This window comes from Accipiter gentilis, chromosome 29 (genome assembly GCF_929443795.1).
Source record: "Accipiter gentilis chromosome 29, bAccGen1.1, whole genome shotgun sequence".
NCBI classification, from domain to species: Eukaryota; Metazoa; Chordata; class Aves; order Accipitriformes; family Accipitridae; genus Astur; species Astur gentilis.
In genome coordinates this window covers 19231617-19282317 of record NC_064908.1, presented here as the reverse complement: position 1 = coordinate 19282317, position 50701 = coordinate 19231617, and the positions used below count along the sequence as shown (strand labels likewise).

The 50701-nt window shown below is 54.2% G+C and overlaps 1 protein-coding gene across 1 annotated transcript; it reads right to left on the bottom strand.

Moving 5' to 3' along the window:
* Window positions 1-11502: 11502 nt before the first annotated feature.
* LOC126052412 (carboxyl-terminal PDZ ligand of neuronal nitric oxide synthase protein-like) lies at window positions 11503-50500 on the bottom strand. Its single transcript, XM_049833024.1, has 11 exons — window positions 50202-50500; window positions 46053-46124; window positions 21706-21798; window positions 20944-21002; window positions 19341-19449; window positions 18777-18918; window positions 18236-18396; window positions 16496-16663; window positions 15235-15400; window positions 14178-14535; window positions 11503-13688 (listed from the first exon to the last, which is right to left on the bottom strand). The coding sequence occupies exons 1-11, from the start codon at window positions 50304-50306 to the stop codon at window positions 13199-13201; spliced, it is 1923 nt and encodes a 640-aa protein (XP_049688981.1). The 5' UTR covers window positions 50307-50500; the 3' UTR covers window positions 11503-13198.
* Between the last annotated feature and the right edge of the window lie 201 nt (window positions 50501-50701).

Sequence of the window (50701 nt, the reverse complement as noted above, 5' to 3'; positions counted from 1 at the left end):
TGTTGCAGATGCCTGAACAAAAGGATTCCAACCTGTGTGTTCCCGAGCTCTTGGCTTGGCTGGAAAATGCAGATGGTTCAAACGAGTGTTTCGTTCACACTGTGTTCTGCAGCGCAAAACAGTGAACAGCTTTTGCTGTTTTGATAGGGTTTAAATTAATTTCTCCCTTCTCACCAGGGGAAATGAGGGCTGGGAAGAATGGCCATGCCTGTTGCTTTGTTAAGCTCGGCTTTGGCTCTGATTCTGGCACCAAGAAAGGAAATAAAATACAGGGAAGGGGAGCTTTATAAAAGAGCAATGGGTCTGCTCCCAAGTTGATAGGTTAAACCGTACAAAACACTGACTCTGAGGCATTGCTCTAATATTTGTAAAATCAGCATGGCAGCTCTGTTAAGGGCTATGAGTCACCCTGAGGGTGGTTCAGCTCTTTATAAGTAGCAGCACAGCCTTCTGCTTCCATGCAAACGGGAGCGAGAATTGGAGTCAGAATTACCCCTTTGGTTAGGGCACCGTCTGACCTCTCGCTTTGTTCTCACTGCCTCCCGCTTACAGCTGTGCAGAGCGTGGAACCTGACCCATCTTCGCCTGGGAGAAAAGGACCGGTTGGAGCCCTTAAACGTGAATCACATCAATTGTAACCGCCTGCCCCCCCCCACCGCCCCTCCTGTCCCCAGCCCACAGCTCTCTCCAGACTCCTGCATCTGAGCTGTGCTCCTGCGGGACGTGGTCAGGTGTGGCCCGACTTGGCTTTCGTTTTCAGGAAGCCGCTGACAGCAGGCCTGACCCTGGCCATGTGCACGCAGCGGGAGGCTCTGCCTGTCCCCAGGCGCGGCCTCAGGCGCTCGTGGCCAGCCTGCGCTCCAGGCTAAACAGAGGAAGGTGAGGGTCAGCAGCAGAGAGCTCTGCCCAAGACTCAGGAAGCACATTTTGGCAGAGGAAAGAAATACAATACAAGCAGGGAGGGAAACTCAGCTTCCATCCAACCCCCTCCAAGAAGCTTTTGGCTCCCTACAGCTGCTGGAGTCTTTACTATCAGTTATTGGGCTCTTTATTGTTACAGACTTTCATGTGTTTGTTTTCTGTCTTTTACACCAGCGTGTTGCAGAGGGGAAAGAACGGAGCAATACAGGAGTAGCACGGACCGGAGGGTAGAGCCCTGCACTGGGGGACAGGCAGCCCGGCTTCCCTTTCCTGCCTGTCACTATCTCATTGTGTGGCCTTGGGGCATGTCACTTCCCTCTCTGCCCTGGCTCCTCTGTGTGATGGGGTGGTTCCACCCAACAGAGCACTCTCTGCTTGTTTACTCATCTTTGTCCTTGTGAAGTGCCTTAGAGGAGTCTTAGGGGAAGCCCTGTGTGGCCACATGGCGGGCACAGACCCATCGCTCGAGGGGAGCCGCAGCAGAGCGCTGTTCTCCTTCCCTGGAGCAAGTGGTAGGAGCCACGCACGGTGAGGGTGCACAGGTGGGGAGAGAAGTGGTGGGCCCATTGCCCTACCCTCATCGCTCGGTCCGGCAGCTGCCTGCCATTTGAAACACTTTATGGACTCTGCCCATCCTGCCCTCGGTAAGCACGCCGGCAAGCAGGCAGCTCTGTTGTCGGGAGGGCAGCTGAAGATCTCACCGAGGGATGGAGGATAAGAAGCATCAGTCTGAGCAGTGTTGGAAGGGTATTTCCCAATTCTGAACACCGTGGGTCTCTCCTGCCTTTCAGAGATCGTAAGGGCAACACCCTGCTTTCAGCTCTGAGCCGTTCTTTGCAGCGGTTGGCAGTGCGATGTGTGGAAATGGCTGCACGCAGGGAGCCAAGGAGCAAGGGAGGTGGTTACAGGAGTGAAAGTCCCCAAAACACATGTAGGACCAGTGCGTGGTGCTTGCGCAACCCCACTCTGCTCCCCATCCTCGCTTGCTCGGCGCCTTTGTTTCTTCTAACCATGAGTGAAACCAGTTGTGGGATGTTGTGTGCAGGGCATGACATAATCTGAGTCTGGGACTCCACTGGAGGAATCCTTTTGAAGATTTACTAGTCTGGCTAATTACAATAACACTCTGAAGGTGCTGCACTCTAAATGATTAACAGTTAATAAGTGGAGGTTTCTGCTTTCTTGTGCTTTTTGCTAGGAAACAAACCAGAGCAATTCTGGCTACATCAGTGGCATTTTCTTTTAGGAAGGGGGTCTGTCAGAGGCACACTAACACATTTCACAAAGCCACTGTCCATCTCTGTGTTGCTGGTAGCAGATAATTTGATTAAAAATGTAGGTCACTTCCTTGATCCTTTCTCTGTATGTTGCCTTTCTGTGTTTCTTTAGGCTTGAGCAGTGACAATAGCCTGCAGGATTTATTTGCTGTTTGTTGACATTTTCACTTTCTGATGCGCATCCTTACGTTACCCTGTAGAGCTCAGCTTGTGTCAACCGCAGAGGGATGGTTTGAGGAAAGGCAGCATTTGCTGGAAATGCCCCTTCCACCCTTGTTCCCTCCCAAAATGCCCACATTAATGATACACTTAAAAATTCTGAATTTGAATATCTACTTCTATATATTAGCTGTTATTGTCCTTAAAATATTTATTTGCTATCTATTCCAGCATCTTTACCATATTTTTGCGAGAATGTGTCATTACATGTCATCTGCAATAAGTCCGTTAGTGTCTCATTCTCTGCTGTGTACAGGTCTGCTACATCTCAGTGTTCCTGCTAACTCGTACCTGCCTGCCTGCGCGCTGCCATCTCCTCTCCTGTTGATTTTCACGGGCTGCCCTGGAGTTGTAGCTGGGGGTCACACAGGTTGGTATCGCACCTATAGCTTTAGCATCCACGATTCACAGGTGTGAAATTCTGCGTGCTAAAGAGAAGCCGTGAGGGGTGAATGTATAAACATGGGAAAGCGATGAGAGAGGGTTCTGCGCTAAGCTGAAAGCTGGTGCGTGGAGGTAGGAGCGTGTGTTTTGGGGACTTTCAAGACTCACGCCACGGAGAAGAACCTCAGTAACTTCAAGCCCTGTCTTGGGGTTTCTTTCAGCCATTGCAGGCCAACGGCCCCATGGATCTATGGGGGAGAAAGGCCAAGCCCCACAGGTGCTGCTGGAGCCCTGTGTCCACCTGTCTCCAACATTTCCAGCTCCCGAGGAGCAGCCAGAGCTACTGGGCCAAGCCCGTTGGCAGGGTGTGGGTGCTTGGGCCCTGGTGTGGCAGGCAAAGTGCTGTCGGAACAAAACTGAATTGAAGTGATTCTTTTCCTCTCCCCTTGGCCTGCGAGGAAATCTTTTTCCATTTACTATAAAGCATGGTCCTTAATAGTGCTGAAGTGTTCTACGTATTTTAAATAAACATGAGTGGATTTGAGCCCAGGAGGACATGAAAGAATGCAGCATTTGCAGGGTACCGGCCCGGCACACATGTCAGCAATTTGGCTGCCTTGTGTACTTTGGCTTTTAAAAAAGCATTTAAAAGTAAACAAATGAAGGAAAATCTGGCAGCTGGATTTCAAAGTAAATTGCTTTCAGCTGATATACCCTGTTTCCAGCTTGCTTGGGTAGTATCAAGCCATACACATCCAGCGAGAAGAGTGAGCGGCCAAGGAGAAGAGTGGGGGCGGGAGAGAGAACAAAAGCAGGGAAGTTCTGTGGATTTAATTCTTCCATTTCCTTCCTCTGCACCAAACACTCCCTGCCTGTCACTGCCTTCATGTCAGACAGGCAGGTTAATGCTTCAGATAGCAAAGTATGCTCCATCTTCTCTCAGCCCCTGTTCTGCCTGGCTCTGCCTCCTTTCCATCAGGCCTGAGGCAGGGATGGGATGGGATGGGAATAGCATCCATAGGATGGCAGAGGTGAGCCTTATGCTCAGCTGTGACCTGCAGCGGTGCTTGAGCTGCTCCATCAAACCGTCATCCCTGCCGCTGCCCCACCAAACGTGGGGAGAGCCCCGTTCCACATCCCCACGGAGGACGTGGCCCCAAACCCCATAGACTGTCAGGATGAATCCATCCCTTGAGGGGCAGGGCACTGCTCCCCCGGGACTGCCAGCCCATGGAGGGCATCACCCCTCCGCCGGCGGAGGGAAGCGGAGCTGGAAACGGCAGAGATAACAGAGTCATTAGAGGAGCATGGGCTGTGGCGAGGCCCCGCTCCTCCGGAAGGGCCTGGTGCGTTCCCCGAAGGAGGAGACTCAGCAATTGCTGACAGATAATAACGAGGTCCCAGGCTGGACAAAGAGGGGAGGTTGCTGAGGTCACGCATTGGCTCAGCTTTGGGCTCCTTCTGCTTTGACTTGCGTTTCCTCAAGTTTATAAAACTTTCTGCAGGTTGGTTCGGTGGAAAGGGCAGAGGAAACTGGTGGGTCTTAAATCCTGGTAGTGCGGGGCCAGGGCAGGTCTGCTCCGAGCCCTCCGGCGGACCCTGCGCGCACGGCAGATGTGCCCGGGGCTGTGAGCGGTGCGCCCCGTGAGCTGGGGTCAAGGGCAGCAGCCACCAAGTGTCCCTTAGGGGCTTCCAGCGGTGACACGAGCTCCTGCTGTGGCATGGGAGCGCCTGGGGCTGCGATGCTGCAGGCAGGGAAAGCCCTGGGGCAACCTCGGTGCGAGCACAGTGGCTTTCGGCCCGGCGGGACAGTGCATATAGCTGATGGGACCTGCCCTGCCTGCTTGCTTGCACGGGGAGCCGTGGCATTTATCCGTTTCTTTGTGAACCGAGGCCGTGCTGCAGGCGACGCCACCGCGGTGCCGTGCCGGTGCTGCAGTGTCCCTCGAGCACCCGTGACCAGGGAGGGAGGCAGGCAGCACCGAAGGGGACGGCGTCCAACCGCAGCGCTCAGCCCCCCGCACCTTGCTGCGAGAGCCAGCTCTGCTCCCTAGCCGCGCTTGTGGCTGCGGACATGGCTCTGTGCGATGCTCCGTGCAAGGGAGCGATTAGAACGATCCTCTCTAATGGTTTTTCTCCTCCCTGTAACTCAGCAAATGAGCTCTTTCCTGGCTCAGGACTAAACCTCTCGGCTCCTGGCAGCGGAGAGGTGCTGCCAGCTGTAACCTGCAAGGCGAAACCATCTGAGTGAGCAACGCTGAAGGCAGAAGGCAGCCGGGGCTCAGCCAGCGTCCTCGGCACGCGCTGCCGCAGTTGAAGCCAGCGAGGCTGGCTGTGCCCATGCTCCGGCATGGCGCTCATTATCCCTTGGCACAGGAGGCCCCTGGCACCGGTGTCGGGAGCTGGCAGTGCCCACACGCACCTGCCAGCACCAACAAGCTCACCGGCAATTTCTTGGCTCTTATTAATGTGCTGGGAAGTCAGTTTTTGGGCCCTTTCCCCCCTGCCACCCACATGGGCTTCAGCACCTGGAGACAGGGTAGGAGACAGAGCTGCTGAGCTTTGCTGCCTCTTGGGAGGCATGGCTGCCCTCTCTGGGTCCTGCCAGCTTTTAATCACTCCCTGGATGTTATTTTGGAGAGTGAAGCAGCTGAGCGGGGCCCCCACCCCATCTCCAACGAGCCGCAGGGCACAGGGTCTCCTCCATGCTGGGAACAGCCACCCTACGGCTGCACCGGCTCCGGGAAACTCGGTGCCCCCACGGCACGTGCTCCCCGGGGACCTCTTTGCTTTGCCTCCTTCTCACGGGGCTCGTGCTGTCCCTGCCCGGCTTTTGCTGCCTGCTGTGGCTGAAGCAAAAGGTGGAGGTAACCACCTTCGCATCCTCCACGCCGGAGGGTTGTGTTTGGTCCCAAAGCACCGATGGGCAAAGACAGCTGTGGTGGGTGGAAGGAAATTGTGGAGGAAATCGGGAACCGAAATCCCTGAGGTGGGGTTGATGTGAATAAGTGTGGACATCTCCAGCTGATCCAACCGCTCTGGGTCCTTTACTCGTGACAGAGGTCAGACAAATACCTCCTGAGCAGCCAAGGGTTTGTTTTTTCTCCTCCTGATGGGGTTTCACCCAGGAGCTGGTACAAGGGCAGTGGGGAGTGGGACCCCATGGCCAAACAGGAGCAGCAGCACCAGGGGGGGGTTCCTGCTGCTCCCACCACCAGTTGACCCCACTGGGGCTCAGGGTCAGCCCTGCGCCGGCCACGGCGTTCGCAGGAAAGCAGCCGCAATGATGGAGGATTCTGGATGCAGGCAGCTGCCCATGGCACTGGGCAGGGGAGGCTGCCCCTGCACTGGGGGCTCTGGGAAAGGGCTGATGCAGAGGATTTACTCTGCGTGGGGAAGTGGCTGTGGGTACGAGGTGGGGAACGCTGCAGGCATCCTTCAGCAGGATGGAAACAACCCCCGGCGAAGACAGTTGCTCTGGATGTCCCTGTGATTAACGGGAAGAATATGTAAATGTATATGGCCGTTGCCATAGCTACTGCAGGACTCCCGGCTGGTGCTGGGGAAGGCAGAGCCCCTGGCCCAGCCCGGGTCAGGATTTGCATTCCTGGTGCAGCAGCACCCTGAGCACCCAGCGGCGCTGGTGCGGCAGCACCCATGCCACCACCTCATCCCCAGCGCGGGCAGGGGGACAGTCCCCCAGCCCACCGTCCCGCTCCTCACCATCCTGCGGCCACCGGCACGGCAGCATCAACCCGGGGCACTGCAGCCTCTGGCCAGGACCCCCTGCCCGGTCTTGGGGTCCCTCGGGAGAAAAGACCCTCGCGGGAGGGATGTCCCTCAGGCCCCATGGTCAGGTCTTGTCACGCAGCAGCAGAAAGCTGGGTGTAACTGGGAGATGGATGGGGATGCCCAAGTGTGCTCGTCGCCCTCCCGCTCCAGGTGCACCAAACCCCTGGGACCACCCAGCCCACCTCACACCAGGCCAAGGAGAAGCCCTTCCCAGCAGCCCGTTTGTGGCTGATCCTATAAATCTGGGAGGGAAAAGGGCTTTAACCTGTAGGGAGCCTGTGGAGCTTCTGTGTCTGCCTGGGACTCTGGTGAGTGCTGTGGGTTCAGGGTTGCAGGGGGTGGGCTGTGCCGTGGGTCTGGCTGCCTGTTGTTTGCACATCTCCTTCCCCCTGGGGCACGAGCAAAGGGGGTTTCAAACTCTGTAAAAGAGACCAGTTACTCCTATAAACTGAGAAACGTGGGAGGGATGCGAACCGAGCCTGCACCTGGTGTAAGTCGCGCTGCGGATGGCGTTGCCAGACCGTAGCCCTTCTGGCGATGAGGGTGGCTCAGGGGTAGGTTTTATGCTGAAAGCATTCGCTTTCATATTTATTCTCAAACTATTTTGCAAACCTGACTTGAAGCAAGACCGTGGGTTGCCGCCCCCAAACCGAAGTCCCTCCAGGCACGGCAGGCAGGGACCCCACGGTGCCAGCTCAGCCCACGGCTGTCCCCGCACCGGCTGCAGCCCCTCCCGGGCCCGGGGGGCAGCAGGGGCACGGGGACCCCCACGGGCGCAGGGACCCCGGTCCCGCCGTCCCCGCCGTCCCCTCCCTGGCCGGCCCTGGGTTTCTCCGCTGTCCGAGGGCTTGGCCGTTCCCAACGGCAGGCGTGCGCAGCCAGGCTCTCCGTCTGCTATTTCCTTATAATTTAAGAGCCTTCCTCGCATTAATCTTTTTATTTTTATTTTGACAAATGTATGTTTCCAGGAAGTTGCTGAGGTCAAAGCAGCATCTGTTGCTCGTTATTTTGGGGGATGCAGAGGGTCTTTGTGAGGGTTTCCAAAGCAACAAGGAATTAAGTGGTTTGTAAAGCCGAGAGCAGGAATGAGGAGTGGGCTGGAGCTTCCCAAAAGGCGGCTGAAGATGCTGATGAAAATCAGATCAGCTCACCTCTATTTTCTTGGAAACTTGATCTATTTTTCTTGTACAACTGTCAGCCCGACCCCCGTATTTCAAGTGCTTGGCCACTGTGAGCTCCGTGTTTTGGCACTGGGATTGGCATGGCCCCCCCGGTTGGACTTGCTTTCCGCGGCCCGTGCCGGGTCGCGCTGTGCCGGCAGGGAGGACGCGGGCTCTGCGGGACGGGAGCAGAGCGAAGCTTTTGGGGGCAGTAGTGCAGGTCCTCTGGTGCGGTTCTGGCTGGGGACGTGGGCTGGAGACCCCCAGGATGGGCACCAGCCCCCTTCCCTCCACCCTGGGGACATCCCTCGTCCCCCAAAATAGCACCACAAATTGCCCAGCGCAGCCCGCGGGGGGGCCTGTGGCAAAAGCTGCTTTTTCTTTCAAAACAACCCGAGGAGGGTCCGGTGCCAAGGCAAGGGCTGTGAGGAGCCCAGGAGATTTATCGCTGAGGAAATACTTTCTCCAGCAAGGGCCGACGGCCGCAGCAGGAACAATGGGAGATTCGCAACGTGAACAAAGCTGATTTCGTTCTTCTTTTTATCAATGCGTTTTCCTTGCGGAGCCTCCCTTCCTGGAAGTGGGAGATGCAGCTTCCCCCGTGCGCTGGCCGTGTAATCAGCAGGAATGGCCATATCCTGGCTGGGAAGCGAGCTGTGAAATGCTGTCGCCCGCTGTGATTTATGAGCCCGTGGCAGCGGCCAGCGGCGGGGCTGGCCCGGGGACAAGGTGCCAGGGCGCGTGCAATATCCACGTATTCTTTCTCCTCCTCGCCGGGTCCCCGGGGAGCCGCCAGAGGAAGTTAATGGATTAGACACACACGTTCCACTTGATTTTTATTTTTTATTGCCCTGTCTTTCCAAATGCCTTTAGCAGACGCGCCAGCACAATGGGGTCGGGCGGTGAGCATCCCGGCCGGGCGGGCAGCGGGGCAGCAGCCTGCCTGGAAAGGTCAATACAGAGAGTGTTTGCCTGGGGACGTGGGGACAGCCTGTCCCGAGCAGGTATAGTCCTTCCCCGGCGGGGAGGGCTCGCAGGGTCAGCGCTCAGCACCAGCTCATTGCTGCGGAGGGGCAGAGTTAAGGTGACGCCAGCTCCGCCGCAACCAGCGCTGACCGACAACCTTGGGGCATCGCAGCACCTTGCCCGCAGGGTTATTGGCGCCCGTCAGAGGCAGCCGGCGCCGAGCAGGTCTCTCGCTGTGTCCAGAGCCGTAACGTCCTTCCTGAGCCGCTCACGCCTGTGAAAGCGGACGGTTTTGTTCCCGGGCTCACGCTCCTGCCATGCGGCATTATGCAATCCTCACCCGATACCGGGAATATGAAATAATTATTCTAAGTGATCAGATTTTAATTATGCAACACAGAGGATGATTATTGTACGCCAAATTGGTGCCGAGTGCTTAGTTATGTATATGCCAAATTTAGTCTATACTATTATACCCAGTGGGTGGCCGTACACAATCAGGAAGTAATTAGTTTTGCTGGAGGTTGTTCGCCTGCCTGGTTCGCTGTGCTGTCTGGGGAGCGTCTTGCTGCGCTCTGTGAATACCGCGGGCTTTGAGTTCAATACCGTCTTTTTGTGACAAGCTAATAAGCTGTCTGCATGGCGGCCTGTAATTAGCGCTGTCGATATTCATTTGGAAATGGAGACCGCGCTGAGCGGCTTCACCGACGGCGCTTCCCTTTGTCGAGGCTCTCGGCTGGTCCCTCCTCGCCTCTGAGGAGCTGCGATGGGCACGGAGGGATGGAGCTCGTCCTGCTGGGATGGGGCAGGGATGAGGGACGATGGGGATGCGGCCGGGTGCCGGATGCGCTCGCGTGTACGCGGCCCCCTCGGGTCCCCACTGAGGAAAGCACCCCTCCGCGAGGGGGTCGAGCCCCCAAGACTGAAACCTGCCCACCAGCCACCCCTGCGCCAGCCTGGCACCCCGTCCCTTGCAGAGGAGCTGCTGTCAGCCCTGGACGGGGGCTGTCCTGGTGTCTGTCCTGCGGCACTGGCCGGGAAGGCTGAGCCGGTGTGTGGTGCAGGGGAGACGGGGACGTGCAGGGGGCTCTGGCTGGGGTGGCCGTCCCCTCCCCAGAGCCCTGGGCTGCTCTCCCTGGGGAGCCCCGAGCATCGCGGGGCAGTGCCAAGGTGCTGCGTGGGCACGTCTTTCCAAGGCGGCCTGATCCTGTGGGGGCCGGGCTCTTCTCTTGGGGTCTCACATGCCGAATTCCTGGGGGGGCTGGGGCTGTGTTGGCTGGGAGGTCATCGGCGCATTGCCCCCCCCCCCCCCCCCCCACCAGGGGTGCTGTTTGCAGCCGGTCAGTGTCGTGGGGCACCGGGAACCGACTGCGTCTGTAGGAATGGCCTGGATCTGCCGGGCAGGAATTGTCTGAAGTATGGAGCAACTTTTACCTCTGTTACACAAAGGAAACTTTCCTCCCCTTTTTGTTGGAGATGCTCACTCCATTGAGATGATTGGCATACTGGAGAGCTGAGAAACTAAATTGTTTATACACTAATGAATAGAAGCTTGATTGCAAGATCCTGTTTGGAAAATTATAGTGCTGAATTGAAGCTGTACAATTACATCCAAAATGCTGCATATTCATTTCATCTGCTTTGCATAGAGATTAACAAGCGAGCCCTAAAGCAGACTCTGAAATTAAAGCTAACACCAGATTTAGTCACAGGTTACAAACTAAATGGCATTGTTTGATGGATATGAATCTTTACCACCTGCCTGCCTGATGATTGCTAGCAGCTTACCAGACAGCAAAGGAAAAAGTTTCTTCCCATGAAGGAAGCATAATAAGACGTTGGGCTGGAAGTGCCCCCTCCCGGCGTGGGCGGCCCCCCCAGGCAGATGTCTGCAGTGGGCCTGGGGAAAGGGCTCCCAGCTCCGTCGTGCTGGAAGCTGCACCCGCTCTGCGGAGGGATGGAGAGGGGCCCCGAGACCCCCCCCCCCCAGAGGTCCTGGGTGCCGCGTCCATCCAACCCCCAGGGCTGGGCTGGGTCCCTCCAGCCAGGGCCACCCTCCCCGGTCTGCTTGGGTGGCGGTCTTGCAGGGTCCCCATCTGTCCTGGAGTCTCTGTGCTCAACCACCCACGGGCTCCTTCCCCTCCTCGGAGGGGTCGGGGTGCCGTGGAGGGCAGGGGGCTCTTGCCCCTCTTTGCCACGGGCAGTCCCCGTGGGCTGGTCCCATCCCATCCCGCAGCATCGGGCTTTGCTGCCTGCCTGCGATCTACCACCTCCGTCTGCTCCCACCCTGCGTGCCGGGGCCGGGCTCGGTTTGGGGGCCAGGATTGATTTGGGGAGTAGAACCGAGGGCAGGAAAGGACCAAGAGTGTGCGTGGGGAGCGGGGTCCTGCCCGGGGGGCTGCACAGCCCGGTGGGGGCTGTGGTGGGCGGCAGCATTGGGTGCCACGCAGCATGAGGTGGGGGTTGCTTTGGAAATGGGTCCTGTCCCCAACCGAGGAACCTGGCCCCTGCGTGGCAGCATGTGTGGGGGCACAGGACCTCCTGCCGTCACCGGCCCTGCAAGGGCAGCAGACGGGGCTGTAGCCGGGCAAGCAGCAGGCTGGTGGCTCGGGGCAGCCTTGGATCCCAGCGGCGATCTTTCCTCTTTGGGAATACCCGGGGGGGGGGGGGGTCCCCAGTCCGCACCTGGGGATGGTGGCTCGGGGCTCCCCGCACGTGGGCCCCGGTGGGGCAGAGACCACAACACTTGCTCTGCAAATTGGACACCTTTATTTGGTTTTTTTTTTTTTTCTTTAAAAGTCAGTTACCAAACTGCGGCGTACTTTATTCCTATGGACGGGCTGGTCTGTCTCTACCGCACTACGGGACAGCCCAGCCGCAGCTTTACAAGCCCCCAGGCCCAGTCCCCAGCGGGGATGCCGCCAGCCCCGACCCGGCTCCTCCCGGTCAGCTCCGGCATCGCCGCGGCTGGCTCTGGGGTGCGTGTCCCGTCACCCCCCATGTCCCCCCTGCTGTGGGAGCAGCGCTGTGCTGGGAACAGGCAGCACGACGGCTGCTCCGAGTCTCCATTTCTGCTTGACACTTCCCCAACTCGACCCTCCAACACTTCCCCAACGCCCTCTCTCAAACAACCGAGGTGGATGAGCATCTCCTCGGGTCCCTCCCCAAAACCTGCCCGGGCTGAAGGGACACGTGGCGCCGCCGAAGCCTCGCCCCGGCCCTTCACCCGGGGCTAGGTTTCTTCCTTAAACCTCAACTCATCCCAGGACACTCACACTTCTGAGACCAAACCACGCCGTAACACCCTAAAATCAACGCAACGGAGCAGCCTCCTGCCTGCAGCCACCAGCAGCTTGGAGAGGCACGGGGCGGGGGGGCTCTCCCACCCTGACCCCAGGACATGGGGTGCACCCTCCCTTTGGGGGGGGGGTGTCACCTGCTGCAGCAGCGGGCTCCCAGGGCCAGCCCTGCACCCAATTAGTGGCCTCTGGGGGGGTTGGCCCCAGCCTGCGTGGGCAGTGGGTGCTGGGGTGGGGGGAAAAGGCACCTGTGGAGGGAGGCAGTGGTGGCTTTGGCGCGTGGGGACGTGGCGGTGGGGCTGCCGTCCCCAAAAGCAGGGCTGGGCTGGGCGCAGCGTGATGCTGGTGGACGCAGGCTGCCCTGGAGAAACCCAGCTGGTGGGAACCTGGCACCCATCTCAGGGAGCCGGGCAGGGGAACGGCACCGAAGCTGCGCCGCACGGCCCCGCTCGCACCGCTCCCGCGGGCGGCAACCGATGAACAGGGTTAGTGACTGCAGCCTCGCGTCCGGGCGTCCGCAGCCCTGCGCCGTGCTGTGCCCCTGCGCGGGGGCTCCCGTTGTTCAACTCCCGGGGATGCTTCTGCTGTGGAGCATCCCATGGGGAATAACCGGCTGGGTGGGAACCTCCTTGGAGCAAGTCAAACCAGCGCCAGCACGCCCTGGCTTTCAGCCTGTCTGCCAGCTCTTTGCCCCCCCTTGAGCTGCCCAGCGGGCAATGGCACGCATCCTGCCAGGGGCTGGGAAAGGCACCCGTCTGCTGTGGGAAGGATGGGGCTGGCGCAGGGCTGCTTGGAGCCGCCCGGCCAGCAGAAGGGATGTAGTGACAAACGTGAAATGTGCCTCTGCCAGGCAGCAGCGGAGAGAGCTGCCCGGAGGCAGGGACCCCGTGCAGCACCCCTGGCTGTGTGAGCAGGGACGGGACGGGCAGCAGACGGGAGGACGGGGCAGCGGGAAGGCAGTATGAGCTGGTGCAGACCGAGGGCAGGGGCTGGCCAGGTCGCATCCTGCCTGGCAGTCCCGTGTGTGGCGAAGGGAGCTGCTGCGCAGGACAGGGACAGCACAGGGACCTGCCTCCCAGCCTGGGCACAGGGGGTCCCAGCCCCAGCGTGGGCTGGTGGATCAGTGTGGACGGAGATGCTGGGACTGCCTGCCAGCCAGCTGCCACCTACTGCAGTCCCACTAAGAAGGGACCCCGCTGGGCCCCACAGCAGTGTCCAGCTCTGGTTCAAGCAGCTCATCTTCAGAGAAGCTGATGTGCAAGCAGGTGTCATCCGCAGGGGAGAAGGGCAGCGTGCTGTCCGTGGGGCTGGCCAAGGCAGCGAAGTCCTTGGCCAGGGCCTCGCTGGCTGCAGGGTCGCGGATGTTGGCCAGGGGGGACATCTGCCCGCTCTCTCCAGTCCTGTCCTTGCCCAGAGCACGCTGGCAGGTCCCAGCAGGAACGGGCTCTGTGCCGGAGGCAGTGCTCCGTGCAGGAGTCCTTGCCTCGGGGTCCAAGAAGGTGAGCGAGCCGGCAGCAGTGCTGGTGAGGCCGGAGACGCTGGGGCTGGGCAAGCTCATATGGGCAGTGCTCTCGGGCTTCACCTCCACTTCCAGGCTCGGGGAGGTCTTGCTTGACCTTTTGCGTAGGATGGGCGGTGGCGGGTTGAGCTTGGGAATGGGCTGCTGCCGCCTGGGAAGCAAAGGCAGAGAGAGGAGGTGATGGGCGACTACTTACCTGCACGGGGGGGCTTGGGCTGGCTGCCCCAGGCTCTCCCATTGACCTTTGCTGGGTCCCATCGGTGCAACCCATCACCTACAAAGGCTGGAGCTGGGGCGAGGTGTTGGGGCAATGACCGTTTACAAACGCTGGAGCTGGGGCAATGACCGTTTCGCAGCAGGGGGACAGGCACAGGGCAGGCAGCGACGCCGTGGCGAGACACGGTGGGTTCCTTGCCGGGAACCTAAACCAGTGCCTGGCCCCTGGACTGGCAAGCCTTGGCCCCGAGTTCCCAGAACACAGCCCTTCCTCCCCAGCCCCTGCTGCAGGCTCTGCTGCCGTGAGCCCTCCGAAACGTGGCCTGCGCGGTGGGAGCCCTGCCGGGGCAGCAGCGGGGAGCAGGACGTTCTGCTCGGGGTGTTCCCATTCCAGCCGGCGGCAGACGGAGGTGGCACATCCTACCTATCCTCGTCCCCTCTGTCCGTGTCGTCCACCTTCTGCCGGCTGCTCCCGTTGAGCAGAGCGAACTCGCTGACCTCGGAGCCCTCCACGCGCCGGCTGAGCCCGTCCTGCCCCTCCAGCACAGCCAGGCACTCGTCCCCCTCCTTGCTGCCGTAGCGGCGGCCGCCCCTCTCCAGGCTGATGAGGTTGAGGTAGGAGTCCCCGGGACCCAGGGCTGGCAGCGAGCCGGGGGCCACGGGGCTGCCCAGGATGCTGGCGGGGGTGGAGGTGGAGGGCAGGTGGACGTCCAAGCTGTAGTGGTTCTTCAGGTTCAGGGAGAGGGACTGAGCCAGGGACAAGTTTTGCAAGGAGCGGTCAACTGGCGAGAGAGGGACAAGGGGCGCGTGAAGAGCTGGGGACCTCCAACCCAGCCGCTCCCCTGGACCTCGAGGGCTGCAGAGATGCTCCAAAGCCCTCCCCAGAGCCTGCTGGTTTGGTACTGGGAAATGCCCCAGCTGCTCCCTGTGACTGCGAGGGGTGCAGAGATGGTCTGAAGGGACGGTGCTGGGAGTACCCCAACTGCTTCCCAGGACGCCAAGGGGTGCAGAGATGGTCTGAAGGGATGGTGCTGGGAGTACCCCAACTGCTTCCCAGGACGCCAAGGGGTGCAGAGATGCTCCAAAGCCCCCTCCCAGATCCAGGCACGCTGGTGCTGGGAGCATCCCAGCTGCTCCCCAAGACTGCAAGGGATGTAGAGATGCTCCAAAGCCCCCCCCGAGCCTACTGGGATGGTACTGGGAGCATCCCAATTGCTCCCCATGACTGCAAGGGGTGTGGAGACGCTCCGAAGCCCCCCCCCCCCTCCGTCCCCCGCTTGCCGGGATGGCGCTGGGATCATTCCGGCTGCTCCCTGGGACCGCGAGGGGTGCAGAGATGGTCCAGAGGGATGATGCCGGGAGCACCCCAGCACTCAAACAACCCCCGCCCCGCACCGGGGTGAAGCCGGGGGCGGCGGGTCCGCCGCCCCCGGCTTCACCCCGGTACGGGGCTGGGGGGAGTGGGGGGCCACTGTTCTCACCCGGCTGCCGGTGTTGCTCCCGGGCTTCCAGCACCGTCAGCTGCCGCACCAGCAAGGAGACGTGTTGCAGCAGGTCCCGGTTGGTCAGGAGGAGCTGCCGTACCCGGGCCTGGGCTTCGATCCGCGCCGCCGTTTCGGCCGCCAGTTGGTCCTTCAGCAGCTGGACCTGCGTGGGGGGGGGTGGGGGGTGGAGGGGGGAGAGAAGGACACACGACACGGGACACACACGCACCGACACCCCCCCGCACCCCCCGCGATCTCCCGCCACCATCATCTCCCGCCACCATCTCCCGCCACCAGCGGCGCGGCGGGACTCGCGCGCCCCCTGCCGGCCCCGCCGCGGCACCCCCCCGCCGGTGTCTCGTGGGGGTGGGTGTCCGTCCCGAACCACGGGGGGGGGGGGGGGGGGATAGGAGGGAGAGGGGGTTCCGCTGCTTCTCCCCCTCCATAACATGAAATGAGTTGGGGAAGTGCCCAGCCCGGGGGGAGGGGGGGGGCACCGGGCTCCCCGCTCTGCTGCCGGTTTGGGGGAAAAGGCACCGGGCGGTTGGTTTCTGAAAAATGGGGTGAAAAGAGAGCTGGGGGCTCTGGGGGGGTCCCCCGTGACCCTGCTAGAGCGGCCTGGGGGATCTATGTGTAGCCAGCTCCATGGCTGGGGGAGGTGGGCTGGGCTGCGAGCTACACCGCAAGCGATGCTGCGAGCGATGCTGCGAGTAATGCTGCGATTAATGCTGCGAGCAATGCTGCAAGCTATGCTGTGAGCAATGCTGCGAGCTGTGCTGCGAGCTACGCTGCGAGCAATGCTGCGTGCTATATTGTAAACAATGCTGCGAGCAATGCTGCGAGCTATGCTGCAAGCAATGCTGTGCTCTATATCGTAAACAATGCTGCGAGCAATGCTGCGAGCTACGCTGTAAACAATGCTGTCAACAATGCTGCGAGCGGTGCTGCGAGCTACGCTGCAAGCAGTGCTGCGCGCTAGATCGTAAGCAATGCTGCGCTCTATATCATAAACAATGCTGCGAGCAATGCCGCGAGCAATGCTGCGAGCTATACTGTAAACAATGCTGCGAGCAATGCTGCGAGCTACGCTGCGAGCTATACTGTAAACAATGCTGCGCTACGCTGCGAGCGATGCTGCGAGCTCCCCGTACCGCTCCCCTAACACCACAGGGCGCTCGCCCCCGCTGCCAGCCCAGCCCGGAGGCTGGAGCAGGGAGAGAAGTGCCGGTGCCACCGGCGGGGAGGGCAGGACGCGTACCTGGGCCACAGCCACCTGTGTCTGCTGCTGCTGCTGGAGGAGCTGCTGCTGGAGCAGCTGGAGGCAGTGCTGGGAGGCCAGCGGGGTGATGGAGGCCGAGGAGCAGGGGCTGCTGGGGCTGAGCAGCTGCTGGGAGCTGGCCGGGTGGAGGGAACAGTTCTCGGCATCCTGGGCGCAAAGAAACGGGCAGGGTGAGCGGATCGACCGGCTCGGGCTGGGATTCGGATCGTGGTTCCCCACAGCGCTGACCGCAGCGCAGCAGAGCGGCCCCCGCAGCCCTGGCACCGAGGGGCTTTTGAGGGGCGCAGCCCTGGGCTCGGCGTCAGGCGCTGCGCGACTACACCGTCCCCAGGACAGCACGTTTCGGAGCGACTCCTGCTCCCAGAGAGCCGGCAGGGCGGCGGCGCCTGCGTCTGGCCGTAGCTCCAAACGGAGAGGGCAGGTCCCCGGGGACGAGATGGCAGGGGGTGACCCAAACACCCCACCACCTTCCCCACGAGGCAGCTTGTTGCCCGGAGCATTCGCCAGTGGCAGCAGCAGTTCAGTGCCAGGGCCGTCAGCGTTTTTAAAAAGCTGCAGGGGTCCCAGCCCTCGGAGATGCTCCGCACGAGGAGGGCAGCGCGCGCACGGACCGATTTCAGGGCAGCTCCAGACCCAGCCGTGAGGTCCCCCCAGCGCCAGCGCTCAGCCCCACTCCTCTGCCGGTTCAGCCCAAGGTGGGTTGAGCTCGCAGCCACCTCGCCTGCCTCGGGGACCGTGCGGTGGCCCCGTGCGTGGCTCACCTGGCCCTCCATAACACTGGGGCGCTCGGCATGCGGCCCAGACCCGGGCAGCAAGTCGTGTGTCCCCCCGGCAGGCAGCCTCCCACCCTGGTTCGGGGGTGTTTTGGGACGGTTCCCCTGGCAGCGTGTCCCGCTGGGAGCTGGCCCGTGGCCGCTGCTTTTCCAAGCCCACTGCCCTCCCCTGCTTGGGCAGCTCCAGCACCCAGAAGGAAAGCGCAGGAAAGCCCTGCCTTTCCAGCCACGGAAATGAATCCCATTGAGCGCGTTTCACCGCAGCTGTTTTCAGCCAGGCCCTGCAAGCGATACAATTGTGCGAGATGAAGCGATGCCATTCAGGCCGCCGGGAAGCGCTCACTGAGAAGCTCTGCAGAGCAGCTATTCATTACGGCGAAACCACCGCTCACGCCAAATGTGCCTTGCGTGCCTGCGCGGCTGCCGGGGCTGGGATCCCTCGGGGATGCTGGTCCCTGGTCCTGGGGAACGAGGGGAGCTGGGGGTTGCTGCTGGGGGCACAGAAATCCATCCCGTATGGCAGGGAAATGGTTGCCTCGCCAGAGATGCCTCCTCTTAGTTTCTGGCTGTTACGTGGATGCTGCCGCGGGAGCGGGGGTCCTGCCTCGCTTCTTTCTAGCGCTGGGCGATGGCTCCAGCAGAGCCCCTCTGTGCTCTGCCCTGCCCGCCCTGGTGGGCTCTCCCGCGTTGCATTTGAAGCCCACTTAGCCATGCGCCGTGGCCCCGCTCCCAACTCTCTCCTCTCCCCCTGCCCCAGCACTGGGACACAGCTTAGCTGTGGGTAAACTGGCGCTGAACGCTGTGTCCTGCCACCGGGGCTGCAAAAGCAGGGAGCCGGGGGGTGTGTGTGTGTCTCCATGAAAGCCCCTCCAAATCAAGCTGTGATACAGTGACCCCGAGCAGAGAGACCCCAGCAGCAGCAGGGCACGTGGACTGTCCCCGTTACCTGGCAGTTCTTATCCTTTGAGGCTTGCCCAGGTTTCAGCATGCCGAGGTCCCCCCTGCCAGCGGGGAGCTCTCCGGGTCCCCTCTCGGACACACAGATGCTGTCAGAGTCGATGCCAACCTCGTCCGCGTCCGTGATCTTGGAGCCCTTTATCTGGTGAACTTCAAACAAGATGGATAAATAAACCCAAGCTCCCCGCCCCGCCGCAGGATCGCAGCAAGGAGCTGGGGTGGTAGCTCAGGGACGAGGCCAGGACTTGCTTCAAGTCTCAGCTGCTGCAGAGGGGCAGGAGGAAGGGGCTGGTGCCTGCAGACCCTCAGCCTGCTGGGCAAGGGGGGGGCTTAGCCTCTGCCATCCCTTTGTGCCCAGCACAAGCGGGCAGTCGGAGTGGATTCCCGGTGCCCCCCACCCGAAGGGGCCCAAAACTCTCGCTGTCACCAGAGCTGGCCCACAAAGGACGTGTTTCCCCACCCCAAAGCACCCCCGGTGCCGCTGCCGAGGGTAGGGGTCTGCCCGCGCCCCATGGGGAACCCCGCGTCACCTTCCAGCGGCTGCTCCTCGGCCGATTTGTCGCTGGCACCGTCCGCCTGCCCGTCGGCGTTCTGCAGGGCGTGCTGCAGGCTCAGCTTGTGGCAGACCTCGAAGGCTTGTCCCACCGTGCGCACCACCCGCATCGCCTGGCTCTGCGGAGCAAACCCGCCGCCGCTCAGACCCGCGGCAAGCCGTCCCACCGCCGGTGGGAGAACTGGGAGTCTTCCTCCCGCTTCCCGCCCCGGGGCTGTCCCACGCTCCCATCTTTTCCCATGCCATCTTTTCTCCGCTGCTGTCCGCCGCTGGACCTGATGCACAGCATCCCCCCTCCCCGGTCCCCCGCTCTCGGAGATGAGCTCTTATCTCTGTGTGGGCTGTGCTGCTGCCCGGGCTGGGCCAGGAGGGGACAGGCACCAGGCACGTTTTTTTGGGGACACCCAGCACCGGCACTGCCTCGGTCTCTCCCCAGGGTTCTGCACCCTCCATCCCAGCAGTTACTTTGGGTCCCACACGGGAAGGTGCGAGGTCCCTCGGAGACGTCTCGCCTGGGGGTGACCCAGCCGTAGCATCCTACCTTCTTCTTCGATTTGAAGACGTTGCACCTGAAGGAGTTGTTAGCACCATCCCTTGCGATGTAACTGAATATTTTCAGGTCTTGCGAGTCGTGAGACACATAGAAGATTCTAGGTGGGAGAGAGATGAAGGGAATTAAATACCCAGGGGAGTCTCTGCCCCTCCCAGACAACCTCGGCGGTTCCCGTGTGTCCCCAGGACAGGCTGGCTCACAGCACCCGGGCTTGGAGGAACGAGGTGATGCTGGTGCACGGCCCCTCCTGCAATTCTCAAGGCAGGAGGAGATGGATTTAGAGAGTGGCTTGATGGAAAACCTTCTGGTTTCTGAAGTAGACAAAAGCTTTTTAAAGATGCTGTGGGAAAGCTAAAAAATCTATAATATTGGAAATCCTGTGGCTATTTTTAGGCCCGGCAATTAATCCCTGCCTGGGCTGCAGCGTGGCACAACTGCCTGTGCAGCGAATGTCCTGCCCACCTCGGCGCAGCCAGGCTGGGGACCCGGCGCGGGTCCGTTCTCAGCAGCAGGCGGGTGGCACGGCACAAAAGGCAGCGTCCCCCGGATGCCTCTCCCAGGGATGCTGAGTGTACGCAGAGGATTTTCTGTCTTCCCTATTCAGGCTGACTCTTTCTCCTCCCTGTGCTACAAAACCATTTTTAAAGACCTTTTTATATGTTTGATTTAATTGGGTAAAAATGTGAGAAACGAGTTCAGCTCTGAATAGGGAAGAAACCAAAGGGATTCTCAAAATGTTTTTCTCTTTTACTCTTTTCTGTCATTGGAATTTTTTTGTGTCGAACTCGCAATTGGAGCAATTATTGCCGATGTACCACATCTTGTAATAATCTTTAAAGAATGCCAGAAGTAAGAGATAGGCACGCATAATGCATCAGCACGTTCTCCGCTCCTTATCTCCTCACCAAGGGCACTGACCCAGAAAACCAGTGTTGGTGATCCTAGCCCTGAGGGCTGCGGGCTTCGCGCTCGTGGTCCAATTATTCACTTGGCAGATCTAACAGCCTGGTGCAGCGTGTGCTCTTAACTGTGTCCACAGGCTACGCACCATCGCTGGGGCTGCCTTCAAGGAAGCCACCCCTGATGGCTCCTGAGGCATCAGGTTTACGTGCAATGTAAACCTCTGCGTGGGGCTTGTGGTCTCCAAAATACTCTGAGATCCCACAGCAGGTGCTATGGGAAGTCGACACCACCTCACCACGTCCTGCATGAGTCAATTCCCTGTAAGCGCTTACGCCTTAGAGTAAGGCCCTTCTTCAGAAGCACACAGCGAGCCATGCTCTGAAGGAAAACCGCGGGAAGCCTGGCTTCAGGGTCAGAATCAGAGAGTAATTCAGGCTGAAGACATTTCTGGGGGTCATCTAGTCTAACCCTGTTCAAAGCAGAGCCGGCTTCAAAGCTAGATCAGTCCATCTCACTCTCAAAAATGTATGAAAAGGATTCCCCATCAGCAGGAATTTTGCAACCTTGTTAATTCTACATGGCCCTTTGGAAAGCCAGCCTTGGTGGAGGTAACTCAGCAAGCGGGAGGATGGATACGCATCGCTCAGGGCTGACTGGACCTAGCTGGTCTAAATCCCCTGCTGCGTACCTGTACACAGGATCGTGCATCACCACCATCTTACTCTCGTCCCAGGTCCACTCCTTTCTCTGTAAGCAGAGGGCAGAAACAAAATTACAGTGGGTCAGGTAAAAATGAAACTCCAGCATGCTGATGGGCAGGAGCCCTGGAGAACGGTGCATTTGTCGCAAGCCAAAATCCAGGCTACACTGTGACTCTATGAACAATGGCTCTTTCATCGGTGTCTTGGATAAAAATAGATTTCTTTGATCGTTTATTATATCCAGTCATCTGATCATAGCTTTCAGGGCTGAATGTGGTCCCTAAGATTAATTCATAGCATCAAATATGCAGAAGAGTAACACATTTTGGGGAAGAAGGCTCTGAGCTAGGTCTTAGGAGATCTGGTTCCAGCTTGCTGGCTCGGCTCGGTGGGAAGCACAGCCTGGGCGAAGAGCTGAGGGGTGCTCAGCCCAAGCAGTGCAGAAAAAGCCTACTGGTATTAACAAGAAAAATAAACTGTATTTCCTGAAAGCTTGACATTTTGTGACAGAAAAAAAAATCCTCTTCCCACAGTGTCATTTTCCCACTCTTTTTTTCAGCAAGGTTTTGTTATCAGTTTGATGAAAAATGGAGTGTTTTCTTGTGAAAATTCTGTGTGGTTTTTAAGAAAAGGACAGTTTGGGTTAGAAGTGTGACTATCCTGAGCAGTCGTAATATCCAGACATGGTCAAAGCCAACATCCCGGGTGCTCTGGCCCCAAATGCCCCAGCTGGGCTGGAGAAGTCTCACCTTCTGCTTCTTGCGCAGAATCACCTTCACCCCGTCCACAGACACAATGATGCTCACTTTCTTCTTCTTAATGTTTTTGGCTTTGAATTCATACTGATGGGAAGAAAAACCCAGGTTAGAAGAGAGGTAGTATTGGGGGGTACGTGGGACAGTATCAGTGCGCTATTAGTCAGTGCTTTACATGAAAATGTTGGGTTTGTGTTTAATCCCAACTGCCGAGGGAAGTAGGAATTTGCTTTATCCTGCTAAGAAAATCCATGTTGGGAAGGACCCGCTGCTGTAGCTGAGATGCCAGGCAGGATCCTGGCTTTGTCAGGAGCCAGGAGCATCCCTTGGGAGAGGACAAGCAGAGCTTGATCCCCTGGACTACATCCAGAGACCGTTAATTCGGATCCAGGAAGAACTTTCCTGATGCGTTGGCCATGCCTGGTCCAGCGGGAGTCTGCACCAGAGGCTTGACGGGGAGACGGCACTTGCAGCAAACACCAAGCAGTGATTTATGGCATCGCCAGTGCCCTCGTATAGCAGCGCTGCAGCGCGTGGGGAGTATAAAATCACTTATGAATTGCAGGGAGGGCCAGATGGGTGGCAATAATGCAATTATACCTCAGTCATTTGCATAATCACATTAACCTCAGTGGGCTCGGTATCTCTGGAGAAAAACCCAGCTCCTCACCTGCAGGTGTCTGCAGTCTGAACTCACTTCCATTTGTGTTAAAAATTAAACTGCTGGCTTTTAAATGTTGCTTTTGCTAGCAGCTAGAAGCATGGCAGAGCCCTTCCACTCTGGAGACCTGTATTTAGAGCGCTGATCCTTACTGGCCCCAATTTAGGCACTATTTTCGGCTTCCAAATACAGCATTTTGATACCCCATATTTTTCACAGTTCCTGTCTGAAATCCAGCTTTCCTGGGCCAGATCCTCAATTTATCTAAACCAGCACATCCATTACTATCACTGCAGCTACAGTAACAGCCACCGTGTATCTATTAAAAAATAAATCCTTTGGATTAACTCGATGTACAGTTACCATAGCTGGAAAGCAGAGGTTACAAATCCCCGGCTTTAACAGTCTAATAATGTCAATGGTGCTGTAACGGAGCTGGGACTCGGCAAAGGGGACATCGCAGGGACACCAGCGCCTGCTGGCTCTGCCTGTGCAAGCGGCCGCAGCGAGACCACGAACGTGAGCGCATGTGGCTGAAGCCGAGCCTCCCCCTGTGCCTGCTCTGCCCTCGCTCCCCGACGGCTCTTGGCTCCCTCCGCACGCTGTTGGTCATGGTCTACCAGAAGACAGGCTATGGATGGGCTCTGGCCATATCTTCCATCAGTTTGTCCCATTGGAAGCAGCTCACAAGCTTTTCCTGCTAAGGTGCCAGGGTGATGCTGCCCCCTCCGCGGTCTCCCGTCCCCCCAAGGACAGCCAGCCACCTCGCTGGCGAGCACTGTGCCACCGAGCCTTCCCACGGAATGCTGCCGGGAACGGGAGCTGCCTCTGCTCCCCCACCAGCCGCCACTGTCTCCTGGGATGCCTCTGCCACGTCGCTTTGGAGAATCAGCGCAGACTGCCTGACTCCCAGACACGGACGACAAGGCGATGCCAAGCGTCAGAGTGCAGCCTGAAGCCTACCTGCGCTGTGTAATTAGACACCTAATTAGAAATCTTATCTCTTTATACAGTCGGCGGAGCTGCAGGTAGCAATTGAGATGTTAAGGGAGTCCAGGCACCTCTTTCAGGAGCCTGAAGTTGAAGGACTCTGTGTGTGGCTCCGTGTCAGCGCGGCACCCAAGCACTGCAGAGAAGATACGCGTCTTTCCAGCTCCTCAGCACCCATTGTAAGACACGCCAGCCTTACAGGCAGAAAATTGGGTGGCTTTCATGTTTATCAGGCTTTTGATGCTGCTCATTGAATTCTTAGCACTCTGCAAGGTTTATGGTATCAGACAGACCCCGGATTAAACCATAGCCTTTTGATCTCCCCATGAATTATTACTCTGAGACAAGCTCTTTAAAAAATCTATCTATAGCACCATTGTGTGTGAAGCCAGAGCTAAATTTGCTATACACGTTTTTTATTTATAGGGAGCAATGAAATGATGGGTGAGGTGTCAAGTGCATCCTGCAGACTGTCGCGGGCTGGGGGGGACCTGCAGGAGATGCACAGATCTGCGGGGCTGAGGCCAGGCAGCTGGGTTCACCAGCCTCAGCACCCGAAAGGCCTTCTCCCACCCTCTGCCCGAACAGCCCCTCGGTCGCCCGGCACCCCCAGCCCAGCCTCACTGGGTGCTCCCAGCTCCGCTGGGCTGGAGCTTCCCCCTCCCCTACGTTCAGCCCTGCCAAACTGTTTCTCCTTGTCTGCTTGCATGAACGTCAATAAAACCGGGATAGATTGTTCTACCCGCTAAAGAGCTATTTATCTTTCTTTATACACAAATGGCTGGGAAAATACTAGCCGAGCTTTCCAAGAAAGAGAGCGCAATACAGTGTATTTTCCCCTTGTAGCAACAGGGGTGCAATTACATTCAAACAAGGCTCTTTACTCAAAGGCTTTAAGCAAAGTCCAAGTCTGGATTTTGCAGAGATGCTTTTTCTTTCTCCCTTGGACAGAAAAGAACAATCAGGAGCAGCCGCAGCGCATCTCCAGGTGCTGCCAGGAGTGATGGCAAGTCTCTGTAAACCCAAGGAACCCCAGCCAGCTACCACACCTGACTTTGGGACAGGTACGGGGCTTCAGCTCCAAGCAGAGCCGTACAGCCGGTGTGAGCTGCCTGGCACGCTCTGCCCCTGCCGCGGGCTGGTGCTGAGCCGTGCTGGGGCGGCTGGGGCTGGGGAGGCACACGGGGTGGGCTGGAGCAAAGCTCAGAGCTTCTCCCCTGCCCCAGCGACACGCACACCCCGCACATGGCGTCTGAAGCAGTTTTGACCCTTGCAATCCGCAGGCAGCACCCTCAGGCTCCGCTCAGGATGCAGCCCTTCGCCACAGCATCATCAGCGAGGAAGGAGGCCGATGCGTTTGCCCGTCCTGCTCGCTCCGTGCAGCTCACGGCCACCGCCGCGTCCTCACCAGAGCCCCTGCAAACGGCCAACGCACGCTCCCCGCGGCAGAGGTGCTGGGGTCCCAGCCATGGGCAGAATTAGCTTGGCCTGAAAACAATCAAAACCACTGGGCCCCAAAATTCTTTCTAAAGGGTGAAAACCCTCGAGCAGCAGGAGCCGTAGGACGGCGCGGTCCTGAGCGGCTGCTCAGCATGCGGAGCGGTAACGCCAGCCGGGTGAGAGCACCGTGCTCCCGAGAGCAGGGCTGGGCGAAAGCCCCGCGAGCCCATGCCGCACCGGCTTGGATTGGACTCTCTCTCCATCTCAGCGCGTAAGAGGCAGATGGGATACAGCTTCAGTCACCTAATTGCTTCCTATCAAGCAGGAATCGGTATTTTAATTAACTGTGATTTGTATAATGACAAAAAAGCACATGAAAAAATGCACTCCAAGACAGCAGACTTTATCTCTTCTAAAAATGTTCATGCGTAAACCAACGTACATCTGAGCACGAGACTCCTGGCTAACCTGGCACTGGCGTCAGAAAGCAAAGCCACTGATTTTTTTTTTCTTACTATTGAATAGATGTGATATTTTTTCCAAATTTGTCAAGGTTACCGACTAATCCAAACCCACACAGCAGTGTTCATCTTCTCTGCTGCCTTCCGAGATTCAGTCGTTATTCTCTTGCTGCTTGTGCTGTCCTATGGGGGAAAGCTTTCCGGATGTTAAACGATCTGGAGTTGCCCTTACAAGCGGCGATTCAGCAGGCAAGCCTGGCAGCCTTCTTAGCCATGGAGAAAAGATGGGACATTTTATAAAAAAAACGCAGGTCAACAAAGGGCAATGCATCTCATTTAATTTAGCAGCTTCATTAATTCTATTTCTGATGTGTCTGACCTGGAATACTTTCCATTTCTGCTTTTAAATCCCTGTGTTTGAGTCCTTGCCTTTCATACAGTCCCACACACTGTTGGCATGTAATATTAACTTACCCAAGAGCTAAAGACTGTATGACTAGAAATGTTAATGGCGCCGTGTAATGCATATTTCATCTGATAATTCCACCCAAGCAGATATAAATTACACATGCAGTTACCAGCTTCCATCTGCTGATGAAAGAGATGGGCTAATGCACGTTGGAAATCATATGCAGTTTCCAGCACTAAGAACAACTTGCATGAATAGAGTTATTCAAAGAAGCAATTCTTAATGTGATTAATTACTGAAGGTATCAGGGCCCTCATTATGCAAATGAAAACTGTCATAAAATAGAGAGTTTGCAAGTCTTAGAGGCAGTCTCTGTTTCCAAAAAATGCATCTTTCCCATTAACAAAGAGCAGAAGGGCCAGACTCGAGAGTGCCGGCAGAGCCAGGGCACGCTCCCAGCCACGGTTCAAATGGTGTTTGCTGCGGTGCAGCCCAAGTTGAATTAAGGGAAATTAAGGCAGAGGCTCTCCAGGTTTTTGAAACAAACAGGAGTACATCAGTGCTTCCAATTGCCGCCGGGTAAGGACTTTGTTTGCGTGCCCAAAGGAAGATGCCACAGGCTTGGAAATGGACGACTTCGTCCTGCAGCTGTAAATTCTCCAGCCAGCCCTTAGCCTGCTGTCCTGCCCCCAGCCTCCCCTTGCCCCGTCCCGGCCTGGCAGGCTGCAGGATGTATGTGTCCATAAACAACCCCACAACAATAAGCAGTCACAGCCCCTTCCCAAACCTCGCCTGCCAGACGGACACAGGGAGCATGGCAATGAGGAGGTGGCGATCTGCTCGGCTCTGCCCCCCGACAGACCGGCTCCGGGCAGCCTCACCCCGGCAGGACCCGCCGGTCCCTGCTCCTGCATCCCAGCGGCGTGGGTGGCATCCTTCCCTCCCGCCGCGGTACGCAACCTCCGATACCATAGGAGCGCCATTTTAGCAGTTCAAGCCATGATGAAGCCAAGTATTTCAAGTTCAGGAATGTGACTAATTTCAAAGCAAACTGACCCGCACGGCATGAGGGCACGGCGTTCTATCTCGACTGCTGTTTGAACTACTGATAGCTGGAGTGCTGCCGCTTGGAACTGATGTTACAGAAAACTCTTGAGCTCTTCTCCCAGCAAGCGCAGCTTAGCCGAGCGCTGCGTGCCGCCTCGGAGCTGACAAACGAGCAGTGTCAGTTCCCATACCCTTTGGACCGCAGGCTGCGGTCCAGCCTCCAATCCCCCCCCCCCTCCACGAGTCACCACGGCCCCTTCTGCATCACATCACATCACATCGCACCTTCCCGCGACAGCCCTGCCAGGCAGCGGCGTTTTCACCGGTCAGCCACAGCCGTTCCCTCAAGGCCTCCGGCTGGAAACCGCTGGGTTATGGCCTTTCCTTTGTTCGTCTTGGGAAGCATGTGCCTGTCTGAATCCTATGAACTCCCAGTGCCCGGCGGCGGGGCGCACGCTCCCGGGGACGTGGCCGGTGTGAATGCCGTCGGGCATAGTCTGGGTCTGGGCTGCAGTAACTGGGCAACACGGACATAAAAGCGACGCAGGAAGTGGTGGAGCCCAGGAGTGCACCTCCTGCCCAGTGGAAAAATGAGAATTTATGATCCTTGGAAACATAAAACTGTTCAGTGGAAAGCAGAAACCAAAGGGGGAGTACAATAGGCAAGGAGAATGCTGGCAACATACCCAAAGTCTTTTTTTCTCATTTAAATTAGCTCCTTCCACCGTCCAACAAATTCTCTGTAGATACCGCAGCCCACTCCCCACGCAGCGAGCTGAAGAGGAGCTATCGCGGCCCCGCTGGATTTCTGGGAGTCCCTGAAGGGGCAGCAAGGAAATGTGACCACAGTTCATCACACAGGATTTATTTATTTATTCCTAGTTCTGTGCTTTGGCAGCAGTGTTGCTGCCTGCAGAGCCCGGCGGGACTCGGACTCTTCCAATGATGCAGGACAGCGTCTGCAGGTTTGTGCTCCAGCCCTGGAGTTGGGGCTGGGGTGCCGGGATGTGGCTTCAGCCCATTTGTGGGGAGCAGCTCTCTGTGCAAGCTTCTGCGCCGGACCTTGGGTCAGGGCCCACCTGTGGCTGCAGGCTTCGGCGATCCCCTTCTCCCCTTTCCTAATTCTTCTCGGGAGCTGGCTGGTCAAGGGCTGAGTTGGCACATTTGAGTGCAACCCTCTCTGTCCCCTTCTTAATCTGAGTGCAACCTCTGGTGACTGGCATTGTGCCCTTGTCCCTCTTAGCACCATCCGTGGGGTTCAGGACCCTGGTGATCACCCACCAGAAGGTCCCACCACACTCTCCTCCCCAGGACTCCTGTGCATCGGTCCTTTCCTGCCCAGCCGTTCATGCAGATACCCCCACAGGAGACGTGGGCGGCAGGAGCAGGGTCCCCGGCACAGCATGCTGTCCCTGGGGAGCTCCATACATTCTTTCCCGAGGATTCTACCCAAACCACAGGCTCAGTCTCCACACAACCCACCCGGCAATGCCGACGTCCCTGGCCACAGCCTGAGCTGCAGACACCGGGTTACAGACTAAGCTTTGATTAGTCTTGGCAAGAAAAGCACCACGGGATGGACTAGCCACAGATGATTTATTGATAGGGTTGCTGCGGCCGGCCTGGGGCTGGTGCCCTGTGCTCGGTGGATCTGCAGATGCTGCTCAGGTGCAGGAGCTGGAGACGACTTGTTGCATAGCTGTGAGGAAAGGATTAATGGAAAAATCCAGTCTTTGTGCTCAAAATCTCCCCAGAAGACCACATCTAAGGTACACAGAATCATCTGCTTCCCAACACTGGCTTGGTCAGGCAGATGGGTAACTCTCTTTCAGAGCCGGGAAGTGGAAGCAGAGGTACTCATAAGGTTGGCCAAGGGGCAGGGGATGGGCTCCAGGATTATGGAGTCCCAGCACTTGGCTCTAGCTGGAGGACAGCGCTCCTGCTCCAAAGCCTCCCACCAAGCCCAGCTGCCTTGCTGGGACCATCTCTCAGTGAGCTGTGCTGACACCTGTGGCTCTTCTCACTTTGGCCACTTCACAGTGACCAGTTGTGAAGAGGTGTTAATGGTCCTGACCCCAGCCTCACTTGGGGTCTCCACCCCCACCCCCACCCCCACCCATGGGCTCCATTTAAGCTCAGATCTGGGCCCCTGACCCCTTCCTGAGCTCTGGTGCAGGATTGTTGGTCTCCAGCTCAGCCACAGCCATGCCTGGCCATGGACCTGCTGATTCCAACTTGAAGACTGACTTCCCAGCTTGGCCTGAGATCTGCCTCATCAGCACGGACCTGCCCATTGATCTGGACTCTTAGTTGAACCTGGCTACTACCCAGGGTCTGCTCTGCTCACCTTGCTCAGGTATGATGGGATGGGGCCCTGGCTGGTGATGCCCTACCCTGCCAGTTATATTATTGTGGTTGGCTTCCAGCTCCTCCTCACTGAGGGAGCAAAGCCACTCCTGCTGCTCCCTGGCCCCTCACGGCTGCCTTGGTGCAAGGAGATGCACAAGCACCTCGCTAATGAGGGGTCTGTTTGCCAAATCCTTCACTAATGCCTGAACTTGGTGGTCAGCCCCTCACTGCAAGTAGAGCTGAGCAGTGCTGTGGGTTGAGGGGGAGGAGGGATGAAAGGCACTGGAGGTAATTGCAAAAGCCTGAATTAAACTAAGAAAATATGTGCATTTCTGGAGTCTCCTGTTTGGCACTGTCAGCACTATCTTAATTGGTCTAATCTGCAGGTCTTCTTGGACCTGTGCCCCACAACTCCTCAGCCAGCATAAGGGTACTTCAGCTGTGTTTAGGCCAGTTCCTGGCTTAGCTCTCAGCTGCAGCTCCAAAGTGGCTTCTTGAAAGTTGCCTCTAAATGGAAAAGGGCATGCAAGCTTGGCCCAGTCCTCTTTGTCCTGGGTCTGGCTGTGCTTCACTTCTCTGCAGAGACGCAGGTGTTTTCTGTCCGTCTTTAGGGGACAGAGGTTTCTGGAAAAGGCAACACCAGGAATGCTGGGCACGCCTGGCCAGGCTGCCTCCTGCTAACTCCTGCTTTGGCTTTGGAGATGCTCTGGAGTGATGTGTGTGAGTGAAGCTACAACAGTGCTTAGGGTCTAAGAGGAAAAAAATAATCCCTTAGGAAGCAGTACCAGGTGCCACTCTCCTGTCAGGGTTTTGGAAGCCGCAGGGAAGCAGTTTGTGGATAATGGGAGAGCAACCTGTGGATCCAGACTCTCTGGACATTCCTTCCCCAGAACAGCTTTAGGGCTCTGATTGTATTGAAATAAAGCACTGACAGGTTGCTTCAGCCCAAACAGCTTGTGTGCCCTCTGTGTCCCCTTGCAGACGCCCCGCCTGGTATCATTCCAGAGTTTTCCTGCCTGTCACGGTGGAGTGAGGGCTCATGGAAAGACTGAGGTAAACAAGCCTCCAAGCACTGTTTAGGGAAAACTGTTCCTTTCAGGAAAGGAGCTGTACGGCTCAGCAAAACATACCTGTCAACTTTCTGCTTTCATAAATATTCAAAACCGGCTGCGCTGGGAGCTGACTAATCTGAAGACTTTCCCTGAAGAGAGCTTTACATGCTTCAAATTTTCACGGATGTGAATCCTGAGCTGTAGCTTTTTTCTGAGGTCGGCAGACATTAGCCAGAGTCCCAACATGGGAAACTGAGGCTGGCTTATTCATCAAGAGTTCACCTGGCAAGTCAAGGCAGAGCAGAGAGCTGAAACTGGGATTTTCCAGCACCCACTCAGTGACGATTACACATTGCCACTCCACGGCATGCATGAACTTGTGATCCCCAGTGGGGCTGCAGTCCCCATGGCCACCCAGCAATAGCCTCCAGAGCAGCTCAGGACCCTGTAGTCTTGAGCCATGCTCTCTCTGACTTTGAGAGCCTATTTACAGCATAGATGGATGTGGAGAGAAACCCTAAAGTGCTCCTTAGTGTGAGGATGGAGAAATGCAAGCAGGCATCCAATTACATCAGTAGAAACCGAGGTCTGCTCCTCTGCAGCAAGGTGCAGAGAGCAGGTAAGGATCTGCCTGATGCCCCCTGCTCGAGAGGGCTGGGATCCATCAGTGGTACCAGATGGCCTGAGAAACACAGATTTCTAGGAGGGTTGCCCTAACTGCCAACAGAGAGGGGGTTGCTGTGGGATGTGCTTCAGTTTGGTCATTAAACCTTGAAGAACCTTCTCCCACCCCTTTGTTCGGGAGAAGCTGCTAGGGGCTGGAAGGGCGGCCAGTGGTGCTGCCTGACCTTCAGGCAGGGGGGTGTGAGGATGCTGCCTCTGGCTGCAGCAGCTGGAGGTTGGTCAGATACGGGGGAGGCAGGGCAAAGAGCTGCCTTTTATCCAGGTCTCCTTTGCTTTCCGAGAGAATCCTGCTTTCTGAGGCCCTGCAAAGCATTCAGATGAGCATGTTAACACAGGCCTTCCTCTTCATCCCCCTTCTTCCCATCTTCAACAGATCTTTGGGAGGTCTCACACTGTTAGAGTCTCAGGCAGCCTTCAAGGATAGCTTGACCTTTCCACCTAAAGGTGAGGCAGTGATGGCAAAGGACGTGGCTAGATTTTACATGTTCCTCTGAGCCAGGCAGAAGGATGCGGAGCAAAGCGTGGTCCGAGTTACACCCATGGGGGAAAGCAGAACTCTTGCAGGTGATGGGAGCTGGTGGGGAGAGCAGCCCTGGCAGTGGCTTTTTAATTAGTATTGTCCACCTCTGAAAACAAGCAGACTGTTCTGGAACAAAGCTTCTTTGCCTGCTTTTAAAAAAGGGTGGGATAAAAGCAGCCTTTTCATGGCCTCCTCCCTGTTAAAGAGATACTGCGATACCGCTGAGCTCCATCCCAAGAGGCACAAGCGGCCTCGCAGCCCAGCGCAAGGTGACATCATCTGGCCTTTGGTGCCTCTCTGACAAAAGCACCATTGTGTGACTGTCACTTCCAGGAACCCCCTGCTGTCCCCAGGTTTAATAGGGAGCTTTCTCACACACAGCCCTTCAGTCCTTGTCTTGACAGGGCAGGCCAACCACAGCTCCCAGGGAAGCTGGGTTTTATTTTCCTTCCTACCTCTATTCACTTTGCAGGAGAAAACAAATTACCTTTTCTGTCCACAGTGCTTTGGATGATTAATTAGTTTCAGTAATGAAGTAGTGTCTTGGGACCCCACCCCAATGGAGTCTCATGTACCAGGCACTGAATGCACATGAGCATGAAAATGGTCCCTACCTCACAGAGCTGCTAGGTTACTGCAGATAAAAAGTGCTAATTTCATTAGAAGCAGGTCAGATTCACCTGAAATAACCCTTAGAAGTGAAACCGCAATTATACACTGTGATACCTTCAAGTAATTCTGTATTTTCCTATAAACATCAGTGTCAAGAGGCCCTGCAGAGAAGGTCCTGGTTTTGTACACATGATGTTTCATATCCTAGTTGCCCTCCAGCCTGGTATGTAGGACAAGAGGCAAGTTAGGAGATTGAATTTTTTTAAACCCTGTTCATCAATGTTCAAACAACAAAGCTCAAAGAGCAGGAGCCAGGACTCTGCGGCAGGCTCAGAGCTCCATGAAAAAGCCTCGGACCCCCTACATGGCTGTGGGAAGGTAACCGAGTATTTTGTCTGTTGGTTTCTCATCCACAAAGCAAGGATGTTCATTTTCTACTTCACTCATTCAGTTGTTCTGGTTACAGCCAGTCCCCTGCTAAGTGACAGCTACCCAGCACCTAGCCAGAAGGGCCAGGCCACCAGATACTGCTCGTATAAAGAGCAGAGAGCAACTGAGGATTTCTGCTGCTCATTCCAAAATCCCTACTGTACATTCGGTCCCTTCCCACCCCTCCCTGTGAGCCTGACAGGCTGCTAATGCAGCGGCACATCAGCGAGCTGTATGAGCCTGGCAGCAGGGGAGATGCTCCTTCCTTGCTTCTTGGTATTACGGCTAAGCTGTGCAGAGAGGGAAAAGAGGAGCCGATGCCCTCGCTGAAGCAGGAGGGGGAGATGGGACAGGGGTGATTAACAGGACTGCTTTGCTCTCCCTCTCTCTCTGGGAGCTGGTGTTTATTGCTCATTTGGAGAGAGACTAAAAATTGAAAGCCAATTTTTAGTTCTGTAGCTCTTCACAGGAGCGTTTGTGACGGCTGTTCTTCAGGGAGCAGAGCTTCACGTTCAGACCGTGAGCAGCCTACGGACATGGGAGCCGGGCAGGACCCACCACGGTGTGGCTGTGCGGGTGGACGGAGCTGCAGTGTGTGGGGTGGGGGCTTCAGGGTGCTTAACAAGGGCTCTGGCAAGGGCTCACACTGGCACGGCACAGAGGTGGGGAGAAATCCCATTGCCGCTGCCATGCTGAGGCTCTGACAAAGGGAGGTGCCAGGATTTCAGGCCTCTAAATAATGCAACACTTCCCTCCGCATTTATGTAACGATGCTATTTTAGTATTAGGTAGCCCAAGCGAAGGAGGACAGACAGCTAGAGAGGCAGGCTGGGTGAGCCATGATCTGCATGTGGGGATGGAGAGGAAGCATCAGTGCTTCTGAGGCTCAGTACAGGCAGGTGAGGTTAAGATGTAGAAGGCAGGGGAGAGAAGGCCCGCGCCTTCATACTGGTAGCTAAGTCAACCCAGCCCCTGCTCCCCAGAAGGCCAGGTGTGACCTCCTGTGGTTCTCCACTTCCAGCACCCGTGCTGCTCTGCAGCTAGGAGAAACCATGTGGCTTCAGCCTCCTCCTTAAAGTCTCTGTGACTTCAGGATGCAGGGGAGAGTGATGCTAAGCATGTCCACCCAGGGTGGATACTTATCCAAAAGAGAAGGAGGAATCTAGTTTGCTCCTGAGAATCTGGAGAAGCTACATCTGCATGACTAACACCTGCTTTTGGTAAATGTTGCAGGGATGGACCATCTCCTGGCTTCTAAACTTGCTATCACACACCATATGCATCTTGGGTGCTGCCCTCCAGCTCTGCGTCTTGTGGTTTCTCCAAGCCACCTACTAGGGAAATTAGCATTTTCTGTGCATATCTACAGCAGAGGTAGGAAGCTGGACTTGGCACCTCTATCTTTGAGCAAGCAGAATTCAAGCCAGAACGAAGACTTGATCTCCATTTGCATTCAGAAACAGCACTTGATTACAAACTAGACCAGAATGAAAATGGGAGGGATGCTGAGCTGCCTAGCATGCTGTTATGTGCAGACCAGGTTTCATGCCTCGTTTGCTAGGTGCAGTCAGGCTTCGTTCTCTTTCATGGCAGAGAGCTCTTTGTTAGCTCAAGCCCCGGGTGCAGCTGAACCTTTCTCCTTCTCAATGCCAGCAACTTTCATGAACAGCCTTTCTAGGTACTGGTCTGAGTCAGGGACTGAAATAATCTGCTTTATTCCCAGGCAAGGAGACCTTTTCTGTGTAGCTGTTAATATGATCGATCTGCAACAGTTCCACTTGAGAAAACATTTCTTACAGAAAGCCCAGTGACTTATAGTCAGACTCCAAGAGCTGCACAGAAAGGATGTGTCTGCATCGGAGAGCACCGACAGTACAGCAATTCCAGCCAGGAACAGGCCATTGAGCTTGGAGGGGGTCAGTCACTGAAGGGCCACAGGGACTGTGTGTGTAAGGTCTATTAGTAAAGACTTGGCGTGCAGTACTGAAAGATCCTGCCTCCTTAGTGAAATCTGCAGAGTCAGGTCCGATGTTTAGATGCAGCTATTAAGAGGGATTTTCTAAAGCACACAATTCCTAATTCCTATTGACTTCAGAAGGAATGTTGGTTGTTCTGAGCAACACGCAGGGCACAAATGTCTTTTGAAATCTGCTCAAGAGCTCTTGTAGTGTGTACATTTCTGGAAGACAGAAAGGAGCTCACCCCTTGTCGGGAATGAGTGATTTACATCACTTAAACAATCACACCCCTCTCCTGCCAGGCTGTCCCTGGGCAGGCGACAGTCGCACCCAGGTATTACCCAGATGTGAGCAGAGCCAGGCACAGCATGGCTGGCATGCTGCTTCTTGCCAAATGGTCCTTAGTTAGAAATTATTGAATGCTAATAAAACTGCCAGTAGACTGTGGTAACTCTTCTCTGTGGCAATCCCTAAATCTAAAGGAAGGTCTCTGGGTTCTCCTCAAATTGTCCATAAAATCTTACTCAAATTTGGAAACAAGACTGTTACTATAAGAGAAAGAAAACTGAACACTAATTGTGTCATTTCCAAACTCCAGAATATTAAGCAGTTCAAGGACTCTGTTAGCCTCAGGGGAGCTACTGAGGTTAGTGAATCATGATGAGATAAACAGCCTGGGTTTAGATAGTGGGAATTATGGATAAAGAGGGTTTTATGGTATCAGTATTTATTGTTACAGAGGTCTTGTCATCAAAACTGTACCACAGCATCACAGCCAAGTGCCAAGGCAGAGGCAAGCAGCCTGGGCTGGGCTTTCTGACTCTTGAACAAGAGTCTACTGGATGATTTGTTTGTCAGTTGTTTGCAGGCTTGTGGTGCTGGACAGTGTACGTGGCCCAGGTCTCCTGGAGGCACGCCAGGGTCCTCAGCTGGGTATGCAGCTACTTCACAGACAGGTGAGTAAAGATGAAGAACTTGTTACAGCCAGCCACAAAAGCAGCTACAAAGAGTGGGAACCTACCTGGGTGTGCCCTTGTTTGCACTGCAAATACAGCTATGACATGGTGTTGTCCCCCTGCTCAGCAGTGACCGGCAGCCACCCTTGGGGCTGATGCTCGGTTCCACTTTCCTGATGCCTGCTCTGCTCCCCAGTGCCATTCCCAGTGTCCCTGGGCTAGCACTGGTGTCAGCAGCTAGGTGTGATGCTGTGGACATTAACGCGACCTGCGCTGCTTGCATACAGGTCACTGATTAACCACAAACAGTGTTCCCTGCCCCAGCTCACACCTTCTCCTGCCCTGGGCCTGCATGCAAGGAAGCAAGACAAGCAGATCAGCATTGCCCTGGGGAGGCAACAATGTGAAAAGAAGAAAATGTACCTGGGCTGGAAGTTTAGGCCCCATAATCATTAATGGCAAGAGCGCAGGCTGCAGCAGGACTGAACTGGTCCGTGATGTCTTGGGATCACTGAACCTTAGCGCTTCATGAACCGCATATGGCTTTGTGGTAGGTCCAGGGCACTCGGAGGCAGCAGGTGTTGGTGGCAGACACCAGCATTTGGGCCGGTTCCACCAAAGGATCCACGTGCCTGAAGAGTAACTGTGTGCCTTACACCCTTCTGGAGCCACCTGTAAATGCTTAGTCCTCTATCACACTGCATCTAGTCTTAACATGTCCCACTGCTCTCCTTCCTGTGACAAAAATAATTTATTTTTAGAAAGAAAACCCTGGAGCTCAGAGGGTTTAGTGGGATTCCTAGGAGTATGCCGGACCTGGCTGTGCAGGCAGCAGGGTGATTCGGGGCCCTGTCCTGCAATACTCTGCAATGCAAGGGGCCGCATCCTCCCCTCCGGCAGACCCACCATGTGGCAGTATCTCTGCAGCAGCAGAGTGACAGAAGGATGGAGGAAGGGGGAAGTGACTCAGGTGTCCTGAAAACAGTCAGGCGGTTGCCAATTAGTCCGAACAACCCATCTGGCCCAGGGAAAGGCCACTTAGAGAATGTCTAATCACTGCTGCAGGAAAAGAAAGAAAACCATTCTGTAATGCCTTTGAAAAATCCCTGCTCCCTCATCAAAGTATCCTTCCCTCCAGGGACCTGTTCAAGATTTTTATTCTGTAGATTTATCATAGAGTTATTTGGTCAAAACATAAAGTAGCTTGTCAAAGTATTATGCTAAGTAGCCCCGATTCTGTTTGCCTTCAGGCCTCATTTAGTACAGAGCAAAAGCAGAATGAAAAAAAGCAAATGTAGAACCAAGCTATTGTTAGCAAATCTTATTTTACTGGGCAGAATTTTGCTTTGTGGTCATGGTCCCTCAGGGTCTCCTCTCCTCAGAACACCAATCCATAAAGTACAAAGGGCCCTTGCATTGGAAAAAATCAAGACCGTGTCTACAAAGGCACCCACTGTTGTGGCACTAGGTCTAGCCTTCCATGTCCAGTGCAGACACTCTTAACCTCAGAACCAGAAAGGCTGAGGTCGAAGCACAAGGTTACACCATAGCTACAAGCTGCTTTTTTTAATTTTTCCCTGCATGTAGATAGCTTCACCCATGGGACAGGTTTAAGTGTTTGTATTTTCATGGACTATTCTGATTTGTTCCTGAAACACGCCAACCTGCTCTAGTGGAAATCAACACATGCACTTGTATTAGCTGCACAAGGAGGGTGTCTGCTCCACTGGCATTGCAAAGGCATTCCACACCATGGGCATCCCCAGTTTCTGTGCTCTTGCCCATGCAGTTGTCACTCAGATTAAGGCACCTCCTTGTTAACAAGCTAATCCAATGTGCTCGCTACTACTCTGGTTGCCATCTCAATAACATTTTTTTTTAGACACCAATAAAGAAGGAGCTTTGAGTTGTGGCAGACTGTTCTACACCAGAATGTAATCCGAAAGCCGTTATATTTCATCTCTGTAATACTCTACAACCAGTAACATAATTGTTGAAAAAGCTGCTTTATTTCAAACTAGATAAAAGGTTTGCAGATATCTCATACACTGATATTTTAGCTAGTGAAATCAAATGCTTCAGTAGTATAATAATACTGTTATAACCACTTTATTTTACAATTAAAAGGTACCTGCCTCATTGCCAAGATTTAGCATCAGACAAAAAGCTCTGTCTTGCTCTATTTAGTACTAACATGTAAATTTAGCTTTTATCTGTTTAACTACTGCTTTTATTAGCCTTCAGCTGAACTCCAATCCATCATGACTCTTATGCAAAACAATATTAATATGCCTCACTAGTTCCACCCCCTCATTGGAGAAGCCATCCAGTTTCCAGCACTCTGAGGAAGGCATTAAAAGGTCACTGTTGCTTAGAGATGACACATTTCACTGATCCCTCCATCCATCTGTTATCAATCATACACAGCACACTCTGAACAGGGTACAAGAACTGAGGCATCTATAATCACCAGTCACTTCTCAAAAACTAGGTCATAGCATGTGGCTACTGAAAAAACTCTAAGCTGACTTCTGTTACAGCAGCCTGTATTCACAGTTACACCAGTCCCCACTCATTTCAGCTCAGAAGTTAAGTGGCAGAAGATAACTAATCATTATTCTGTGGCAAAAAGTCCAGAAGTGATTTAGGGTTGGAGATGAGCAGGGTGAAAACCTGAGAGAGATTGTAAGTCAGTGGGGTGGCTTTATGGCACGGCGAGACATCCCCGAGCACTGAGCAGAAGGCTGGATTCTTGTGTAATCTCAGAGGTGTTTATTCCTCTCCTCCCACTCAAGACGTACAAGCGGAGCGTAGTCAGTTCTCCATAGCCACACAATGCTGCCTAGAAACACTGTGCATGACGCCACTGCAAAAACATCTCATTAAGAGCTTCTTCCCTTTGCGTTACAACAATACGAAGAGCAGAAACTGGATAAAACAAGCTTGGGTTAGTCTGAGATACAGCAGACTCAATTCTTCTAGAAAAGCAGCTTCCACATTTTAAAAGCTATTTTTTCAGTTTATGAAAATTAAGTTTTCTGCAAGGCTAGTGAAGCAGCATAAGCATGAAACACACTTGAGCCTGCCAAGGCAACCATGGATGGGAGAACACATGTAGAGAGGCCCAAGGAGCTCCACCTGCATCACCCAGCCTTCCAACCCCAGCCTTCCCCATTCCTTGGGCCTTCATGGCAAAGGACCTCTGGGAGATACCATCCCACTTGGCATTTTGGCTAATTAGGGCTGCAGGGCATACTGGGAAAGGGGAGAGGCTATAAAACTCAGTGGCAGGGTAAGAAGCCCTTCTTAGAGGTGGGGTGGGAGCAAGGTAAGGGGCAGTGGCTGGGAGGCTATGGTTCTACAATTCTCCTTGTTGTGATAGGAGGCCCTCTACTCTCGAGCTGAGGCTGCTTGTTCTGCCTGGAGAAATGGATTCTTGCCAGATGGCTTGTCTCCTTCTCAGCATCCTGGCAGCGCTCATGCTGCAGAAAGGTAAGACCTGTAATGTGGCTGTCATCTCCTAATGTAAGGTGCTTTCCCCTGCCAAGGGCATCTCTGTCAGGTCTGTCATCTTCTTAAAGACTAGCAAACAGACTATGGGAACTAAACTCGGGTGCTGTTTGCAGTGTGGAACAGTAAAATGCTTTTCAGTAGAGCAGGGTGCTGAGTAGTAGTAGTTTCAGTACTGCCTGCCCTTTTTAAACCCACTAACTGGCATGGGAGAGGGCAAAGAACCTTCTAAGGGAGCTGGGGTGGTGAAAGTTTCAGTGAAGGTGTAAGAGGAAGGGATGCAAAATCCAGTGTCATGAAAATGGGCTAATGTGTGTGTCTGGGCACACCAGAGATCCCTGCAGTGCTGCTGCCTATATGCTAATTAGAGCATTCAGGTCTAAGGGTCTCTGTCTTTACACCCAGGTCTCTTCCTCCTGGGTAGGAGGAGGTAAAAGGGTTCCTGGCAGGGCTCAGATAGGACCCTTGGAGCATGCTGCAGGACTCCTCTGCCTCTGGAAAGCCCAGCCTGATCCCCATCCCTGTGCAGGAGACTCTGCTATAGCTGCAACAAATAGAGGAAAACAAACTAATGAGGCATTAGGGCTAAACTTAGCTGCAATTAACACTTAATTACCATCCTGAAAACACTTGCTGTATTTTGCCAGGGCCTGGAAAGGTAAAACCAATTAGCTTAATCTTGCATGGTAGAAACCTTAAACTGCCTCAGGTGCCTGTCATGGATGGGACCCTGGGAGTAACTGGTGTTTCTGACACCGTAGTGCCTGGAGCTGAGGAGTCCTGCAGGTGGGTTGGGTAATGGGACACAGCCCTGCTTGGGGCACCAGGTGCCTGGGGAAGAGGAGGGCTGTATGGCAAGGATGCCTTGAGCCAAGTCATCCCCTCTGCTCTTGATGCCCTCACGCCAATCTCAGTTTTCTTATCCTGCTTGCCTGAGAGACTGTTCTTCTCTATGCCTGTAGCTTTCTTGCGTTGACTGGTATCTTCCCTTAATAAAGCAGATAGCAGGTAAGGTTGCAGGCAAAGGTATGTGGGCTGCTGGACAGGGAGACAGAAGTACAGAAAGATCCAGTGAGTAGGCAGAGGACAGAAAGCCGTCCACGATCACCTGCAGGTCTCCTTCCAAGTCACTAGTGCAAGTTCCTCAGGGTTTTTTTGAGTAGACTTGTAGGCTGTGCTGAGGAGGGTTGACTATAGCTTGATCATGTACTGCCTGCATGAAGCTGCATGAGCCTTTCTTAGGCCTCTCCTTTGGAGAACAGCCAAAATTGACACCAGACTTTCTGCAGAAGGTATTGGAGCAAGTTCGTACATGCTCATGTATACTTGGTTTGGATACCTAAAACCACCGCTCCCTCCTGGAGGCTATAGGCTCTAATATGTATCAGTAAGCAACCCTTGCATGGTTCTCCAGAGAAGCAGGGAAGGTATCATAGAAAAAGATGCCCTCTTGGAGCATACTTTGGGGTAAATACATAGTACTTTTGGTATGGGGAAGAAGGAGGAAGAGAACTATACAGGCTTGGGGAAGCTTGTCTCTCTGAAGTCCTCATCTCATCTTCTCATAATGTCTGCTGTCTGCCTGTATGCTTGTCAGTGTAAATGTTGCTTGGACCTGTGACTGCAGCATGGGACTATGTTCTATGGTACTGTCCTCATGTGATCTAGTGAATGTCACTATGTGAAGACAATATTTATTTAAAGGCCTTGGGTGAACTGACAGGGCCCAGCTCTCCTGTCTGTAAAGCATCTAGTAAATGAGACTTGGTTACCAACATGGAGCATTTCCCCACCACCACTGTGTACTATCAGCTGTGTCCTTAACTGGCTCAGGGTGTGCTAGTGGTTTGCAGCAGACACATGAGATGCTTGTGTTTTACACTCTAATCATGTTAAGAACTGTCATCTGTTTTTCCTGCACCTTCCTGTAAATGAAAGGAAGGTGTGTGGCATTCTGAGAACTAAAGAAAGGTCCACACCAGCACTCTGAAGACTGCAGAAATATTTTAAGATGCTAGGATTGTTTTCTTTCACAGCCCAGGGCTGTCATTAGCTGAGTATTTGGATGCTCTTCCAAAGAAGCTGCAAGGGAAAGCCCTCCAGGAACTGCAGCAGAACCAACTCCCATCCAACAACAACAGATCCTGGCAGGCAGCTACAGAGGTCTGTACTGGGGCAAGTGCTCCAACAGTTTGCACTTCCACATTTGAGTCTAGGCTTCAGATGCAGCAGACCAAATAACTTCATTATAGTGGGAGAGGCTGCAAAGACTAACCAAGAAACCCAGCAGCTGGGAGTTCAGCTTCTATCTTTTTTTAGTACTCCAGCTTAGATTAACATAGGGTTGGCAGGAAAACTTAGCTCCAAGCATGATAATTCAGGAAGGGCTTATAGGCAGAATATATCAGAGGAATCTATGCAGCGGTTATCTTGGTGCACTTCTGTAGTAAGAAGGCTGTCTGCCTGTGAAAACTGAAGGAACTGTGTTCTAGAAGAATCTCCTGAATGAGCCTATTAAACATCTCTACCTCTGAAGTCTGCCACCCAGTGATAAATTAAACTGAGATGGCTGAAGGCAGTCACCCTGCCCTCTGCCAGCTGTCCACCTTGTTGCCCTCCTCTAGCAAGAGCAGATAAATGACATCCATATTTGCTCCTGAACCATTGCAATTTATAGGCTGGCATGGCTTTAAGTGTAAGCTGCTGTATGAAACCAGCCCAGCTATCAGACTGGGAACTGATGGGGTGCAGGAGAGACAGGTTCTGTGCAGCTGTCCCTGCTGCCTCTGCTTCACAAGGTTGCACTGTAGTATTGTAACTTTTATTCATCCTGATTTAAATGGATGTCATGTCACACTTCAACACTACCAGTAGATATTTGGCAGTCAATATGACTTACGGTGTAGCTAGATTGCACTTCCTCACTAGAATACCATGTGGAGAAATTGCAAAGCGTTGAGGCTCTGCTTAAGAGCACGGATGCAGCAAGAATGGTCAGGATAAGACGGAGGCTGAAGTGAGAACCCAGTTGTTATGCTGAGGACAACTCGGGCATTTCTGATGTACCCTGTGTCAAGGTTTATAAATGTTTCTGCTTCTCTGGCACACTGGCCTCTGGGGAAAAAGACTTCTCAATTTAATTAAGCCTAAGATATGTGGAGGTAACAGAAGAAACACATTAGTCTGGATGCCTGCCGCCTCCTTGTTTGTTCATCCTGGTGCTTGGATGGGCACAGCACCAGTTGGCTGTTCCCTTGTGAAATTATTAAATAATCCAACATCTGGCTCATTTCTGAGTGTTAATACCTGCTTAGGTCCAAGCTAGACCTTCCAAACAGACTTGAAATTTCTAGGCTTCGTAGAATCTTAAGTGCAAATTCCAGGGAAACTGATTATGTGCCTTAAAGGTAATTAAATGGAGTGACTTTGGGAATTGGTGGCAGCAGGCTGTCTGCGGGGATGACAGGCTTTGACACTTAGCCCTACCGTGTCCTTGTACAACTCACCGCTCAAAATAGCTGCATTTCACTAGGGCTACTTGACTGGCTGTGAAGTGCTGGGTAGTGTTGTTCTAGGAAGGTAACAGCTGACTGTTTCTCCTCTGGTCAGTGCTAGCTCCGTGGAAGCTGAGGAACAGATGCAGGACATGTGATGTTAACTTTTCACTTAGCCATACATTCCCTGGTCTCCCAGGGCAAGATTTCCCAAGCAACCTCAGGAGCTTCAAGGAAATGTTTTGTGTTTTACAAAACCCATCTTTACCCCTAGGCCTGTACCCATAAGCAAGATCTTTAGCAAAGCTTTCCTGTTACTGTTTCAGTGTTGCGTGGGCTCCACATCTTTCCTCTTAACTTCTGTGAGAGCTAAGGGGAGAACTTGGCTATTTAGTTGTTCACTAACAGGCAACCAGGGGGATTGTGTCTAGGGAAAGGTGACCCTGCTGAACTGGGGAGTTATTTGGGCCCTCGAGAAAGACTTTCACATTCTTCACATTAGCTGCCACTTGACTTCTGCAGAAAGAAAAATCTTCTATGGCGTGTAAGCTCCCTAGAGTGCTGAGAAGGCTCAAATATCTGCAGATGAATCCACTTCAGCAAAAAGCCAGCTCCACCAGAATGCTGACTCTGAATGCGGGATGTTGAGTGGGTGCTGCCAGACACCCAGACCTGGATGGCCTCGGGCAGCAGGAGACAGCAGATGTGGCATGCTGCTTCTCCCTGGGAGGTGGAGGTGGAGGAACACTGCCTGCACTGGGTGCTTGGACCTGCACAATGAATTGGACTCATAAACAGCAACTGGACTTGCCTGTCAGAGCACCGTGTACTTTTCAAGCAGCAAATTTCATCACCTCCCCTGCCAGGGTAAGAGGAGGTAGAGGGATTAGTTTGAACTCTGACAATCATATAATAACATGGCAGCTGTATGCAGCTAATAATCCACCAGGAGGATTAGCAAACTTAAAAAGTTGTCTAGCTCTGCATAATGGGAAGCTAAGAACAGCAGCTTCCCTGTTCTACCTATTGCATTTGCATTCCCTCCAGTAGAAGCATAGAACATGATGAGACAAGGTTTTCCAGTCTGTTATGAAATGGGAATCTAATGTGTGACTAATGGAGTATTGCTAGCAATTCTACAAGCATCCATTTGGTCAGGAATATGGATTTAAGCTTTACTATGAGAGTGCATCTTAAATACTTACTGTAAAAGAGCAGATCGCGATTTCAGCAGACTAATGTTAAAACATGTCATTTGAGGCTCTCTGGGAGTAATGTCCTACAGCCTGTGTGCTCTGCATGTCCTGAAGTCTGCCAGCAGACTGCTCTGCTAAAGCATGGAGAATACCACTGAACTCCTCCCAGGTTCCCTGGCATAATTCATATGCAACTGGCAAAAGAGCCCAGTACAAAACATGGGACAGTAAGGTGCCAAGGAATAGACTTAGCAAGTAGAGTTGCTACTTTTCTTACCACCTTCTCTCTCTCCCCACACTCTAAGGACAACATTGAGTGCTAGATAGCTCAGGGTTTTTTTCCCTGGGGCAAGTGCTTTTAATCACAGACCGGAGACCAGAATCAGCCATAGTAGTAGGAAGGCAGTTTCAGAGCTTGGATCAATTTACTAATGAATAACTAGAGTAACCAGCTCTGACACAGCCTGGAAAATACAGAGCTGTGACTCCTCATCCTCCTCCCTGGTCCCCTTCTGGAGTGGCAGAAGCAATGAGTAACAGCCTGCCTGTGTCATGGGCTGCCCCTGTGCTCAGCTGGCTCCATCACTGACTGCTCCAGCGATGGCTCACGCTGCCTCCTCCCATGTCGCAGGGCATAGGGAGCAGCATAGGAAATGTTGTGCTGGGGCTTGTACTGTGCGACTTTTCTCTTCCGCTCCAGTAGAGAATTCCAGTGGAACACTGGAGTGCACAAAGGATGAAAGCTTCAGCACAGCGTGCCCCTGCCAGCACTTGGCAGGGCTGCAGGACCTTTCTCACTCTTGCAGTGCAAACAGGCACTACCACTCACAATAAGATGGTAGCAAAATACTAGTTTCCACCAATAGCTTCTTCCAGTGTTTCCTCCCAGTTGCAACTGGTGCTGCTGAGAGTCCATGGGAAAAAACTCTAGTATAGACAAGGCCTCTGCATGCAAATGAACGCTACATAAATAACCCCCATCTTCCCTCAGTTCCTAGGTTGTGTACTCTATGCACTAGAATTCTCTTCAAAGACCTCCCAGTTCATTCTTTATGCTCTAATTAAGGATCAGTGCCAATTAACTATCTTCAATAGAGGAGCATCTTCCGCTCAGCAGCCAGGAAGTGTCTGAATAAGATCCTGCTGTACAATATGCACATGAAAAGGGAAGCCCTCCCTTTTTGGAAAGGGCTTCCAAGATTAAAAACCCAGTATAGAATACAGGATGCCTACTTTAAAAATATTGTGTGATAAGATTAACTGATTGCATCCACGAATGCAGAGTGGCTTCTTACATGCTTCATGTAGCACTCAAGCATGCTATTGCACCGCCAAGACTGAGCTAGATACCATCGTGGCAATTGCAGGTGTGAAAACAGAACGTAACACTTTCTAGAAACTGATATTAAAATAGTATCTGCTTTTTCTTAGAAGGGTGTTATCTAGTCAAACATCAGCAGAAGTGCAGTGTCAAATCTGATGCTAAATATTGATTCAGATAAAAAATTACCAATAGTTACTCCAGCATCTAAACTGCCCCAGTAGTCCTCACCTATTGCCTTTGCTTCCTATAGATATTCACCTGTTCCATAAATAACCAGGCAATTTAGATTGCTGCTGCACTGTGTTCTGAGCGAGAGCTGTGCTAATAGTCTGAGCAGGCAAAGGCAGGGGAATGTCATTTCTGAGCTTGGCTGGAGATGAATACATCAGCTCCCCAGCCAGTTACAGACTAAGTTTAAAAAGCACTATTCTAAATGAAAATTAGATGGTTAAACACTGTGGGGGAGGGGGGAAATAGGATAATCCCTTCAAAGCTTCAAATGGAAGATTCCCAAACCTGCTTCAGCTGATGTGAGACATATGAACTGTGTCAGAATTAAGACCCCTGCAAAACTTCCAGGTACACCACCTGCACTTTTGGGTAGATACACTTGAACTGCCACCACTGCCACTGAAGCTAGCCACCCAGATAATTGTAGCTACATCTGGTGACCATTCACAGGCTGTTCTGAAGAATAAAGGGCTACAAGAGGAAGAGCACAGATTTGATGGGAAACAGGAACTGTAAAACTGTATTGGAGGATGGGGGAATGCAGCAAATTATTCCATGAGCAGCAGAATCCACAAAGTTTAGTCTGATGGGATTTACATCCATAACATCTGCCAGGCCACTGATATTTCAATATATAATAACATAATATATTTAGACCTGTCAATGAATTTGAGTGCTTTTGTGGAGCAGATGACGTACATCTCATTTTTCACACACAAAAACCCGAACAGCCTAAATAAATCTCTTAGGTTCGAGGAGAATCCCCATACCTGCTCAGCAGAGACTAGGGTTTTACGTTTGAGTTTTGCTAACCGATCCCTTTGCAAAGAGCAGGGGAAGGGTCTATCTTAATATACCTTGGGAATTTCTGGAGAAGCTTGTTAGAATCCTGATTGTGCTGAGATTTGAGCTCCAGATAGGAAGAGTGGGAAGGAATGCAGAACAGCACACTGCAACCAAGTCACTCCAGTGAACATAACCTTTTATTCCATGTGGGGTTCAGCTCTTTTGAACTTACCCGAATCCTTCTCATGGCTGCCACAATCTCCACACGGCTGTTGGGTCTGGGTACATCCAAGCTACCGATGTACTGAAAGACAGAACAGTGAGATATCTGTGAAGTAATGCACAAGTTAATGGTGTAGCCTTCTTCAAAACAAACAGCATCTCTCATTAATTTAGTCCCTGCTTGGTTAGACTGTCTTGACCCAGGACGTGATAGGAGTATCTGTTGTGGATAATGTTATCAAAGTCAGGGAGAAGTTCATGGATTTCTAACGTCAGGTGTGAGCCTTTGACCTCATTCATATTCTGGATGTGCCTTTGCCAGTGTTTTGCAGGCCAATGTCTGTTGCTAAGTCATGATCCAGTGGGTCTGAAAATGGGACTGTCCATCCCTTGTCCTTCCTCACTACACCTGCTTTTAAAAGACTCAAAGCTAAAAGCACATAAGAGTTGGAAAGTCGCCAGGATGTGCAAGAACTAGCTTTCCTGGAAAAGGTTTGTGATTCTGCCCCAACTTCTCAGTCTGGACCATCTTCCCTCTGGACACCACTGTCCCTGCTTGGGTGGACCAGCTCAGCTGTCTGCACAATCCTGGTAAACCCACTCAAATCTGCATCCTACACCAGCTGTTTTTAACTATGCTTATGGGAGCTGCAGTCCTAAACAAGCTGCCTGGCTGAGCTATGACAGCAGCTGCCCTTGGCACTGGGTGTCTGCATTTAAGTGTAAGCATCAGTCCCAGCCGGGCCCCTTACCTGGGGGCTGCGACGCAGGCAGACGGCAGGTTGCCAGCACCTCCGCCTCTACCACTTCACCACACCTACGGCTTTCTGCAAGTCGGCTGCCTGTTCTCTTGCATGCAATGGCAGCGTGCTGCCGACACTACGTGGGTTGTTAGGGAAGACCTGCAGGCAGACAGCTTCCTGCTGCTGGTGTTTCTCCCTCCTGTGTGCTGTTCCCTGCGCTGCCTGTACTCTCCCCTTACGCTGGGTTGTAACACTTGTGTGCCAAAGCAGAGCCTGGTCATGCACCTGTTGGCAGGAGGCGGCTGCTGCAGTATGGTGGTACCTGTGAGAGCACACGTGGCACAGATGCACACAAGGAGCGCTGCCTGCACTGCTGCCAAGCAGAGGAGGCACAAAGCTGCCAGCTCAGCCTTGGGAATGAGGAAAACATGAGCGTCCTGGAGAGTCACCTCACATATGGAGCAAAAGGCCATTAATGTTGTAAAGCGGTGTGGCTCACAGCTCTGAGGAAAGACTTGCATGTCAAGGGCATGTTGGTGAGGGCAAGAAAAATGCTATCTGAGTGAGAGGGTGAGCAGCCTGATGAGAAATGCCAGTATCCTGCCAGTATGGGCTGGTGCTGTGTGCAGACCTGTGGCTGTGGCTCAGGCAGCCGAGGGCAGGGTGCCGGACTCAGCGCTGGCAGGTTCCCAGCAGGGTCTGTCAGCTCCCTCAGTGTAACACAGCCCATCTCTGCATGGTTGTCACAGGCAGGTTGGGGTGGTGGGGCAGAGGGCAGCTTACAAAGCTTAGTCACCCTCTCAAGAGCATTTGGTTCACGAATTGCATCTGTTTTTAGAGTGGGTGGTTTCAAGTTGTGGGTTTTGGGTTGGGGTTTTTTGTTTTTGTTGTTGTGGGTTTTTTTGTTGTTTTTTTGAAAGTTGTTCCCCTGTAGAGGGGAGGAGAAGGGGCAGCTAATCAGGAGGCCCTGCAAACATTCAGGGTGATAATATACATATGAACAGAGACAAAATACTTCCCCAAGAGCAGCCCCATAGCTATTGACATTACTGACATAGTTCTGGTTTTATTTCTCTACTGTAATGCTTGCAGCTTGCAATGTGTTTTATCTTGAAAAACTTCTACTTAATAGGGCTTTCGGAGATGAGTTCTCCTGGCTCAGTATTTACTGCTCTTTCACCTGCCTTGAAATAAACGCTGCAAGCAATCTGAAAGGTCATCTGGCTTTTCTGATGCTTCTGTAAATGCCTTTGCAAAATGGCATTTTTAAAAGCAGTTAAGTTCAGCTATAGCCTTTGGTAAACCACAGGAGAGTCAAACCGCTCAGACCATGAGAGCTTGAGGGCAGCAGGGAAGGGAGTGACAGAGCTAGGATTTCCTTCTGCCCTGGCGGCGAGGGCATATCTGTATCACTCCAGATCTGTGGTCTCTTTGGTTTGCAGGCATCTCCTTCCCTGCTCTGTGGTGGCTGTCAGTACAGTCACAGGTAATCCAGATTAATTCAGTGCAGCCAGCTGGCCTTTTGTCTGTGAACAGCAGAGCTGCAGTGGGGAATAGGCCATGCTACCACAGATAAATTAATAGGTGGGGGCAAGAGGAGAGCTGGTGACTGCTGAGCCAGAAGAGATTCTCCCAGTCTCCCTGCTTTGGCCTTGCTGCAGTTTGGGTACTCGCGTTCCCATGCAGAGCCCTGCCAGGTCACGATGCTTTGCACAAACAGCCACCTTTCCACAAGCAGCTCCCAGTATTGACCTCCTGAAGTTTGTCCCTGAAGATTATAGGGCAAGAAAGACAGTTTGGTATGTGGAGATTAGAGACTAAATGTGGTCAGTAAGATTGCCTGGTGTGAGACACCTGGCAGCCAGTTACAGCCTTGTCATTGTCAGAGTTGCAGCTGACTGATGTGCCCACAATGAGCGTCCTAATTGGAAGAGACAGACTTTAGAGCAGAACCGAGCAAGCATGTTACTAAGGTAATGCAAACCCCACCTCAGACCCACACATCTTAACAGTGTGTTATCCACTCCCTGAATAGCTCTGGATGCCTGAAGCTGTCAATCTGAAGAAGCCTGTTTCACTCAGTTAAAGGTACAGTTGCTTCACATCTTTTAAAAGTCAAAATAAGGATTTTTCTTCTCCTCAGCGCAGTCTGTGGCATAGCAAATGTTAATTTAAAAGAAGAATCAAAGATTAATTGGTTTTCTCCCCTATGGAAGAGGGAGGTTTTTAAAATACGTGATTAATTGCTATTCAGATCCATCCTATATCCTGCTTAAATCTTACAGCTCTTTTAGCAGGAAAACCAAAATGCACAAAATCCGCATCTCAAAGCTTTATTTGAATATATATGCCCCTTCTTCCCAGCTCAGGAGACAGCGGGCGTGAATTCCATTTCTAATCTGTGTTAGGCCACCTGCAAAGAAGGGAAGGGAACCCTAGAGTTGCTCCAGCAAAATGCAATTCTTCTTGTCAGCTGAATTATAAACCCTTTCCCCATGCTGTCTACAGAATGTCAATTCCAATGGAGTCACTTTCCCAGAGCGATGGTGTGCTGCCAGACTGCTCTTCACGATCAATATGAAATTTCTGACAATATCAATATTTCTTTCTGATACCTGAAGACTGCATGCATTTAAACGAAGACCGTGCCTGCCCAGCTGTTCATGCAGGGAACAGGTCAGACGGAATGAGGTTTTAAGCGGCACATAACAGTCTGCTGGTTTCCAGGGGAATACAGAGCTGTTACCTCACTGCGGCAGGGACAGGGTCCTGCCCCATGGGGGACAGGACGGGCACCAGATCGAGCAAGGACGCGCGCCTGGCGCAGGCAGTATCCATTGCGCTGGCAAGAGGGGTCTTTCCAGATCAGTTCTCGAATGAAGCGCACAAGGCAGCTTCTGGGGATTAAACAGCTGAAAAAAAATACTAGGAAAAGAGCAAGAACCTGTTTGATCATGACAACTAAACGCAAGGCTTTCATCATTATTTTTTGGGGGGTATTTTCTTTAGACTCTCTTTAGATCTGGCCCACAGTCGTGTGGGCTAGGGACACCTTCCCGAGCCGAAGAAACACACCGTGGTCGGGACTGAGGGGGCACGGCGAGCCCCGGCCTCGAGCCCTCGGTGCTGTCGCCCCGTGCCCAGCACATGCCCCACTGGTGGCGGCTGGTCTGCACTGGTCTGCAACAGGCGAGGGCAAAGAGGGCCCGGCGCTGCGGGGCGGGGGGGGGGAGAACCTGCCCGGGGAAACCTCGGCTTCTGCCAAAGCCCCCCTGGAGCCTGGAAGGGGCTCGGGGCTCTGAAAGCCGGTGGGGCTGAGGGGGGGACGACGACGACAGGACGGACCCTGCTTGCACCCCCCCCCGACCGAGGGCCCCGCCGGGCCCGGGGGCTACGGGAGCGCGTCCGAGGCTCACCTTGGCCTGGAAGTGGATGCCGTGCTGGAAGGCCTCCTCGTTGTGCAGCGGGACGCGGGAATCGCAGCCATCGTCCACCAGGTTGTACCGGTTCTTCACCGGCATGGCGGCGGGCGGGCGGGCAGCCGCCTCAGGCCGCGGCCCCGCCGGGCATCCCCGCCGGCAGCGCCCGGCCCCGCAGAGCCTCGGGGCGGAGCGGAGCCGGGGCAAGGGTCCCGGGTTGCCGGTACCCGAGCCCGGCCGCGTTTTGAATGAGCGTCCGCGGCTGCGAGCGGGGCCCCGGCCCTCGCCGCGGCGCCATTGGCCCGAAGTTCCCTCATGTGATGGCGGGGGGCGGCGGCGGCGGGCGGGAGCCCGCCCTGCCCGCGGCCGCCCCGCCTCAGCCGGCCCCGGCCCGGTGGCTGAGGGGGAAAGGCACCGCCTCAGCGGGGCCGTGCCCGGCTGTAGCGGCGCGGGGGTTTCCCGGACCGAGCGACGTTAGCTCGGCCAACAGACCTCGG

Excerpts from the sequence above, each read along its gene's own strand:
- LOC126052412 (XM_049833024.1), bottom strand. The coding sequence starts at position 50,306 with ATGCCGGTGAAGAACCGGTACAACCTGGTGGACGATGGCTGCGATTCC. Across the intron at positions 21,799-46,052 it reads CAGCCATGAGAAGGATTCGG|TATGAATTCAAAGCCAAAAA; the intron begins GTAAGTTCAAAA and ends TCTTCCCATCAG. Across the intron at positions 18,919-19,340 it reads TCTTCAAATCGAAGAAGAAG|AGCCAGGCGATGCGGGTGGT; the intron begins GTAGGATGCTAC and ends TTTGCTCCGCAG.